Genomic DNA, 72,089 nt, shown 5'->3' with positions numbered 1-72,089 from the left:
ATATTGTTAATTTGAAGGCCGTTATGACGTAAGTTTCTAAAACTAGTACGGTTTTGTAATCAGTAACTCTTTTCATTGTGACATCTTTCATTTTATTGTAATAAATCTATTTGTTTCGGAATGACTCAATCACTTCAGTATATTCTGGTTCAGGCTCTAGAATGTAAGGTTTGAGTAGGTACTTGTTAAGAATATCGGTATACTCATTTCCGATGCTATCAAAATATTGATGTTATCCATGACATAGTGCTGCAGAATCAAAATTTTTAGTATGCTATAAAAATAGCCTTACCTGTACGCTGTAAAAATAACCTTTTTTGAAAATTATAGGCATTTTGTATCAGAAGTTACAAAATCCTCTCATGAAGTCTTTAAGATACAAATATGTGGTAGAACATGAAAAAAATATTGACAAGGCAGGTTCCCAAATCTGAATGTTGAACACAGTCGCCAGCGAGCTGAGTGATATTTCTAGGAGAACATTTCCCTTGAAGTTAAAACATCGAGCTGTGGAGTATCTAAGAAATATCAAATATTGTCCCAGTATGGCCTCAACTTATTTTGATTTTTCCTCAGAAAAACTTTTCTATAAAGAAACGTGTAAAGGTGCTCACTTTTGAGCAAACCATTTATTTTTATAAAGAGGACACAACTAAGTTTTAGAAAAAAATCGTTATTCAATGCATGGCTTAGAGCCACTACTTTGTATTGATGTAAATCTGATCGGATCGAACCCTGAGCCATCGGCTCACCTGAGTTCCGGCTCGGCTCGGCTTGGTTTAACTGAGCCAACAACGCTGGGTGGCTCGATTGGTGCTCTGTTTGGTTTGGCTCAGGTGAGCCATCGGCTCGAGCCGACTCGGTTGCGATGAGCTACAGTCTGCGCTTGGCTCGGCTCAGATGAGCCAAATCTCGAGCCTACTCGGTTTGATGAGACATCGGTTAGGTTCAGGTAATCCATCAGCCCGACTCAGGTGACCCATCGGCTGAGTTCGACTCGGCGCAGATGACCTATCTGTTCGAGCTGGCTTGGTTGAGATGAGAGATCGGCTCTATTTGGCTGGGATGAGTCACTGCATCCAAATGGATCGAGTGTGGTTGCTAGGTTGCATAGATCAGATGTCCTTTTATGGAAGTGACTGTATGTCTGTCTTAGCGACCCTTCTTGTATCTGGATTTATAGAACTCCTTGTTTCATCTGTGAAGTAGACGGTTAGGAAACGAAATTATTGTAAACTCTGGTGTAAATTGCAAGAAGAATTAATGAAATAAACTGTTTAGTAGTTTTCATCGGTACAGGTGAGTTGAGTTATGGCTTTCGTTTGACTTGAAAAACAGACACTAAAAAGAACTATGTTTTCTTATTATTGAAAATAAAATTTCACAGTTGTTGTTTACAACACCATGTTTCACACCCATATAACACGGCAGGATTTTCATTGGGGAAACAATATTTAAGTGACAATTAACCCATATTTTCTTAACTGCTAATACACTCTGCTGTACTGATGGAGATATGATTAAAGGTGTTCAATGAGTATCCATTTGGGCAAGAACGACACGGTGATGCTTTCTCATACTTCACAGAGTCACATCGTAATTATCAGAAGTGAATTTTCTTAAAGGTAGTATAAACTTTTGAATATGTATAGGGTAAGTTTGAATAGGCCAATATGGGCACAATATGGACTGGCAGGCCAATATGGGCTGGCAAAATATAATTTGACAGAAACGTGAAATATCTTGAACAGAGTTCAGACTGTTGGTTAGGTTACTTTTAAATTGTACTTGTAATGTGCCATTAGAATCGAGGAAATGATTTTTTATGGAGGGACCCAATACTTTTGGAACGTACCGCGTACTGTATTTTTCAGCACATAATTTTCGGTCTATGTAGTAAATTTATTTGTTCTTTACTCAAACCAAAATCAATGTGGGAGTTTCGGAAGAATTATATTTCGGGGAATAATTTCTTTATTTATGCATTATTTTATGATAGACTGTGCATATGGGTATTTCAAATGGATGATTATTGAAATTATACATCTGAACGCGATGCAAACACATAGGTCAGCAATTGGAAAGAAATGTCTGAACTTATCCACCAATCTGATATTAGTCAGGATACTTTAGACCCCCTTCCTCCCTCTGACATGCCCAAAATCCGGTTTCATCTAGTTTTTACTATTTTCTGTTCATTTTATACTTTCCGCCGCCAATATTCGTTGGTCTGATTGCGAAATATATTATACCGTAGTATTGTGGCGCGCTCCTTCATTCTTTCTGATGTGATCGGCGTTGAAGGAACTACTTCGATACCTGGTCTGTAAAATTTAAATTTCTGGCAGAATAAATCAGCAAAAAGCAGGTAATACTAGATGAAATAGCAAATAAGCTTGTTGGAAGCCAGAAGGGGTCCTGCACTGCTAAAATCCTGCAAGAAACTATCCAGATATTGTAAAATATAGAAGTCAGCTTGACAGACGCCATTTTTACATTAACAAGTAGCTGTGGAAAGGTTCTTTAAAGTGAAGTGAGTTATCTTCTGCTCATGTGATCTCATCAAATTACGTGTGACATTAGTGCTTCGATTTTTCAAATTTTCCTTCACTCTATAAAGGTACATCTTAAGGTTACGGTAGCCTGTCCATCTATATATATTTTGTATGAAGTAGTTGTGATTTTTTATTAACATGGCGGTAGGTGTAGATTTCTGTATGGTTGAATTTATTACTACAATGTCAGTGTAAGTTAGCAGAGGGTCTCTCACTTATTAATGAATTGATCGCATATATATTTCCAACGATAATAGGCTAAGTCAATAATTACTAGGGTTCTTTTCCCTTCAGGAAAGCACCCTCTGCGTTAATAGTTTCAATATGTCCCTCCTGTTGCATTAACAATTGAAAAACCGTCAATTGGTTGATAGAAGAGCCATTGCCCTCTGATTATTCCGTTTTCTTTTTCCCCAGTTCACAGAGCCGGTTTAGAATGGTGAAATCACTGATTTGTTCAGTTTATATATAGTGAATTCGTAATATGGAGTAATATGTTTAGTGATATGTGTTAGCATGTGTAACTTTCTTAGTTGACGTTTGATATGTGTAATTAGGTATATGTTTAGTACTCGTGATGTGTTTCGTGCATGTAAAATTAATCTATTTAAGGGCAGTGTATTGTTTGATTATTCATCTCTTTTGGTCCGTCGTAATAAGTGAAGAAATTCATAATGAAATTTATAGTGATTCGGTACTGTTATTCCATATTAAACTACTTAAAGCTAAACAATAACTGAGTTAAAGAATATTTAATAGTGCAAAGTTTGTTTTCTTACCACTAATGCCATCTCGTGTCGGGCTGAAAATTACTCGCCGCTAGGTTTTTGTAACTCCGAGACTTAATGATTTGGTCATCACGAAAATTACCCTCCTTTTGTAATTATTCATGGCTAAATATTAGATCTGGTTCATATGAATAGGTATTTAGACGAATTGCGTTATAAATTAACTTTCCTGAAAAACACAATCATTTATATATTCCAATAATCAAATTATTTATAATACTAAACTTAACGCTTTTCCTTAAATTGAAGTTCGTCTATATGGCATTATTCTGTTGTCAGGCTACGGTTCAATTTTTCTCTCTTCGTTGCTTTTTGTGGACGATCACATTTTTGACACTTCAAAATATAATTGTTTTGAGCTACGAGGATAATCAATGATATTGAATTCTCATTGTGTATAAAACTAATATGAAGCCTTAATGTGAAACATACGGTAGTCTGTACTGAAAGAATGTACTATCAGTTCATACTAATTCGCACGTATCGATTAGTTTATTATAGTCGTGTGTTGATTTTAATATATATATTGAGACTGCTTCGAATAATTTTGGGAGTAATTGGAGAGTATAGGGTGTCTGAAAATAAATCGACGTTATAGAAAAATTAATATATAAATGACTAATAAGAATGATAATGATGTTGCAATCGTGAATAAATAATAAGACAGCCGTTCATATATCTGCGCAGTTGTAATTTTGCCAAAAGGTAATGATTATATATATATATATATGTATATATATATATATATATATATATATATATATATATATATATAATTCATTAGTACATTAACCGTTGTGTGAGGAGAGTGTGTCGTGTGAAAATGCTAGATTGTATTTCCCTTTGTGGCTTGACAGTAGTACACGTACACACTAACTGATCAGCGAATAGTGGTCATGTAGCGAATGATTCCAAATATTTTCCAGTTAATCAGAGAACATAATACCTAATTCCAGAATTGGTACCGATTAATTATATGCCCTCAGCTTCCATTTGCGACACTACTGTGGAACTTGATATATTTTCCACGTCACCTGATTAAGCTAACTTCCGACTGTTCGCAGAGGTAACGAGATGAATAGGTTTGAATAACATGGAAAATTTGTACGGTCAATTAGCTAAATTTGTGATATAGTCGGATTTTCTTATGTGAAGTGTTGTAACCTGAAATAAAATTATTTGTCGAGCTTATTGATTTAAAGATCAAATGAAGATTTAGTATATGTATCTTGAGATATAAATGCGAATTGAATATAAATAAGATATAAAGTAAAATATATAATGTTTAATTCAATAGAGAAATATATAAAGGGTCTTGGTACAGTAAGAGACACTTATGGATGGTACAGCTATATGGAGATTTACTGCTAAAGTGCTCCACCAGTTGAGTCCGAACTATTTGCCGGGAAGTATTGCAACCGAATTAACTGGCAGCACTGACAATTCCCGTACACTTGGGCCAAATTCCCACTATCGTCTACAGCATCATTTCTCCAAAATGAGATGAATCTCAGACGTAGTTCTTAGCGCAAATATATTACTTGATATTTGTCCTATTCGCGAAGATAAAACAAAAAATTCAAGTTCAATCCTGTTGTTGCTGGAATGAGCTATTTCAGTCGTTTGACCTGAAATGACTTTGAAGAGTCTGAATAAATATTCTGTCACTTCAGGAGGATAAGAAGAGCGAATCCCCACCTTCAGTATAGCGCTTTTATGATTTCAAGTTTTAATCCCAAGCCATCTTATGTCTTAGCTAATGACATTGGAGAACAAGAGATGCAAATACGATGAACGAGAGACACAGTCACATGCGCAAATTTGGAATTTGAGACAAAATGATCGGACAGCATCCCTATTTTGTCGAAAAGTTTCATTTGGTGAGTAGACATGTAAAAGCTCACCCAAACCTGAGAACATCCCACTACCAAATTTTGCATTCAAGTTGAGAACTCAGTTGAGAGCATCAGATGATTACGGAGGGGTAGAAACATCTTCGGATATGGGAAACAAAGAATGAAAAAATTGCACGGCCCTGAACAGGACTCGATCCATGAAACTCACAATTACCAAGCAACGACTCTACTCACTCATCCACGGAGTCACACAGAACAACAGGCAGTCATACGTCAGACACTGAATGTTTGTTACTTTTAAAACTTTTTGTAAGGGGGGAAACTAAGGAAATTCCCTGTATCTAGTTTTTCTTCTTCCCTTGGCACTAACTTAATTACTGTTGTCCCAGTCTGGGAAGAATATTTTACACCCCTTCATAAACTTTCCTAATAATTTTCATACATTTATAAAAAGAGCAGCATAAAACATTTATCCATGGCTGTTCTGCACAATTATACTTACACAAAACAATTTCTTCCAATTCTATTAATTCCAATACTAAGTAAACAGAAATACTGGATATTAAATTCTATATCTCGCCAGTAGTCTTGCAGAAAATATCCAAATTCAACTTTTGTATTTGGAACAGAGTGGAGCATACACGGAAGTTGCGCCCATGAGATTTGTTTTGCGGAGGAGGGGACAGAAATTTACAATGAAAATGGCAAAATCGCACGTAAATTATAACGTAATTTTACTTTTAAGAACGCAAAATGCGAAGCAGAACGAATGTATTCTTTGACTTGAAACAATAAAATTATGTCTGGAGGGGGAAGTGAACAGAGACTGATGATGTTTAGAAAGAATGAACTCTACCAATCAGTGGCGTAGCCAGGCAGTCTGGAACATCCGACATTTGCATAAGTTGTTGAAATAAGGGGTAAGGGTAGAAACTTAGATACCGAAGAGACCTCGTGATGGAAGTCGAGGTTTAAGTAGCGGTCGCACCCTCGACACTGGCACAAACACATGAATTCAAATGGGTATGCTCATGCCGAAGATGTACGCTACATCGCGACCTAGAGATCGACCGCGAGTGTGAATTAGTGGTCGCGATGGTAAACAACAAGTATTTTATATCGATTTTTAGCGGAGCGTCGCTGTACGTCATGCTCTCTGTAGTTCTCCCTGAAGCGCTGCACGGAAAGAGTCTTCCTTTGTTTAAAATTTCGTCTGCAGAGGATTCTATAATGTGTATACTCGAGAGGTCATATACTCTCACTAATTAATAGAACTAGTAAGGGATGTTCCAGCATTATTGAATATGTAACACAAACAGCATCATAATAGGCACGTTTTAAACAGAGAATGAATGAAAATAGCAAACTGAAATGTGAATGTAAGGTAATAAGATATTCATATTTATTTGAGAATTATACTGTAGCTTATTATTATATAAGGCAGTCTCGTTTACAGGAAGGGGGCTTTTGAGCTGAAATCCGTAAATTGTGGGATTTCTAAAGAAAATGCTACTGTTAATTGTATCTATGTTTAAAAACTCCACTCTTCTCCCCCAATTCCGAGATTAATAAAAAGTGTTTTTTTCTAAAATCGTTACTGATATAAGGTAAAGAAATACCCGTAAACACAGGCACATATCCGTAAGAAGAAAATGTCGGAGAATTGAATTGCAGTGACTAAACTTCATTTGCTACAGTTAATACCGACTCCAAACCGAAATCTCAAGACATACCTGTTTTTTAGTTTTATTTAACTGGAAAATAATTTCCCACCTGAGTGCTGAATGAGGGCATTTCTTCACAGAAAATTGAAAAAATGTAAACGTCTTTGATTTATTAATAGAGATAGACAGGAGATGAGACTGAAATATTTTACCGAAACAGGAGAAGAGATTTTAGCATTTCACATGTCATGTCTCTTGTCAATCCCTTTCTATGAAATGCTTGGTCCTTTCAATTTCAAACTGTTGTTTTGCAGTCATTTTTATCCAATAATTTCAGACTTGTTAGACTAATGTTTCTCGTCGAACTGACAACTTACAGCGGGCGGGCTACCTCCTCATTATGTGAGCCCTACGTCAGTCTAGACCTAGACATCGAGCAAGCGACCTGTCTGTCATATCTGTAGTTTCGTGTGGAGAAGAAACAAACTTGTGAAACAAAGGTTTAAGAACAACTCATGTTATTAATAAAAACTTTGCCGAAGATTATTAACTTATATCATCATAAAAGAAATATGAGAGCCTTTTTGAAACGAAATAAAATAACACACAACATTGCACGACATTCCTTGTTGGGCCTTATAGTCGCTGGTTCAATTCCCGTTAAGTGTACATTAAAAGTTTACTTGAACTAGAATCTATTAGCATGAATCGCCCGTCTTCTTTAGCCTAAAGGACATAAGCGTTTAGAAAAGTATATGGTAAAAATGAAATAAATAATAAGACAGTAATAATGCTATTGATTTGTATCTATTTATAAAAATATAAATGAAAAAGACGTCGTCTATAAAAACAAAAAATTGCTTAACCGTTTGAAAAGATTTTTATTAGTTAACACTTTCACCTGCCTCTGAATCATGGGCACCAGAAGTGGACAGGGTGAACAACCTTCTAACTCACGAAATGTATACAAACAGAAATACCAAACATAATATATAGCAACCATGAAGATAGCCCCTCCTAGAACGTTTTACGGTGCCATGTGCGGACTGGCTTGTTGTCACGCCATTTTTATTGAACAGAAGAGAGGAGTTAAAATTTATGCCAAAAAAGGAATATCTCACATTTGTAAGATGAAACTTGACCCCATGCCGTTAACATTACCAATATCTAGTGGCCCACTTACCGGAAAATTTGGATCGTCGTTTTAGCTACGCATTGAAAGATTGGCGCTAGTGTGTCCCAGGCGGCAGTGTTTCGTCGAGTCGAAACAGAGATCTAGAGTAGGGGTGTTGCAGTTACCACCACGTAGCGACGATGACTTCTTTTCGGTCCGTCTTTCGATTCATCGCGTAGAATTGGCGAAGGGACTGAAACGACCTATCGCCAGTCATGTGCATGCTTTCATTATTATATACTTGTTTTCCCTGAGAATGTTCCTAAAGTGAGCACCGGGGTCAAGATAATCCTATGCTTCTACATCACAAGGTTGCTGATTCGCGCCATTTCGGGAGAATTTATATATAGTTTCTAAGTGCTTTTTAGACTCATCTCAATATAAATGAGTCATGCATATAGGCTATTTAACATATTGTGGAGGAGTAATTTTGTAATTCATTGGCATTTCTTCGCGTCTCTGCCACCGGTGGCCCACTGGTGGTATAATTTTCAAAACGGAAGTTGGGCCACCGCGGATCGTTGCAGTGGGGTCATCAATTTTTGGCGAGAGGTCGCTAGTCACCGATCGATGGTCCACCGACGTTTACAGCACGGGGTAACTTTAAAATTAATTAGGAAATCACTATACTTGTTATAAGAACTAGTTTTTGAACTTGGACTGTGTAATATTGGTCTTTTGTGGCAAACATTTCCTAAATTCAATTTCGAGTATCTTCGGGAAACAGTAAACCAAAGATGATAGGTTCGAACCCACAATCCAAGATTCACAATCGAAAACATTCTGTAAATCTTTATTTTTCCTCTTTTAAATGTAATAAGATATGATGATTCGTTATTAACTCTATTGTACAAACAATTCATCATTGTAATACTCAAGGATAAAGTATTTCGAAATTATGTATACATGGGAGCGCATGGTAGTTGCCTCAATCCAGTTATAACCAATGCCCTCAACTTCCTTTGTGGAGTTCAATCCGATTTTCTTGCAAGCTGTTACACAAAGGCAATAAGTCTAGTTGTCTACATATCGAACTGCTGAGACAAAGGACGAGGGATCGAATCTCAGAGATGGACATGACATTTTTTGTTACTTGTGGAATTTCACCCATAGTAAAATGAGCATTCAAACAGTTTGTGTTACCCGTGGAAAAGTGAGAATTTATTTCAAGTTAAACTTGTGAGCAGTGAAGCAAAACGAATTGGGCTCATGGTTGTCCGAATAGCTGACGATTTGAACACATCGTACGACATGCCTTTAGTATGGAATTAAAGAGCTTTCTGATACGTATAAACAAATCTCACTGAGCTAAAATTCATTACGAATTAGGACCTGCCAGAAACTTCAACACCACGTCTGCGTCACTTGGGTGAAAGTTGTATGGAAACTTCCTATATAAATTTCAGTCACGTGACGTCCAGTGAGTCGATCATATTTGGTTTGTTAGCTAACTATATTGAAGGGGTATAGACGAAAAATATGCAAAATCTATTTTTCAATTTTGTCAGGGAACGAAGGAAATGTGACGCCTTTATGTTTCAGAATAGTTGAACTTTTGGGGGGGTTTGGATTTCACTCATTTGCTGCAAGTAGTGACTACTGCTGTTAACATTGCTTTCTTTTATTTTTCATCTACACAGCCTATCCTCTTTCAAGTTCCACATGCCATACCATTTAGTTTCATATATTCTGTTCGATTAAATACACATTACTCAATCTCTCATAATATGGCCAAATTAACAAACGTGCCTCTTGCTTTCTTTCTAATAATGCTGATTTAGCTTTCAAGAGAGTTAATTTTAAATAAACATGCAACCAAATTGTTAGTTACTACGAGCATTGCGTTCTTCCTCGTTGTGTGTTAATATATATTCTTCAGTGTTTACATTCTAATAATAATAAATGTTTATGTCAAACTTAGATACAATTGAAGTATACGAAGGTTAAGTGGGTAATAAAGCAGTTCAAGCCAATATCTTACTTCAATCTGTACCGTAGATTACAATTATCGTTAAAATAAATTGAATATTCACTTCCAAAATTGATTTTATCTAGGTAGGATGGATAGGGATGCGCACGAGAAAAGAGTTGAGGCCATCTCGTCTCGACAATATGCTGCAAGTGATGTCTCGACCCGAAAAAATGTATATTTTTCTATTGGAAGAGCTGTGTCTCGACACGAATTTTGTCAGGAAAATTCTGTCTCAACTCGACGCTACGCATCCCTAGGAATGGACAGTTTGAACAGCCCAGTTGTCCAAAGCTGGCCGGATCTATTTCAGGATCCATTACGCAAGATCTATTTCAGATAGAACCATTATTATACACTTCATTTTCACAAGCTTCTTATAATAACTATATCAACGTCCTACTTAAATTCAGTTATGGATAATTGTTTCTTATGCAGCAGCTAATAATCATGCTATACAGTATAAAACAAATACACGTTCAATGTAAATAAATAAAAATGTAAGATATTACAGATATTACAGATATTACAGATTTTAGGGGACTTCCGGGCTTGATTCCACACCACCCCGAAATTTTATGTTTATTCAAATAAAATATTGTGAAGTGAATGAAATATCTTGTAGAATGTTCACATTTCCAAGAATGAACTTAGCAAAGCCCCCCGAATATAAATATGAACAATTTTCATTGTGGACGTTTTGTTTTACGTATTCAACTGTGTTCACATTTCTAGTTTTTATCGTTTTCGTATATGAATTGTCGACATGGCGGGCTAGTAAATGTGACAAGGATTTGAAAAGTGGCAGTTAGTCGGATAATGGGTTTCCAATCACTTCACAGTAGAAATGTATATTTATAAAAAAGTTCTCATATATTTTTTAAAAAAAACGAAGAAAAAGTTTGACTTTCCGCACGGAGGCTCGAACCGTCCCCCTTTGTTTCAGAAGTGACCGAAGTAGTAATAAACTCGCTTCACCACAGACACAACGCACAAAAGATTGTTTTATGATATTGATAATGGAATCACTCCAGCACAGGTTCCTACGTGGAGGTTTAAATATCAATTTTGTTTTGTTTTCAGCAATTTCTACGTAAGATAATGGTTGATTTTGCATATTGGAACTGTGCATGAGGTGTGCATTTAATATTAATTTCAGAAATTGGTAGTTTCATCTTGTTTTTATATTTTCACATCGCTCGGAGGACTCGGTTTGCAACTAGAGTCTATATAAAGAACGGCGGGAACATGCAATTCTCTGTATATAGATATGCTGGAATTGTGACGGATCTAGGCTCACTTTTTCGGACTTAGTTTCTGAACGAGTTGCCAGTTTTTTGTGAACATGTGTGTACAGTTATTTCCTGTAACCTTGAACTACATGGACACGAACATAGATATATCGAAAACGTTTAATATTTCAAAGTCTCTCCCACCGGGAATCGAAACTGAGACCCAGAATACTGAACTATCTGATGGGTGGGTTACCTGGCCCGTTCTCAAGGCAAGAAAGCTTGAGACTGACAACATCGTGCTCATGGGTTTTCTCGGAACACTCCCACTTTTTCATTCCACCAAATCGTCCATTATAATTCACTTTATTCAATCATAGTGTTCCTCAACCAAACAGGCATTATCGTTGGACATTAAACGTAAAGATTTCTTTTTTCAAGCTGTTAACCCAAACAAATACGAATTAAAAACAATTTTATTTTCTATTGCTCATTAACGTGTTTTCACAAAAGATATATAGAGAAAAAACATGAGGAAACGTAATTCCATTCAGAAGTGAAACAGCAGACTCAGAATACCTTAACCTAAAACGAAATAATCATATATCGTTAGTTAATATGTCGTTAATTATATTAATCTTTTACAAGATAATTATTATTATTATTATTGTGAAGATTTGATTTTTCAAATATTGAAACATCCAAGTATTCAAATATCTGAATATAATAAAACGTGTGTCACCGCTGATCAATCACCATCAAAATTCCTTAAGTATTTAAAAAAAATTGCCTGACGTGGATCCATGCAAGAACCTCCAGATTACTGGTCAAGAGGCTTGACCACTGAACCACAATCATTACAGTGTAAATTATTTGTCTTTAGTTTGGTTACGTTAGGTTGCTTTGCCTCGGCTTGTAAAATTGTATGTTACTTTTCTTCGCTTCAAACCGTTTTTCGTATTTCTTTTATGATGATATAAGTTAATAATCTTCGGCAAAATTTACATTAATAACATGAGTTGTTCTTAAACCTCTGGTTCGCAAGTTTTTTTGTTCTCCACATGAAACTATAGCACTTTAGGGATCCGATGGTACAATTTGTACCATACGAGTGTTTCATGGTACATTGCGTTATAACTCCTATTTGAGCTTTTTCGTGCGGATTATTTTTGTTTTTCTTGTCCAGTGGAACTGTAGATGACCTTAGATATGGTTTCACACCTTACTGCGTAGAGACATAGGAGGTGATGACGTAAAAATTCTAAAATATATATTTTCTTTTATTAAGCCTATGTTCATTATTTTTTGGTGGGTTTATTTTTGCACGTAGAAGATTGAAAGTTTGCAAAAACATTTAGTTCACCGGGTAGTATTTACCAGATTTTTTTCAGATTTCTGAGTTAAAACATGGGGGATCCCGAGGGGCAAAAATTTGAAAAAAGGGATATTTTAAAAAAATCATTTTCTTCGGAATTAGCCCCCTTAGATACATGATGGAGACATGTGAATGGTACTGCCTGAAATGCAGTTCTATTCTGAAGACAATGATTGGCGGGTTATCGTCCTAGGGTGATTAGGGATGTCTCAAAGATTTTTTACAAAATATCCTGTATACTGGAATATGGACATTGTCGGTATATACTTTTCTTGGCGGGCTTACTTTTACACCTAGAAGATTGAAATTGTGCATAAACATTCACCCCACCTAGTAGTATTAACCGGATTTTTTAGATCTCTGCTTTAAAACAGGGGGTGCAGAGGAGCTAAAAGTTGAAAAAAGGGATATTTACAACAAAAAGTCTCTTTTTTCGGGATTTTCTCGCCTTAGATACACGATGGAGACACGTGAGTCATACCGTCTGAAAGGCAGTTCTTTTCTGAAGAGAATGATGGGCAAAACATGACCCTAGGGTAATTAAGGATGTGTCAGGGAATTTTTATCAAAATATACTTCTGTATAGGGGAATATGGATTATTTTCGGTATTTTTTGGCGGGCTTATTTTTGCACCTAGAAGATTGAAATTGTGCACAATTATTCAGCCCATCGAGTAGTACTTAACAGATTTTTTCAGATTTCTGCGTTAAAACAGGGGGGTCCAGAGGGGCTAAAAGTTAAAAGAAAGGTTATTTAGACCGAAAAAATAACTTCTTCGTGATTTTCCCGCCTTAGGTACATGATGGAGACATGAGAATGGTACTGCCTGAAAGGCAGTTCTATTCTGAAGAGAATGATTTGAGGATTATAGTCCTAGGATAAATAGAGATGTCTCAGGATTTTTTTATAATAGCTAGCTACAAATTTTTAGCTCTAGTTGCAGGGACGCCACAAATTTTAACCTGTAGTCTGTAGCTATATCTGCGCTACATATTTTTATAGTTTGTAGTGTGTTTTGCATTACAGCTACAAACAAATCATCTCCGGGAAGCACAAATATTTTGTAACTCCAACATTTCCCCACAACTTTCAGTATATGTTTATATAATGATATTGAGAATATATGACAATATTGCAAGAAAATTTTCTGAAATAAATTGCGTATTGACAGTAGGTCTAACGGATAGCAATGACTCTCAAAATAAACCTACGTGTCATTCTAGCAACTAAAGCATATACATTTTTCGGGAGAGGGGATTGATATAAATACTTTAAAAGGAACAGACAAAAGAGCATGCTTTACTGTGAAAAGGAAATTGACAGACAAAGCTTTTATGTAATGTTTTAACCAAAGCTTAAGATCAGTTACGCATGTAGATGCCATGACATATATTATGATGCATGATACCGAGTAAACTCTTTTCGTGATAAGAGCTTAAGTAACGAATTGCTGTAGAGAGAGATGTTAGTTTTAAAAGCAGCCGTAGCTCGGCTACTTTTCTGGAAAACTAAATAATAGCTGAAGTGAGGTGCATTTTTTGTAATGTAGCTGTAGCTGTAGTGCATATACTTTTAAAGACTAGCTTTCCGATTACTTGTTATTATCAAATAAAGTTCGCAAATGGTGAATATACAATATTGTCGCCTTCTACATTCGACTCTCGGGTTTATTCTCGGCGATCTTGCTTGCCTCGATTTCAACAAGCGGTAGAAGGAACTTTAACATATTCTTACAGTTGTTCAGTCCTGTGTGCTTAGAAAACTCTTAAAGTTAAGGATATGATTTAGAGTACTCGGATCATAGCCAAAGGAGGAGCATGAAAAACATGACCCTACTCTCCTGAACCGATGAAAACTACTTAACACTTCTTAAGTTGATTAATTCTTTAAGAAAGCTGTGCAAAAACTTCATCGAACTGGAAATAGTAGTGTCAACTGGCTCGGCTCGAGCCATGAGCCACTGCCTCAGCTCGAACTCTGGCTCGGTCAGCTGAGGCAACAATTAAAGCGCTCTCAATCGAAGTACCTACTTTATAATAATAAAAACATTTCCTACTTCATAATAATAACATATTTGATTTTGAGTTTAGTGCTCCTTCCAGCAGCGAGGTATATAAGAATTGAACATACAGTTTAACGTAGGCCCCGAACCATATGAGTTCCAGCCAGGAATGGAACTCCAGTCTTCCAAGCCAAAGACGCGTACAATAATAATAATAATATAATAAAGTTAATAATATTGATATTAACAATATTAATATGAACTGCGTTCTAGTAGCGATGAAAGAGGTATTAGGGCTTATGGTGATCTCGTGGACACTAGAAATCCGGATTCATTTTCAGGTTTGCGAAAATCTTATGAATCGATGCAAGAATTGGTTTTGCACGTAGGAGGAATCACACTGGATATATAGCAAAGATTTTACACCTGTACCCCTTCTTATTTTTGGATATATTAGAAAATTGTCCATTACCTCCGTGTAATATATGTACTATAAATGTGTATGGCAAGAATAAATAAAAAATTACAAGCTGAAAAAAGTAAGAGCATTGAGTGGGATTCGAGCCAGGTTCAAAAGTACTAAATCCACACAGAAAGCAAGATCTTATGACGCATGGCCAACGAAACAACTATAAAGTTTCATTCCAATTTCTTAACAACTCTCATTTTTTTCTAATGAGTTTTGTGGTCGAAAAGCGCATCTGCTTTACTTACAACCAAATTTCCAGCATTTACCAAGTACTATGATTTTCTACATGTATCGTTTCATTAAGTTCCAAAAAAGACAACTGAGTGCGGGTATATCAAACAGCAAACTTTGAGCTGTATTCGGTAGTCTCGTTATTCTTTTCTTATCACTTCCCTCACTTTTACTGAGTTGTTGCCAAAGCTACAGTAATTAGAAAACTTCGGGCATGCAATTATATCTTGGAGAGGTGTAGCTAATAAATTAATACCGCACAAACTTGTAATAGAAAAGAGTATTCTTTCGTGACTTGATTAAAGAAGTTTACAACATATTATCAACAAGCAATTTCGTTTTTGTACTGCTGTGCTTTTTTTTTCAAAAAAAAATAGAAAGATTAATTTTTCAATATTTCTCCTCTCCTTCTACGAAGTTGATAAATCTTTTGAATATTAAAATAAATTGGTTCTAAAGTACATATTTTTTTGGTTCTTATTTCAAAGAAATTCTATTCATACATTCAGAGTACAGGGTATTTGAAAAGTGCGCAGAAATGACTGCTTTGAATGAAAGATGTTGGATTTATTTAGGATGTAGCTTTCTTCTTCTATTTTTGGGGGACGCCGTGGCTCAGAGGTAGAGCGTTCACCTCTGGTGCATGGGGTCCCGGGCTCAATCCCAGTTCCCTTCAAGGGAACCTTGTGCTGGACAAACACCGAGTGCGTGGGATTTCTTGGGGTTCTCGCGTTTTTTTCCACTTTCTTCATTCCACCAATTCATTCATTTCTCAGCATCACCGTCTCCTTTAGCTTAGCCGGCATAACGTGGGACGTGAAACTCAGTGATATCATTTCATTTTTCCTTGTAAGTTTTGATCTTGAGATATACTTTTGAAGTGACATTGTTGGCACTTAATATTTCTTCAATTCTGCCTAACAAGTTGCGTGGAAAAATGAGTTTTTTATATATTTTTCTAAATTATAATTCCTTTTTAAATAACATAACCTGTGATTTCTCTACATATTCGACATTCATTTGACATATTCGACATGTGACGACATAAAAGTAAAAACATTCAATTTTCATTAAAGAAAAAGACAAAGCTATCGTGTAAAATACAGTGTCATAATAGTAAGTTTAAAAGCAATAAGCAGGTTTTTGAATATTCAGTGTAGAATCTGTTACAGTAAACACTTCTTAACACAAACTCGCTTTAGCCCAGCACACGGTTAATATGAACGAAATTTCTGTCCCGGCACCGATGTACGTTATGTTAAAGGAAATTTTGTCGGTTAACAATTGTAGTTAGCACGAGTCAGAAACTCATTTTCAGTACGCTGAATCATTAGATGTTTTCACTTAACACAAACGTCTCAAGATTTCTTTTTTTGATCCAGCTCACTTTTTTAAATTTTACTCCAGATCAGTTTCTGCAATACTGTGTTCATACGGAAGAAAATTGCCTAGCTAATAAAAGGGAATTAAGAAGCGCATATTTTTTGTCTTTTCAGATGAGATGTCAATTCTTTCTTCCCTTAAGCACTACACACAAAAACTGTTTGCAAACGAGCTGATAACAGCAAAACAGAAAACAAATTCTCTATCCGCCTCTGTGGCTGCAAATTCTTGACGCTAGTCATAAACATGTAACTTTCCATTAGCAGCAGATTTGCGAATTTTATAATTTGGCCTAATTGTTTTCGTAAAAAGTCCAAGAATTGTAGTGCGCGGACGTGGTTTATGTTCGCTGTTTCTACCATTTGAAGTTTCGGGTCTCAACTATATTGATATTATTTTGCCTCCTAAATTTCACCCCTGAAGTTAGGATGATAATATTTGAATACTTTTCGGCCAAATACGGTAACAAGTGCAATTCTATGTTCAGACGGGCTTTCCTATTGTTTAAAGTGAGCTAGTACGAGAGGAGCCATGGCCAAGAGGAAGGGGGCAATTATAGATTTGCAATCAAAAGTAAAATCCTAGTTTTCTGCAAGTTTTGCGGAAGCCATGAGTGGCCGTAAAATTATGATATACTTTCGTTCTCGTCTGAGACAGCGCAGTATACAAGTATTTTTAATTTGAAAATAATCTCTGAGCACATTTGTCAAGTTACAGTACAGTTGCAATATTATTGAAATGTACTTTGCTCAAGTCAAGTTTCTGGGATGTTGCAAACTGATGCGGTAACATAAACCTTCTTAATCTTCCAAGATAAGATAATACAGGTACTAGTATTTTCTATGATGATATTAATAATATAGTTTAGTGCAAAAAATTATATTCCAAAAATGAAATTTGGGTCGTTAGGTTATCACGAACTCTTGATTTTCCGGATCCTTGGGATTCGTGTTAAGCTGCAGAGACAAGTTTCTGCAACTTACGTAAGATCTTATGACTATTTTGTACTTTGGTCACTAATATGCAACTTACGTCAAATCTTATGATTATTTTGTACTTTTTCAGCAATGTTAACTTTCCATATACACTCTTTTGTGCACCCAACACTTCAGCTGCGAGCACACATACTCTCCAAGTATTTTAGTTTTCGTACATAATTTTTGTTTCATTAAAAAATTTAACACTTTGATTTCAGTGCTTACGTCCTCATCACGTGTAAGGAATGTTGATCATTTCCTAGCAAACAACTCCAAAAATATCTTTCATATCATGTCCTCAGTTACTCCTTTGACTTTGTCCCACCCTTGAAGTTTCGTCTACGATATCCAATTCTAATAGGGATTTTCCATTAAGAATGTTCTAACATTGGGATTTAAGAACACAAAAAACACACATATTAAACGATACATACATATATGCAATATAAACAATTGAAAACTTCTCAATTAAGAAGGGGAGATAGGCCGTCCTTTTAACATCCACACCATCATTAAATATGATTAACCAACAAGAATCACATAATATTTAATTAAACAAATGAAATATAATAATAAGATGAACGGCTGTTACAAAAGATATATATAGTATGACGCTAAATCCGTTATACAAAAGCAGGTGAGTGATTCCTGAGAGTAAAACAAACAAAACGGTTCATATAAACATAGAGCGAAATCCTCATTGTTTGCGCGTTATAGGCTGCCGAAAACATAAAAAAATGAATTCTAAGGATCCATAGCTCCAAACCTATGGGGGCTACTGTAGTTGGGTCACGAGTTTACTTAGGAACTAGTATGTGCTCTATCAAAAAATACAAGTTTTAGAATCCTAAGGTACTCATGCAACAATTTTTATGCAGGTAGTTGGAGAGTTCTTTATATCAACACACGTAGTCAAACTCCCTCTATAAAATATTGTAGAAGAACCTCAGGATTCTGAAACTCGCATTTTTGGATAGAGCACGTACTAGTTCTTAAGCGAAGTCTTGACCCGACCAATGTAGGTCCTATAGTTTTGGAGCTATGAATCTTTAAATTTCATTTTTGCATGATTTCGGCAGCCTATAAGCAATGGGGTTTTTGCCCTATGTTTATTGGAACATTTTTGTGTTTGTTTTTTCCTCAGGAATCGATCCTCTGCTTTTGTACAACTAATTTAGCGCCATATTGTATATGTATAGGGTAAATCAATAAGAACGTACCAGGCCTATATCGCAGCTAATACTGCACGTACAGACTTCAAACAAAAAATTGCACCAACAAATCGTATGTGTAGAATCCAATAAATATAGTAGTGAGACCAGTGGTGTCTCGTAAATACCTCCTACGGAAGGCAGCTTCAAAATTTGAAATATGAAGTGGTATAACTGTTGGAATTCTTCGAAAGGACATAAAATCTCATGCAACTTTTAGAGGACAAGCAATGTCATATACTTTCCCATTCAGCCGCTAGAGGCGTTGTTCAAGACTTGTATCTGACTACCTGTAGCAGGTCTTTATCTTACCTAATAATGTACATAGAGCCGTCAAACAAACAATTTAACTACCACATCGGGTGTGTAGAATGCAATAAAAATAGTAGCGACACCAGTTGCGTATCGTGAAGATCTCCCATGGGGGTCATCTGCAAAATTTGATATGGAAACAGGGGCTGGTTGTGACTCCATTGAAACAAGTGCACAATGAGAGAAACGTCGACAGGAAACACGTTGGCATATTTCTTCCTCCTTGGCAGCAACACGGTCGCATTACTAGGTGAAAGTCAGATGGCGCGAGGGTGGCCTAAGTCACATCAGGCGAATGTCGGGAGGGTACGTGCAACCCATGCCCTGGTAAACAACCGCTCACGCCTTTGCAGGATTAACTCGGGGCCTAAACCAAGCGTAACCCAGACCCACAATGATGTGTACGAGCGATGTATCTTGTGTGCGTACGTACAATATCAAATATCTCCCAAATCCGAGAGCATGTGTTGTGGGCTTGTTTGTCGTTGTTTCGAACAGCACACCCATTTATCGTTGTCAGTGAGTGTGTGTTGGTATTCTTGTAGATCCAGTAGTTAACACGTACATGACCTTGCTCAAGACTTAGTCTATGCGGCCTCGAGCAAGCGATTGATGCTATGTTAGACAGAGGGCGGGACGAGCGATTCTGTATCCAAAACAGGTAACACAAGCGTGTAGAGTCCGAGAGTGATTAACCCTTGCAATGAGTTAAAGTGGTCCGTGTACTGGACAAGGTGTCGTGCATTGAGTTCTATTACTCCTGTGCATTTCAAGTTCGTGACGGGATCAATACGAAACTTCCACAAGCAGTGAAACCTCTTTGATTGTGTTGATGTTTAAGTGATTGTAGTAGAAAGTGCCGCTAGTAAATCACATTCGTGCGGTATGCGAATTTGGAGGTATTCCGAATGCTCACGATTTTAGGGGAATGCCTGGAAAATTATATTGATGTAGCTCGATTATACGCTGAACGCTATCCACAGCTAAAACCTATTCCCACAATCTGCTGCGGAGATTAGAAGCACGATTGCGGCAGACAAGCAATATACGTGGACGCTATGGTGTCCAGAGAATAGTCGTACAAAGTGAAGACGTTGCCTTCGATGTACTTGCCGCTATTGCAGTAAATACTTATGTATATTCGCGGCAGATCGCACAAGATTGTGGTATCAGTCAAGTTAGTGTCCTGCGTATTCTGTGGAAATCACATTTTCACCCGTACCACCTCTCTCTGCATCAAGAACTAAGTGATGCGGATTATAATTCACGGCTTCTGTTCTGCAACTGCGTAGTCAATCACCTGAGGGAACATCCGAATTTCATTCACTTCATTTTATGGATTGATGAAGCGATATTCTGCAGTGATGGCAACGTTAATCTCCACAATGCATATTACTGCGTAGCGGAGAGCCTTCACTGGATGAGAGAAGTCAATCGGCAACACCGATGGCGCATTAATGTGTAGTGTGGCATTGTAGGGACTCAGGTCATTGGGCCATGTTTTTGCTGGTCATTTAACAGGTGCAATGTTTCGTGATTTCTTGCGGCACCATATACAGCCGCTGTTGGAAAATGTACCGCTCCATATACGTCAGACGCTGTAGTTTCAATTAGATGGTTGTCTACCCCATAACACTGCCATATGTAGGGAAGAGCTAAATATTTTTATTCAGCAACGCTGGATCGGAAAAGATTCTAAACGATAGTTTCCGCGGTCACCCGACCTTACTTGTACGGACTATTTTCTCTTGGGTCGAATTACGGACCTTGTGTATGTCAACCGACCAACTACAATTCGCAACATGCAAGACCGCATCACAACCGCATTCCGGACCATCAACATGGCAGCGTTATAAGCTGTTGCTATCAACTACGTACAGCGAATAAATCGCTGCATTGCTGTTCGGGGACATCACTGAAATCCAAGTGGCGTCTACTACACTCCGCAGAAGGTAAGCTGATTTTTCAGCTCTTTACTCATCTCTCTCCATTTTCTTGATTCCAACGCCTCAGCTTTCTGTCCCCATGTTTTGTTCCATAGTATGGCAACAGTACATTCGGTTCGCCTTTCTTCGTTGAAACCAATGGTTTATTCTTCCGTTTTGTTATAGCATCGTCCATTGACCGTCATCATAATTCTACCCATCCACTGCTCTTCTGTTGCATCCATACGGAAACTACTCTATTCAAATATTGCGTATGTCATTCGTTCAATATTTAGAGGTTCATTCAACAGTAGCAAATGTACCTCTGCTTAGTGTTACAGTATGTAGCCTTCCCCCGCCGTGGTCTCTTGATGACGCCATTGTTTTCGCTTCTTACAGGGTGCGGTTCCGCGTATGTAGAATTGAACCTCCCGTTGGTTTCACACCAGTATGTTCTTTTCAGAAAAGCTCGCATCTTCTCACTTTGACCTCGTAATGCGATCGTGTTGCTGCCACAGAAGAAGAAATTATTCAACGTGTTTCCTCTCGACGTTCCTCTCATTGTGCGGTTATTCAATGAAGGCAAAACCAACCCCTGTTTGCATTTCAAATTTTGAAGTTGTCCCTCGTTGGAGGTATTAACGAGACGCCACTGGTCTCACTACTATTTTTATTCCATTTTACATATACAATTTGGTAGTTCAATTGTTTGTTTGACGGCTCTATGTGCATTATTACCTGAGATAAAGGCCAATCACGGGTAGTCAGATACAAGTCTGGAACAACATCTCTAGAAGCGAAGTGGAAAAGGATATGCAAGAGTTTGTCCTCTAAAAGTTGCATGACATTTAATGTCCTTTCGAACGATTCCAACAGTTGTACAACTTTTCAATTCAAAATTTTGAAGTTGGCCCCCGTTGGAGGTATTCACGAGACGCCACTGCTCTCGCTTGTATTTTTATTGCATTCTACCCATACGATTTGGTGATGCAATTTTTTGTTTGAATGCTCTACTACGTGTAGTATTAGCTGCGATATACGCTTGGTACGTTCTTATTGAATCGCCCTATATATATATATATATATATATATATATATATATATATATATATATATATATATATATACACTACCCCCGAAAAGTTTCCGGACAAACACGAAATAAAGAAATTTTCAATATGTAACATAAGAATGCATCACAATTTGCTCACAAATGAAAGGTGAAACATTTTAGAATCCAACGGAAGAAAAGGTCTTGCCCTGTTGTGGATGAATTAAGAAAAATGAACTTAAATATCGCGCCGTTGTGATGATGCATTACGTACGCGTGCGATAAGAAACGGCCATTACACTGCAAATTGAAAGTCGAACACACAATAAATGCCTCATAGGTGTCTCTCAAGCTGCTCTATCTACTTCTCTCCCGGATCTCACTGTTGGGACTTGTCTATTGCACGCTAGTTGTTGTGTGTGTGTGTGTTGAAGTGAGGTGTAAAGTGTTCCCTATTAGTCAGCATATGGCCCCGTACGAAAAGGGAATTGGGCATTGAAACGAGAGTAAAAATAGTTACTTTACGAGAAGAACGCTATACAATACGGGATATAGCCGCAAAAGTGAAAATACGCCATACTACAGTGCATGATACTTTAAAACGATTTGCTGAAACAAGGGAAAATCGCTCTCGAGCAAGGTCTGGAAGGCCTAGAGCTACTACTGCAAGAGAGGACAAGTACATTATAGTGACAATCAAACACGACAGGCTGGAAACAGTGCCCCAAATACAAGCTGAAGTGAACGAAACTCGCGAATAGCCGATCAGCTATGAAACTGTCCGGACGCGGTTAGTTAATGTGGGACTAAACGGTCGTGTGACAACTAGGAAACCGCTCTTGCGCCCTCAAAACAAAAAGAAGAGATTGCTGTGGGCAAGAAAATTTGCAAGCTGGGGGCCAGAGTAGTGGAACAAGTTCTTATTTACGATGAATCGAAGTTTGAGCTCTTCAGTCACAGACGCAGGGTTTTTGTGCGTCGCTCCAAGGGCGAACGACTGCTTCCGTCGTGTATTTTGCCAACGGTAAAGCACGGGGGTGATTCTGTGATGGTGTGGGGTTGCTTTGGTAACAATCAAGTGGGGGATTTAGTGCAAAAACAGGGCGCAATGCAGAAAGAACAGTAATATCAGACCTTGATCAGACACGCAGTGCCATCTGGGAAGAGGCTCATTGGTCTTAGGTTCATCATGCAGCAAGACAATGACCCAAAACACACATCCCGACGTTGTAGAGGGTATTTGTCAGCAAAAGAGCAACAGGGAGATCTCAAGAATATGGTGTGGCCCCCACAATCACCGAATTGTAATCCAATCGAGTTACTGTGGGATGAGCTTGATAGGGCAGTTCGAAAGACGCATCCCTCTAGCGAGAAACACTTATTCAAGTGTCTTCGCAAAGCCTGGATAGTAATCAAGCCCGAAACTCTACAGAAACTAATACGGCGAATGACCAAAGTCTGTAAAGCTGTTATCACAGCACGTGGAGGCTACTTTGATGAATCAAAGATTTAAATTTTTGACAAAACAATGGTCCATTTCTGTTAAATTTCTGTATTTTCCTCTCAAATATATATTGTAGGTTCCAGATAAAAATAAATTCCATTGATATATCTTTGCTTTTTCTGTAATACATGTAAAGTATACATAAAGTTACTTTGTACGGAAACTTTTCGGGGGTAGTGTATATATATATATGGAACAAATAATTAATGAAATTTTCTTATATCAAAATATAGAAATTAACATCTGTAATGATATAGACTCTTTTAAGGAATTGTTAAGTTATAAAACAAGATTTAAAAGTGTTAATTTTAATATTACAAGTGTCAGTAAAAATTTAGATGAATTGTTCGTATTGTTGCAAAATATCCCTATAAATGTACCTCTTACTTGTTTTAAAAGAAATATGGAAAAATGAAACAACTTGTAGCATTAACATTAATAGATATCGCTGTTATTATCGAAATAGGTTGTAGTACGTGCAAATACCGCCATGATATTTGTAAACGAGCAAGTTGACATTGACAAGGTAATCTCATCACCACTTGGAGTGCGATATATAGGTATTATATTACAACAATAGTGAATAATTAACTTCATCACCTTTTGAAAATTTCCGAGAAGTTTCCCACGGGAACGGTCCCTGGGCGTTGGTTTCTTAGTTGGTAAGCTGGTATACGTATACTCATATTCTTGGAGAGCTACCAGCTATTGAAACAAGATAAAACATGTTTTTTCCACTTCTTCGTCTTCTCGGCTGGTTATTTGAACATCCCGTCTCCACCAATGCCAGTAATCAAATCATGAAACATGCTGTTGCTAAGTGTTAGGACCCTTGTGAGAAACGTTTCGTTCTGGGAATGTTGCCTGGGCACTCGGTTGCTAAGATAAATATCGTAGTTCATGACTGCTTTAAAACGTAATGGATTCCATTGATTGAACATGACCTAATAACGGAAGCTTCTCATAGCATTTCATAATGTTTTGACAATGTAGAATGAAAATTTGTATACTGAAGTCCCACAGGGGGTTTGTGTTGCACGTGTTGAGATATTGCTTTAAAACACGTTCCCATAGCCCAAAGAACTAATAGATTTTAGATGTGATAAATGCGACCCCGATTATTGAAGACGTGTGAGTACTTACGACATGTTTTATCGAAGGTAATAACGTGTGTGTGTGTGTGTGTGTGTGTAGGACGGAAGAAAACGTAAGTAAGATTTAACAGAGTGAAGCTATGTTTACTACATCGTCTTTCGCTTCAAACTGTTAATATAGTGTGTGTTTGTATTTCGAGAATCTTTTTCCGTTGTATTCGATAGTTGTGAACAACTGTGACACCGGACGTTTTTATTAAAATAGTCAAGAAAAATATATTACTAAAAATGTTACGGTCTATGATTATCCCTGAGGAAATAAAACAGTATGTTATGTTTTCCTTTAACTACAAAGGCACTCGAGACAAAAAGGAATAAAGTGTATTTTTTCATATTCTGTTCGTATTTGATAACGAGAAGGAATTCTAACGTTAAGAAAACACATACACATACATATAAGCGAATCTGAACGAGATGTAAATCCTTCTTCTCCTGGTTGTATATTGAATTCCGTGTTAAAATGTGTTTAGTTTCAGGAGCAACAGGTAAGGTAAGATACCAGAGTGTTTTGATAACTCGTATTGCTACTCGGTCACAGCTGTCGTGAGAAATATCTGGAGTGTTGTATAAAGCAGATAGTGAACATTGAACGATAAAGACGTATCACTTGTATTTTAGTGTTAAAATAACATTATAAAAGAAGAATTATATTATGTGTTTTAATTTTTATAATACCATGTTTACCCGTCCGTGTGTCTGTCTGTAGTATGTGCTCGGGGACCAGCAAACAAGGATCACGTCAGCTGGGAAGGAATCAAGAACACCACAAGCACGGAGCCCACCGTGCTACTAAGTAAATTATAATAGAATAAAATGTGGAACGAGAGAAAAAATGAAGTAAAATCTTTCAGGTTTACGTCCCACTGTTATGGCGGATACGCTAATGGAGACGGTGATTATGAGGAATAAATGAAATGGTGGATTGAAAACAGTGGGAGGAAACTGGAGAATCCGGACGAAATCCACGCACACGGTGTTTGTTCAACACAACGTTCACGTGGTGGAAGTAGGATTTTGAACCCTGAACCCCATGCACCAGAAGTGAACGCTTAAGTACTGATCCACCTAGGCCCCCTGGAAAAAGAGAGAGTTCAGACCACAGTATTCATGTAATGATTATTTTGATACCCTATGAATGTTTTAACAATGAACATTCGTCCCTATACATATGAAATATAAATAAAAGAGTATACCTGTATGTTCGTCTGTCTTTTTTGTTGGGTCTGTATGTGGTCTGGGGATCAGAGAAGTGAGTCGAAAAGTGATCAAATATTTGGTCATGGTCTCAGCCCAAGACAAAGCGAATGTATATGTGTGTGTTTTAGCCATTGACATGAGGCGTTACACTTTACGCTAGTTCGTAGCTGACGTTAGGGGAAAGGAAAGAAAAAAATATTTGGGTCGCCGATAAATTCCTCTCTTACGCTACAATTATAGACCAATGAGCACAACGCTATTTAACTTCAGACTCTTGCACACTAATGGCATCGTCGGTGCGGAGAAAGAGAACGAAAAGAAAAATCATTTCAGAACATTACATACCTTGCATATCCCTTTTTTTTAACACTTTGCCCCTCTGGTTCCCCCCTGTTTTAACACTGACATCAAAACAAAAAAATCTGGTAAATACTACTTGGTGGACTGAATGTTTGTGCAAAATTTCAATCTTCCACGTTCAAAAATAAGCCCGCCAAAAAATAATGAACATAGGCCTAAAAAGGGAAAAAATATATTTTAAGATTATGACGTCATCACCTCCTATTTCTGGACTCAGGACGGTCTGAAACCATACGTAATGTCTTCTACAATGCCTCTGGACTTGAAAAACACAAAAAGCCGGACGAAAAAGCTCAAATAGGAGAGTTATAATGCAAAATCCCAGAAAACACCCGTATGGTGCAAAATGTACCATTAGGATCCCCAAATTGGTAATTACATCTGATAGTTACATTAGTTCTTTGAATATGCGTTCTAGGTTAACAAGAATGTTGGAGATTCCTAATTTGTCTAAATATTCTAGATATTATTCCAAACTTGGTCCCTGATTCAGACGAAATTCGGCAAATGAATTTAAATGTTAGTAATAATTTGGATGTAGGTAATGCAGTCTCGAGATGTATTGGCTACTTGGGTTGTCAAGTAAAATGATTTGTTTATATCCCAATAGAGATATTTTTGCGAGTGACTTTCGGTTTAAAACACCAACTAAAACATTGTTAATATGAATTCAACCAACAGTCATGATTTAAGGAGAGTAAAATCTAAACTCTTTCAATCTCCAACTAAAAATAATATGTTTAAGAAGCGTGATCATAGAGATGTTTGTAATTTAAAATTTCCTATTATATCGACAGGATTAAGTACAAATTTGTCGTTCGATTGCATTTAAGCAAAAGATCATGCAACAGAAGTAAAAGGAAGTCCTTTTAAAAAATATAAGGCCTCGAAACTGTGAACAAAGTGTAAGAAATAATACTGCTCAAACTATTGAGATCTTACTGGAGGTTTTGGTGCGCCTATGAAGTTGATAGGTAAATTCATTTTTGACAAAATTACTCAAAATATAAATTAAACGATTGATTGTTTTAAGAAGTTAGATAGCTCAGAAAGTGTCCTAAGTTTTAAGCTTTTGATATCACTGAGTAGATATAAAACTCTCAATTTTCTTTAAAATTAATTTTCTTTGCAACTATGAAGAAACCCAAGGCCGACTATTGGATAAAATTATATCCTGTATCCGTCTTCAGTTGTGATGGGTCGAGTTTATCTCAGATATTGCAAGGCTACTATTTCAAATAGGAGCTATTTCTCATTATTTTAAGGACCCTGCTGGATCAAGAGGCTAGCACACTTACCTTTGAGCCAGGCCTGGGTTCTATTCCCGGTGGGAGTACAGTTGAAGGAAGAAATTGGTTCGGATTCCCCTACACTCAGTACGTCTACGCCACCTTTAGACTGCACAGCATAATCGAGTGACGTCAAACTCAAAACAAAGCAAATCATTATTTTAGATTTTTATACTACATGAAAGTATATCGCACTGTATTTTACCATTTCCATCAAATAATAAAATCAATTGACAACAATGATTGACAAAAATACAAATGCAACAAAAGTAGAAGTCCATTAGAATATACCTACTTCTAAGTGCAGATGTTGAGGTATTATTTTTGCTTCTTTCAAGCATACAATCATCTTCAGAATCTAAATATGAATCTGAATCATATTCATCTATATCATTATAGTCTAAAATTTCATCTATTTCACAATCATCACTAGATGAAACATAATAACTTGCAGGATCTTCTGGCGAAAAGTCAGAATCAGTGATTTATTCATCCAATTTTTTTACTACGTCTTCGCAAGATAAATTTTTTATGCCATGGTGTTTCTCATACATTCGAGAAAACAATTGAAGAGTGATTTGTGTCAAATTTCACTCCGAATAATCAGTGATATATATCGAAAAATACAAAAGTTATTAATAATTGCTGGGGTCCTATATGACCCCAATGGTACTCGGTGCAGGAAGTAGAGAAACTTGCGCTCACATACACACAAAAAATATCACAATGTACCAAAGTGAAGTTCCAAAGCAAACGTGAAAATCCAATGTTTTCCATTTTTTAATGTAATATATTACGCGAGTTACACGCTGTTAAACTTAGCTTGGGGTCATATAGGACCCCACGGTAGTAGGAAGGTTAAAGTGTATGGCGTTGAATCAAATTGTTAATACGTTTATTAATAATCTGCTTCAGTTTAAGTTTTAGGATTCAGAACATCTGAATTCGATATTGTTTCCGTAATCTTAGAAGGTATACACCATAGTTAATAATTTACATGTTTTAGTAGCTATTCGCCTGCGATTTTACTTGAATTGGAACAGCGTGTTGAAGAATATAATTGTATATGCGTTATAAAATTGAACCTTTGAAATGAAATATTAAAACTACAATTGAGAAATGTAATTTTTCTGGAAATAGAGGTAAAAACCTTATGTCCATGTTGAATCAAGGTAGTTTCGGGTTCAGTTTCCATCTAATACTAGGATGCTCATCTGAAATCAAAGAAATTATCTTATAAATTCTTTGGTAAATCAAAATTGTGGACGAAATAAAAAGATTAAAAGTAATCGAAACAAACATATGTTAAAAATTCTGGAAATTTCAATTATTCTTATAATAATCAACAGCAGCTTAAGACTAATAGTCAATATGAAAACTTGAACAATAAAAAATTTAAACAAAGTTACAATTATAAGAGTTACAACATCTCTAATACAATTTTCAATAAACAGTCCGGTAAAAGGGCCAGCGAATATTAAATGACTATCTTGTGTTTCTAGTAAAGCTAATGGTCTTCGAGTTGATCTTTGAGCAACTCTGGATCTTCATTTAATTTGCCAAGTAAGGAATTTCTGGACGAGAATTGTTGTAATAGAGGAGTTGTAAGTCAGCACTGTTTGCTAGTTAAAGTGGATTTAACGAATGGAAAGCAACTTATTATGAATCAAGTGATAACACTTAATGTCGGAGTAGCTTAAATAAATAATAAGTTTCATTTATTGTGCTGAACAGCTTACCAAGTGGCGTTCTACTTGGAATACCATATTTAACTGAACTCAATAACTGTCGTTTATATGTGCGATGTAAACCTAATATTTAAACACTCCGGAAGATCAGTATATGTGCTGGATTGATGATTCAGATTCCTTTCATACATTATTTGAAATTAAGTACCAAAGGTACAGATATGCTAATATTGTTACTTTATGCAGTCCTAATTTGTCTAGAATAGTTCCACCGATTTCAATATATATTACTTTGGAAAATAGAACTTTATGTTTTAAAACATTTTTTCTGCCGGACTCCGATTTTTCATCGTCTCTTACAATAGAATTATGTAATCTTATCTGTGAAGGTGAGTTGCAATTATAGATGAAATTTCGTTAAATGAATTTAGATGAATTTGTGTCTTAGCAATTGCAACATAGACTAAAATATTCTGACAACGTGTGCCAAAAATACTCTTGTTGAAATTCAAGAGTGTGCATGAATCACTAAATAGTCTGAAAATAATTCGAATTACCATTTTTATTTACAATCACCTACAATATTAATTCAAATCACTGTGTTCTAAGGAATAAAATATGTTCATAAACAAATCGACCATTTGCCACACATGCCTACATTAAGAAGTAAATGTGTGATGGTGGAATATATTAGATGACGGCAAAGAAAGCAATAATATGAAACTCCTTTAGTTCAACAGTGTGGTTACACTATATCTTATACATCATAATATAAGACAGATCTCAATACCAGGATCTAGAACACGTTTATAGTAGTCTTTAAGAGTGCCTGATAACAGTTTACGAATGATACTAAGGCAAGGAAGGAGAAAGCTCGCAATCAAAAAAGGCTATTTTTTGTTCTTTACAATGAGAAGATATCATACCAAAACTGTTTCCTTGCAAGATAGTAAAATATTTTAAAAAGTAGTGATAAATACGAAAGAAGGTATTGGTGTTGGTTGTTCTACACTGTTGCTTATACTGGATTCCAGTTTACATTGGTGAAAGATTATTTCGAATGTTTCAATTCATCACAAAATATTTTGTTTCAAAATTCATTATGGTCTATGTAAATATATATTACCTAAAACAAATCTTTTAAATCTGATAAAATTCAAACATATATACTCATTGCATGTATACAACTATTACTAATAAGTTTTTACAGTATTATAATACTCTGATTGAACGAAATGAACACAGAGATTATGAGAAAACTAGCAAAAAATCAATTCTAAATATATGTAACAGTTCAATGTTCTATTAATTTAACATACTAAAAATTAGTGACTATGATTTATAAGGGCTAGTGTGAGATATCTTCTTAAATTATGATAACATTTACGCCTTAATTATTACATCTTAACAGACAACAGTTTGATAAAAATAAATTAGTTACTAAAAAAGTAAATTAGCCAAACTCCATAATCAAATATATGAAACAAAAGCATCATTTGTACCGTAGTTTTATTTCTGATTTTATAGCTGCTCAATGAGTAATTAATTAATATCTTAAATTGTTCACATTATCATACTTGGCATTCACAAGTTTGTTCCTTTTGAAAAATAATATGGAACAATGTTATTCTAGAACGTTACTTATGAGCTTTGCGTTATTTTGAAAACTACTGCATAATTATATTCTAATTCATGATAGCAAATTAGAAATAAAGCTAAATTGTTTACAAAGTATACACTTTATTGCATTATTTCCATTTTCAGAAATTACCAAACGTGAGTGACAATTTGCACTTGAAGACTAACAATATATTTTGTAGTATATGATTTAGAAAATATAAAAACATACGAACTCTTGATGCAATTCCAATGATTATTTTCGGAATGGTGTATATTATGTCATCCGTACTAATTGATGTAAATGCCAGTCTTTGAAAATTGTATTGCCAACTAAATAATTTAGTATGTACAATTTTGCAATCTAAATGAAATCAATGAAGCCATTGTAGGTGATTCGAAGTATGGTCTATCACAGTTAGGACGTAAGACACTTAATACTTCTCTAATTTCCAAGACAAAATCAGAAATCTCGTACCCAGCATTCTTTGATAGGAAAACTATGTTCAATTAGATTTACATCATGAAATATGAGTTCGCTGTAATAATTGTAATACCCCACTATATACCGGGAACCAGTTTAAACGCTGACCATTTAAGGAGCGTGTTCCTAATGAAAACTATTAATGTCGCCAGAAATGGTACTGGTTCATTTTATCTTTTTTTAAAAAAAACTTCAGAGCTAGCTGATTACGGGAAACACTTTCTTTCGCGCGTGTGATGAATCTAACTCGTCAATATTTGCGATTGAATTCCGGTGTTCCACTAGTTAGTTAAAACAATGGTTATCATGTTTGTACTTCGTACATCGATATAGGAGAAAATGAGTCCGCCGCTCACTAGGGAAACGGATTAATGAGAAATACGATGCATATTTCTCAAATGTGTTAGACGTAACTAATAAAACAAGGAATAAGGGTAAAGAGAAAGGATATAATAGCACAAGTACATATAGGATGTAATAGTACAAAATTAATAAAGAAAAAAAGGATATAATAGTACAGCAAGCGAACAAAGGATGTACAGCGGTAATGATGAAAAAAAATCGTATGAGACGAAATAGTATGAGAGGACTTGTGTGATGGCACATATTAAGTAATAGCAGGGAAGGAGTTAAGATGAGAAATAAAAGAAAATATATTTTTTCTTATAAGAAAGGAGGTTACGCAGCAGGTTTAAATGAAGAAGTAAGAATTCCAGTAATGAACAGATTTTCCAAGATTCATAAGGATGCGATGAAACTGAGACCGGTACTTCAGTGCTGAAGAAATATGTGTGAAACGTTGGAGGAGAAGGTGAAGAGGATAGCTTAAGTATTAAGAAGAGAACAGGAGAGTGATAATGTTAAAAAATATAGGGAACTGAAGGTAAACTAGACAAATGGGACTTATTGAAGGTAGAACACTGTTGTTTAGTATTGATTTAAACGCAATGTTTCCGAGCATAATAATATATATATATATATATATTAGAACCAGTGACAGAGAAAATGATAGGAAAGAAACTACAAGGTCAGATTTATTATTTTATTATTTTATAATAAAACGTTGGGTTGCTCAGCAATTGTAATTTTGTGGAAGTTATTGAGTATAGCAAAGCTAGTATCAATCAGTTAGTTAATTGGATTGACTGCGGTGTTGACAAGGAGCATTGGAAAATGAAAGGATAGAAGGAGGAATGTAATATCTAAGAGACTACAAGTGTGGTTCCTGAAAAAGTGTCCAATGGAGTAGTGTGCACGTAAAGGTTTGAGAACTTAAAAGAAAGGTGTGAAGTTTATTGGAAGAAGTTTAAAGACTTGATTAAAAAGACGGAGAAGGATCTCATATGGAATAAGATTCGTGTCAAACAACACTTTCGGAAGAAAAGTGAAGAAGTGACGGCTGAGATAAAAAAGAGAGTAGAAGAGGACTTGCTTATTTTTACCATTGGTATCATCATGCAGAGGTATATAGATGGGAGATATGTTTTCAATTAAAGGTGTCGGAATAGACTGGAAAGGAAAGGAAGGTAAATTGGGTGGCGCAAGGAGGTTGAACAGGATTAGGAGAAAAATGGTAGTGTTTGGTGATGTATCTGTGTCAGAAGAAGAAAATGAAATTATTAAGCTTCGGACATAAATTTAAATTCATAGAGGAGAGATTGAATGTGGAAGAAGTGATTTATTCGGTTGCACAAGTCATTAGCCAAGATAGGGATAAAGAAAAGAGAGACATGATTAGGAGAAAGGCTTTGGCAATAGTTAAGAGATACATGAAAGAGGAAGGAGGAAACCTTACAAAAGAAGAGAATGTGACACTTGGAAAATTAGTAGAGAAAGTAGCTAATTGTGCAGCAAGGGGATAAAGGAGTTGCAGTGATAGACATGGAAAAGAAATGTTATGAGAAAAAATTAGATTATTTGTGTGATTGCACATATGAAGTAATACGAGGAAAAGTGTTAAGTTGATGAACGACAGAAACATTAATATGTTCCTTAAAGAAAGGATGTTACCAAGCAGGTCTAAATGGAGAATTAGAAATTTCAGTAACGAAAGAATTCATATGGAGGTGATAAAGCTGAGACTGGCACTGCACTGCGGAAGGAATCTGTGTGAACTGGTAGAGGAGAAGATCAAGAGGATAACTGAAGTATTTAGGAGAGAGCAGGTGAGACCTATTAATACTAAGGTAGAACACTGTTGTTTAGTGTTGATGTAAAAGTAATGTTTCCGAGCATAAAAAGGAAGTATATAATGAAAGCAGTTACAGGAAATGGGAGGAAAGAACATACGTGGTTGGAGTGCAGAATAGCTCAAACAAGCATTGAAGACAATATCGAGGAACAGTTTCTGCCTTATAGGAGTGAAGTTAACCAGGATCAAGAATGGCTTGAGCATAGGATCAAGAATGAGTCCGGTATGGGGGGAAATAGTGATGAACAGGTGGGAAAAGGAAGCCAAAAGGAAAACAGGGGACAAGCTTATATTCTTCAGCAGGTATGTGTATGATTTCTGTGGGGTATGAAAAGGTACTCGGAGGCAACTTATTAAATTTGTGAAGGAAATAGAAGATCAAGAGAAGTGCATAAAACTGGAATTAGAAATAGAAGAAGATAAAGCCATTAATTTTCTAGATATGAAATTAAGCAAGCAGAATGACAAGTTGGGCACAGAATGATTCCAGAAGAAGTGTGCATCAGGGAATTTCTGTCATAAAAGGAGTGATGATGATAGATCTACAAAGAAAAATTTCATAGAAAATATGGAAGAGAGAATCGTGTGGATAAGTAGTGACAAAACGAAGGAAGAGGAAAACATAAAGGCACTTCACAATCAATTGGAGACCAATGGATATGGTAAAAGAAAGCTAAAAATGGAAAGGATAAGAAGAAATAACCAGAAAAGCAAGAAGAAGAAAGAATATAAGAAAGAAGAAGATGGAGAAAAAGAAAAGAAGTCATGAGCTCCTTCGTGCCTAAGCGGTCAGCATACGCCATAGAAAAAATCATATAGTTTATATTAATCCATACGTATGATTACAGATTGACTGGAATTGTTGTAACGATTGACTTAACATTAAAACCAACAAGTGAAGACATATGGTAATACAGTAATAAAATGAGACTAGTTACTTAGAGAATAAAATAAAATTAAATTTCTACTTTATATTCCAGGAAGTTGCTCTGTAAGCAAAACGAGACGGATGATTAATGAGAGTTAGTGATTATAGAAGTATTGGTGGAATGGTCATGGTGGAGGAAATATCAAAATCTGGAGAAAACCCACGAACACGATGCTATCCACCACAAACTCGTATAGTCTGAGTTCGAACCAAGGGCCCTTCACAATAGAGGTGAGCGCTCTACTATTATTCCACCCTGTTCATTGATAATGAATGTTTGTGGTACGTCATGACAAATATAAACACAATATTCTGTCCAATGAGTGAATCAGTGTAGTTAAGGTTAATAAATTACACCAACGAAACTTAACAAAAGGCTGAAATTTTAAAAGTTTCCTTTTATACTTTTTACCCTTGTGTATTTGGTCTAGGAATTAATTCGTGCGGTTGGTACGCACACATTGAAGCTGTAGTACAAACACAAAATACATAAATACCTTAGGAAAAATATTGTCCATCGCTAGCCACCACTTTCGCCCATCTGTCAGGCAATGTACGGATTCCGTGGCGAAAGAAGTCCTCATCCTTGGAAGCGATCCAGTCAGAGACCCATGTTTCGATATCTTCTGAAGAAGTAAACCGCTGTCCAATCAAATCGTTGTTCATGCAATCGAACAAGTAGTAGTCCGAAGGAGCAACGTCTGGTGAATACGGCGGGTGGGGTAAAACTTCCCATCCGACATTTTCTAAATAGGTTTTGACCGGTTTTGCGACATGTGGGCGAGCGTTATCATGTTGAACAATAAGTTTATCATGTCTGTTCTCCCATTCTGGTCGTGTTCTGGCCAGAGCTTGCTTCAAACGCATTAATTGTCGTCGATAACGTTCTCCATTCATAGTTTCACCCGGTTGCAGCAGCTCATAGTACACCACACCTTTCATATCCCACCATATGCACAGCATAACCTTTGCACAGTGAATATCTCGTTTTGGTTGTGATGAACCTGGTTCACCTGGTTTCACCCAGGCCTTTTTTCGTTTAGGGTTCTCGTAATGGATCCACTTCTCATCACCCGTAATAATTCGATGCAGAAACCCCTTTCTGCTCTGTCGTTGAAGCAGCAATTCGCAAATGGTTTTTCGTCTTTCAACGTCTCTGTCTTTCAATTCATGTGGAACCCAATGTGACATCTTTTGAATCATTCCCAATTCAAGCGTTTGGAGACTGTTGTTTGATCAACGCCTAATGCTGCTGCAAGTTGTTCCTGCGTTTGACACGAATCCTGCTCGAGCAATGCTGTCAATTCTTCGTCTTGAAATTTTTTTGGCTGTCCAGCTCGCTCTTGGTCTGCCAAGCCGAAATCACCACTTCTAAACCGTGCAAACCACTTCTGACACGTTCGCTCAGCTAGAGCATGGTCACCATACACTTCCACCAAAATACGATGACTTTCAGTCGCACTTTTCTGCATGTTAAAGTAATGCAGCAGGACACCCCGCAAAAACACTTTATCAGGCACAAATTGCGCCATGTTCACTTAACTACAAACTGGTGTTGTTGACGCTTTAATCCACTGCCCTATACTACGAACGATACGCGATGACAGGGATTTGCAACACATGTGTGGATACACGGAACTGTGGGACGCTCCGTTCGTTGCGCCATCTCTTGTCCACCCGCACGAATTAATTCCTAGACCAAATATTTCAGTTAACACAAAACACATTACGCTTTCACAATATAACCTCATGCAAATGTACCGACATAAACCAAACATTAATCACCTCAGATCTGACGAGAAAAAGAACATAAATAAAGTTATGTCGATATACTTAATAACACTATATTGTGTGATGTTATTGGAAAAGCTTGAAATTTTAAAATAACAGCACATACATACAAAACACATAGTGAATTCCCGTCAGCATTTCTTTTGTTCGGAGTCGTAAATCCCGGTTGCCTTGTAATCAAGGCGATTGGAAATACGAGTCTAGCATATTTCAAAATCGAAAACAAAATTATGTACGTCCATGTAGGAAATTGTATTATTGTGTTCCCTAGGTTTGAGATCCAGCGCCTAGATCAGAAAAAAAAATCGTGCACTTTTCTTGTTTATGGTACTCTTTCGACAGGCTGACCACTTGTTTTTCTCTATTCGTTACAGCTTTCTCCAGCTTCATAGCACCGGTGTGATCACGAAAGCATTCTCCTTGTAGAAACACAGTGAACATATAATTCATTATATAATACGATTCTTATAACATTAAGGTAAGAATAGTGGTAGCAATGTAATGACGAATTGCTAATATGTACAGTGAATAGTAGTAAACATTTAAGAATGTGAGAGGATACGGAATTTTAAAGGGATTTAAAGCTTTTTGTTGCACAAGATGTGCTTATTTGTTGACGTAGTATAAAAGCATGGAGATTCACGACAAATCTTCAAAAGAAATACTATGGAAAATTTTCCGCTATATTTTTCCGGAAAATTTCCGTTCTAAAAATACAAGTAATCAAGTAACAATTCCTCAGCAATCATATAATTGGTCGAATTCATGTATAGAAATATTAAAAAATGAAAGATCGTTTAAAGAATCTGAAAATTTTCATGGCTCAGACAATTTTCAGTATTATGTAGGAACAAGAGAAACATTTTTTCATGAATCGAAATATTTTCTATTAAAAACGAAAACAGCATATTTCACAGGTACAAAACACATGAGATACGGAATTGTGCATTTAAATTTTCATTTCACTCAGCGAAGCGGGTATATACTAGTAAAACTTTATAACTTTGGAAGTACCAAACCGATTTCATTCAAATCTTCAACATGGATAAAGTTGGGACCTGGGATGACTTTTATCATTTTAGTTTGACGGTGCAACTTAGGGAGGGGCAGAGGGTGTATCAGACCACCAGCCTTAGGCATTTTTCTCAGCTTCTAGTGCACGTAGACGCTGGAAACAAAAAATGAATGACCAAATGGTACATGAAGAATCAAATGGTGATACTTCCATATCCAGTGGCGTAGCGGGAATACACCAACGGGGGTCAACTCCAAAATTTTTAATGGAAAATGGTATCAATTTCGATTTTTTAGAAGTAATATTGAAAAAGAATTAACTTTTACGGGAAACACCTTTCGTTAAATTCTACGGTTTTGAATCTACGTCTGTTATTTGTTGTATTGCTACTATCAGACCACCCAGTAAACTCATTTTTCTGTTCGTAGTGCACGGAGACATTTCAAACAGAAAATGAATGACTAAATGGTATCTGAAGAATAAAATGGTGATACTCCTATATCCAGTGGCGTAGCGGGAATGCATCAAAGGGATCAACTCCAAAATTTTTAATGGAAACTGGTATCAATTTTGACTTCTTTGGAAGTATTACTGATAAAGAAACAACTTTTACGGGAAACACTTTTCATCATATTCTACGATTTGGTATCTACTTATGTTATTTGTTGTTTAATTGCCACTTCAGACCACCCATCTCAGGCATTTTCCTCTGTTCGTAGTGCACGCAGACACTTCAAACAACAACAAAAAATGACCAAATCGTGCGAGAAGAATCAATGGTGATGCTTCTATATCAAGTGGCGTAGCGGGGACACATCCACGGTGGTCAACTCCAAAATTTCAAATGGAAATTTGTATTAATTTCGATTTGTTTAGAAGTATTATTGAAATAGAAACAACTTTAACGGGAAACACTTTTCGTTAAATTCTGCGGTTTGGGATCTACGTCTGTTATTTGAAGTTAAATTGCTACTATCAGTCCACCCGGCGCAGGCATTTTTCTCTGTTGGTAGTGCACGTGGACATTTCAAAAAAGGATTCAAACTGGACCAGTAGTGTGCGTTGTGTATGCTGACATCTCCATTACTCTTGAAGGTCGCTTCATCCGTCCACAGAATGTTCCGGTGGAAACATGGGTTTCCTGGCACTCATCCACTGACAAAACTCTAGGCAGATATGTAAAGCTTGTTCTCGGAGTTCCTGATTCAGATGAACATGGTCAAGATGGAGCACGCTGTTGAGCAGAATCCTCCAAACCGTCATGTTGCTTATCGCAGCATCCCTGGCGAATCGTGTTTTCGAGATTTGGGGAACCACATGGACTGCAGCAAGGATGCCGGGAGACCGTTTATCCTTAACACGGTGCCTGATCTGCTGACGTCTTTTGTGTTGAGGAGGGACATGCCCAGCCCTCTGCACACCAAATGCAAGAGACGAAATGCTTTCCTCGACTGCCCAGCACGATTGGGAAACTGTTGACCATATAGCCGCGCAGCCTCGCGAGAATTCTACCGACTTCACTCAATACTATTGACATATCATATCAGGAGCCAAAATGAACAAACATTCAACACTTTATTATTCAACTACAAATAACAAATATTCAACTGTTTTATATCAGAACTTTTTTTCCGTTTTCTTTCCTTGTTCTACTTTGTCAAAGGACACTTCATTAATGTATTTTTCGCTGCTAATAACCATCATAGAAAAATTTCTCCCTTTTCACTTCTTTTTGCAGCTTCTTTCCCTCCTGACCCCCGTCTTCACCTGTATCTCATTCTTATGTGCAGGTGTAGCTTTGGCCCACGACACTTTTAACTATTTACATGTAAAATTCAATTCTTTGTATGAATAGGCATGTTTATAAGGAACAAATATCTGAGGCGAAAGAATGAAACACAAAGTAATACTCTGTATTATAAGTTTACAAGTGTAGTGTTCCTAGTCTAAAATGATTACAAGTGGTTTACGCCGGATATAATAAGTGAGTGTACATGAAAGATGGTACGATTAGATGTTATTTTCCGCTAGCAGCATATTTTTGCACAATGTACAAAACCTGTATTTTATGTGTTCAAGTGCAACGTTACTAGTACGAAACCATTACAAGTGCTATTGAAATTCGTACAATTGACAAAACCCATTCCTTTCCATCTTGGCTTGCGCATATATCCCCGACTGCTGACAGACCTGTTCCTTTCGGACGCTATCCCGCTTTAGCGTACGGGCCCACCAGCTTTATTATTCTCTGACCCGAGTGGATAGCATTCGTGTTTAAATGGCCATCTAACCAGGTTGATTTGAGTTTTTGCACTATAATATTTAATTATTCATCCCTGTATTTTATCTATGCCAAGTGAGACATTTTCATGTCGCCAAGGGAAACCTTTTAGGGGATAATAAGAAGGAAATTAGTAAAAGAATTATAAGTTTTAACAATTGTTTCTAGTGGTGCGCCAAAAGTAAGCTTGTACGCATACCTTTTCTTTCTGACTCTCTTCTTCACCTATGTGTCAACGGTTTGCTTCAATTCTTCAGACTTCCATCCATCATCTTTTTATATCATTTCTTTAAACTTATCCTCTAGATCTTTTTTCTTGATTAATTCCTCTATATCTTCGCCTTCTCTTTTATTTTTACACATCCTTATTATTCCACTATCTACATTTCTGTATTGTTTTGTTCTGCTTCTTTCTTTCGTAACTTTATTTTCTATTCTCACCTGTTTGCCATATTTGTTTTGGACTTCTATTATTTGTATTCTTTCCTTCTATTATAGTTGACCTTGTAGGTATTCCCTGACACATACTAAGGTATTCCGTTTCTACTACCTGTTTGTCGGTGTGTCGGTGTGTCTACATACGTGATTCCTCGATTATCGATTTTCTGGTTCACGATTCTCGTGTTTAACCTCTGAATTTCGTTTTACCAATCAAATTCGATTAATTACTAGTGAACATATTTTCTTCTCTGTATTGGCTACCTGAATGGATCTTAACATATAATTTCCATTGAAGTAAATTTTCGTTCATCTTCTACATTCGTATTTGATTCTGTCATCTAATTCTTCTGTAATTCAGTAAGGATGAAGATCTTGTCTTCCTTCTGAATATTTTCATCAGGTAACTCATTGATTCTTCTTATGTACCTATTTGTATACCTTTTGGATAATAGTGTGCAAAATGATTATATTCGTTGCAATTTCTACATTGTGCGCTCCTAGCTGAAAATTGATATGTAAATTTTTTCCACATGCTAAACAACCATATTAATAACATCCATATTTTCCTGTGATTGTTTCAGAACGAAATCTATTGATTTTATGTTGTTTGTCTTGGCAGATATTTGTATCTTTTGTTGATCTGTTGCGACATTCACTTGTAGCGAGAAAAAGTGCTTTTGTACACTGATTTAACAATGCACATCGCATAAATATAGCAAATCATGTAGCATTACTGGAAAGGGAAATAACCATGCTTTGTGAATTTTATTGAAGAGTGGAAGAAGTGCATCTAGCTGCTCTCACTGTATTACTGATATTTATTTGGGCCTAATTATATTTCCGATACTAGCAGCCTGTGCTGAATGGATACAAAATTATTGAAAACATGGTCGTCCCTGCATCAAGATTCATAAAACTCGTAGTGCCGTAACAAGACGGAAGGGTGGTGTAAGGGAGCACTGCCTCCCCCAATTTCAGGAGGGAACTTGACTGGTGTCTAACTTTTTGTTTTGCACAAATTAGTACCTAACTCAAGAGTGCTAAGCATTTTCCGAAAGTAAAGCTGGAAATATAAACATGTGAATATTAGTTCACATTTTTAGGGGAAAGGAGGTAGCCCCAGACATTTTAACACATTGAACTGCCTCTTGGTAAAAAGATGTAAAATTGCCCTGAAATAAGCCTGAAATATGAAATGTGAACTTTATTAACAAACTGAACATAGACATAACAAACTCGACATAAATGCTAAAATAATGAAATAAACAAATGGCAATACAGATCGCTAAATTTCACATATTTGGAATATTGGCGAGCACTAACGAACACGTAAGATGTTTGAAAATCATATTCTACACCTAGAAGAAACAATAAGAAAACCTATCCATGAAGCTAACAGTGGTAACGTGTAATGGATACAGGGGCGTTTTCTCGGATGGGCAGGGAGGGGCATTTGTCCCCCTGAGTTTGAGACGTATATATATTTTATCAATGGAAATCGCGTAAATCGCGTAAATCGCTGATTTTCGCGTAAATCAGTGAAAAACGCGAAATTTTACTTATATCAAGGGGTCTTGCCCTCCCCCCAAGCAAAATCTGAAATAACGCTCCTGAATGGATATCTTGATTCAATTGAGGTGGTTTCATGAACCTAGCCATCGCAGGATTCACACTACACCCAGCCTTCATTGAACGTTTCACCACAAATTATACATTTAGTGGAGCTTTCTTGTTAATATTTTCTCGTTGTCTGTGTAGTGGTTCATTAGCTTCTTGTGACCTTACTTTGCTACTTCATTTGCTAAAGTAACTTTTTCTTTCAATTTGCCTCTTATATGGTATTGCGTTCTACTCAGTTCTTCTGGTGCGTGACGCTAAACGTCTCTTGCGATTTTCCGTCAATGATTACTAGTTGATGTACGAGAAGATTCTGATTTCTCGGTCATATGTGGAGAACATGGATTCGCTGCAGACGGAAACAAGAAGTATCCCCCTTTTCCTTAACCCCTAATGAAGTTGAACATTGTGGACCTTCACAGGTAGGTCTAGTGTATCATGTTGCAACACGAATCAAGTTTTCGGATAGATAGTCGTGTTTGTAAATATCTGAGGGTTCAGTGAATATCCATGCGACACACGTTTCAGTATGCCTCTGGAACAAGTTTAAAGCCGTAAATTAGTTTGAAATAAATAATTGCTAGCTTATTTTCAGATTGGTATTATGGTTGCAACGACAGTAGCAACACCATGCGGCTAAGCTGTAATGCTTTTGCCTCTACCGAAGTCGATGGTGATAAGTAGCTTAAGATTAAAAAGTAAAATCTCCTATCCTACAGCGGCCTAGGGTGGTGATTTAAAGGATATCTTTCTTACATATCGTAGTTTTAGAAGATAATATAGTTGTATCTCTCTGCTTATACGTGCTCCGGGGCAGGTAGTTATAGAATATTCCTTTGCCTATTACGGCTTCAGAAGTTGGATTTAAAGAAATCTCCTTAACACAAAACGATTTCAGAAATAGTTTAGGAAGATTAGCGATCAGCACTGGAATTTATTCTTCTGTCCACTTGAGGTCTTATTTTATGGCTGTCCTCTGAAAAGAAAGTTCGTGAGAAGAGGGTTTGCCATCTTCGATTTCCTTCGGAACCAACTTAGCGTATTTCTGTTATCCTCCTTACACCGTCTGTTCCTGATTATGTTTTGAATAGAAAACACGTGCTCGTTAATGAAACATGCTTTATAGTAGTTTATTACACCTGAGGTACGGAACCTTACAGCCCCCACACCAGGAACATAATTCACAAGATTATTTGAAAAGTACAAATATTGTTGTGGAAACATTTGTTAAAAAGGTTCTATTTTCATGGCAAAATCCTTGATACATGCCAGTAAGTAGGAACATAAATTTTTGCAAAATTCACTTTCGGTGGAATCTTGAATTCTCTATTTTTGGCTTTCTTGCAGAGATTTTAATAGAATTGTCTGATACTAAATATCCGAAAACATTCAGCTCTGAGTAAAATAAATTTGTCTTAGGTGAAGCACAAAACTTTTTTAATTTTTAAAATAAAATTCCGATAGCTATTGTTGAAAACTGTAGCCTCCCAACACGATGTAATCGGCAAAGTATCTTATTCGTTAATCAATGTAAAATCATCCTCGTTGCAATTAAGAGCGCTTGCGTGGTAGTTTTATGACCCATCCCGCATATGAGAATTTTGTAAGATTTTCTTGTGTGATTGACCTTGAAGATCATGTATCAGCGGTTTTTCGGATGGAGCAAGATTTGGAGAACACTGCCGATTTAGGGATTCTTACTTTGTGATTGTAGCCCCTGTAATGTCCAATTCCGTCCAGAGTGTATAAAAACATTTTTATATTTGTATAATAACTCATGAATGGCCTGTTTCTGCGACTGGTTTAAATTAGGATTAATATCAAAAACATCAATTTTGAAAAATTTTATCTATACTTCAAATAAATGACAACTTCCTCTTTTCCTGTACAAATTTTATTTTCTTCTATTTTGTACGCTTTCATTGCTGGAAAAGATTAATCCTGGCATGCCACAAGGTCCACCACTGACTTATTTTTTCTTAAAGTTGCAGGATAATTATTTGGATTGGAAATTACGTCATGTTGTTTACCTTGTCAAGGAAGTCGTAGAGAAACGATACGAAGAATGATGTATAATCTTCAATCTGTCTTTATGCTATTACCGGAATAAATGCGTGGAAAAGTTAAACTAACGTAATGCGTTTGTCGCCAAAAGAGCAAGGTTGTCTTTGTCTAAGTAACTGAGTGGTGTGTTGTGATAAAAAGTTTTCCTGGTTCTTTTCTGGTAATGTTGGCTTCTTATGATTTTTAAATAGAGATATAAGATTCTTTGTTAAATCGATTGTAACATAAGCTTTTAAGCAAGTTTAAACTAAAAATAACTGGAATACATTATTTCTTCCTCATACGAAAGTAATGAGAGAATGTCGTTTCCCAACTTTGAATGATACCATTGCTACATATTTCAAGGTAATAATTTTATTTCATATCCCTTTAATCGCTGTTTTATGTGGTATTAATTGCACATCAGGAAGCAAATATTCGAAAGGCCAGATGGAAATGCGGAATTCGGTTTCCAGTAGCACTGTTCGTCTGTGTAATTTAGTGACTATTTATAGGCTTGTTCTGTCATTAGAATTGCTTGATCTTTGACTCCTGAACAAGGGTCGGCCCTATTCGCTTTTTGGACGTTCAAAATAGGTAGAACCACAGTACCTACGCTTTCTGCATATTGCGAAGTCCAGTATTTGATCTGTTGTGGATTTTGATGGAGGTTTTGTGGTGTCCCCTGTTTTCCTCTATACTTCACCCCGTTCTAATAGTTTTGTTTTTGTTTGGTCGTTTATTCCCTTAATTCCTCTTTCTATTTTGGTTATGCAAACTGGTTTCTGCAACTATTAAATAGGGCTCTGCCATTTTATTGGCCAGGAAAGAAAAATCATTTTAAACAGGAATTTTCTGCTGGTGTGGAAATTCTACGATGTTGAGGTTACACTTCGGATCTTTCCCCAGTTGTAGTGGTGATATTGAAGTATGTAATGGCGGAACAGGAGGATTATATTGAAAAATAGGATTTTGTATAGGTACTGCAAATTTGACATTAATTTTATCCTGTAATCATTGAAGAGACTGAGGTAGTACATTTATGTATAAACAAATACAGTGCGCCAATATATAACGAATTGAGTTATTTTGCAATAGAGAAATGAAAACTACACAGAAAGCAAATATGTCTATGAGCTTCTTCGTGGCTAAGCGGTTATCATGCTCGCCTTTGGAGTGGGTGACCCGGGTTCGATTCTCGGCAGGAGCTCATGTGGTTCGAATTCCACGTTAATCAGTAGGTCCCGTTTCATATAGCTTCGCTGCTTAAAGGGATGTTAAACTCAAAATCAACTAAACTGAAAGTATATGTCTACCAAGTGGCTAGAGCAAATGTCAGTAGTTGAGCAGTAACAGAGTTGCACATTAATATTATTATTATTACTGTTACTATTATAATAACAATTTTTATTAATGAATAGAATGTTGCAATTAGGTTTTGTTCCCTGAAGTTGGGAAGTCAACTACGAAATCTCATCGGTAGCTATATATAGCTTATATGAATCATTTAGTAGCATTTGAGTTTCGCAATAGTTCATAAGGACAGTGAGTCTTTGAAGCAAGCCGGTGGGACAGAAAAATGAGAAAACAATGGTGCACATGTAAAAGCCAGGGATCAAGTTTTGTTGGTCACTAATTTTGGATTCCAATGGTCTCGTTATTCTCTCATTAAATTAACAGTTGAGTCCCTTGGGAGAAAAATGTGGATTTCATGGAGAGATTGAAGTAAAACAAAGAATACTGTAAGAATACTGTAAATATGTGAAGACAGACGGATAAAAAAAGTTGTCAAAAAAGTGAAGGCACAGATTATTGCTAATCATTCGCATTAAAATTGAAAATTTTGCGTATTAGCATAAGCTATGGTTTGTTTCATACTTACTATGGATAAAATAGTAATATAGATAAATTGATTCGATTAGACAAATATATTATAATATTCCAGAGCAACAAAAATTTTAACTGATACAAGATTACGACGTTCAATAGTATATTAGTCATAGTATATGAACTAATAGTTTATTAGTTCAATAGTATAATAGTATATTTGTGTGTTGTTGCTAAGTGTTAACGTAAGTAACATGATAATGTCTTAACCTTTTAAAATCCCTCCCTTGTCAATTTAATCTTACTGCCTGTTTCGTTTTATTGTTTTATATTATATCCTGTTTTGCAGTATTCTTGCCGTTTAGTACTTCATTTTCGACGTTATAAGAAAAATATTAAATTCGATGGTACGAATAGTTGAGTTAAGTTGATTTTGTGTTTAACGTTCCTTTAAGCAGCGAGGCTATATGAGACGGGACCTACTGATTAAAATGGAATCCGAATCACATGAACTCCCGCCAGGGACCGGGTTTCCCACCTGGTATGAATAATGTATCTAGTTTCGGTGTTTCTTGTAGGCATATAATATCGTTCTCCCGCTGGCTTTGTACCTGGTATGTGCCTCTTTGGTCACAATGTCTCATGGAAGCAACTATAAAATCTGAACTATTATAGTGGTTCGGATTCCACCTTGAACTATAGGTCTCCGTCTCATACAGCCTCGGTGCAGAAAGAAACAATAACCTTCATCAAACACACAAACAGATATAGCTCTAATTTGATCTCGCCATTCCATTTCAAAATGAAATGAAATATTACAGTTTAACGTCCCACGATTGTGACCGTTTGGTTAAGGGAGGCGATGACTAAAGCAAGTGAATGATGATGGAAGAATTAGTGGATTGAGAATGTGGAAGAAAATGGGAGTACTCCGAGAAAACCCATGGAAACGATGTTGTTTGTGGTGGACACACAAACTAACTTCTCCGGGGGATAGAATCAATGAGCTATTCCATTCGAAATGAAAGGAAATTTACTAGTTTTACATCCCTTGGTTATACTCTATAGCTTATAATAGACGTGTGATTAATGAGAGTGAATGATTATGAAATAATAGGTGGAAAGGAAATGTGGAAGGAAATTGGAGGACCCAAGAAAGTCAACAGCATTAATCCATGTGTTTCATTTGTTACAAAGTTAACTAGTGTTTAAAGCAATTGCTCTAATTGCATTGCTCAGATTTACTCACTGAACTCGCATTTTACACATTTTACACACAATATCTTTGTTTGTTTGTTAGTGTCTTCGTTTGTTACATTTACTCGTTTTACAAATGCCCAGTTGGTTTGAGTGTTCATTTGTACGTACCCAGTCAAGGACGAGATATTGCATTCTGGTGCATCTTGAAACGTAGCTTTATCGATGACGCAACTTTTGGGAGCGTATCAGGAAAATAGCTCCATTAATAAAGCAGATATGAGTGCATACTCGGTTTTCCTATGGCCCAGCTCGCATACGCCTTTTGTAGGGTAGACAAACAGGTGTGTGTGTGTGTGTGTGTGAGTGTGTGTGTACGTGTGTATACAAAGTGCAGCGAACATACATCGAGTTCGTAGAGTACAAATATCCCATTCTATTATTTAAAATTTCGATTTATTAAAAGTCATTAACATTTTCCGATTCATAAAAACATACTCCACTTATAGCTACATCGTTATTTAGCCGTAAAATTTATTGGTAATAAATATTGTCGTAAAAAGTTTCATTAAGTGAAAAATCTAACGATTCTTCATTTCAAGAATGTTTCAAAAACTTCAATGCGTTCTTCCCTCAGAATCCATCTTTGATATTACAATATTAGATTTCGTCAGTTTAATACGCATAGGATGGTTTTCTCATAGCTTTGCTACTTTTATAGATTTACATCAGCAACATTTATAAATAAGTAGATATAATATAAAGTGCCTACTGTAAGTTTTTGACTACTCAAAATTCGAGTTTAAGTAACTCATTACAGCAAATACTGACCATTTTCTGGAAATAAACACTTATTTATTCATATAATCATTCAGAAGGGAAAGAGAAATATGACTAATGAGGAAGCTGATTTGTTGTAGTTGTTCTTCCAATAAAATAATAAAAGAAACATAAAAAGCTGCTCTATTAGTGCTGCGTTCTAAAAGCAACAAGTAATTTCATTTTAAATTACAAAATAAAAAACATATTTCTTATATATATGTGTGTGTGTAATTGTTCTATCGAATCGCCATTATTTCTAATACATTTTTATACATAATAATCGTAGTTTTACAATAATAAAATGATTTTTTCTTATTTTCTGTTACAAAATAATCTTCATAAGGAACTTTTATGTAGTTATTTCTTTACATAGGCAGGCCTACATGTGAAGAAATAGTGGGATTTTCTGTTTTTGAAATTGATAAATTCACAAAGATTTATCAATTTCTTGTTACATTTTAAATATTGGAATGGAATATTTGTTCTCTACGAATTCGGTGTATGTTCCATGCACATTACACACACACACACACCCCTGTTTGTCTACCCTACAAAAGGCGTATGCGAGCTGGGCCATAGGAAAACCGAGTATGCACTCATATCTGCTTTATTAATGGAGCTATTTTCCTGATACGCTCCCAAAAGTTGCGTCATCGATAAAGCTACGTTTCAAGAGGCACCAGAATGCAGTATCTCGTCCTTGACTGGGTACTTACAAATGAACACTCAAACCAACTGGGCATTTGCAAAACGAGTAAATGTAACAAACGAAGACACTAACAAACAAACAAAGATATTGTGTGTAAAATATGTAATATGCGAGTTCAGTGAGTAAATCTGAGCAATGCAATTAGAGCAATTGCTTTAAACACTAGTTAACTTTGAACCAAATGAAACACATGGATTAATGCTGTACACTTTCTTGGGCCCTCCAATTTCCTTCCACATTTCCTTTCCACCTATTATTTCCTAATCATTCACTCTCATTAATCACACGTCTATTATAAGCTATAAAGTATAACCAAGGGATGTAAAACTAGACATTTCATTTCATTTCGAATGGAATAGCGCATTGATTCAATTCCCCGGAGAAGTTAGTTTGTGTGTCCACCACAAACAACATCGTTTCCATGGGTTTTCTCGGAGTACTCCCATTTTCTTCCACATTCTCAATCCACTAATTCTTCCATCATCATTCACTTGCTTTAGTCATTGCCTCCCTTAACCAAACGGTCACAATCGTGGGACGTTAAACTGTAATATTTCATTTCATTTTGAAATGGAATGGCGAGATCAAAGTAGGGTTATATCTCTTTGTGTGTTTGATGAAGGTTATTGTTTCTTTCTGCACCGAGGCTGTATGAGACGGAGACCTATAGTTCAAGGTGGAATCCGAACCACTATAATAGTTCAGATTTTATAGTTGCTTCCATGAGACAATGTGACCAAAGAGGCACATGCCAGGTACAAAGCCAGCGGGAGAACAACATTATATGCCTACAAGAAACACCGAAACAAGATACATTATTCATACCAGGTGGGAAACCCGGTCCCTGGCGGGAGCTCATGTGATTCGGATTCCATTTTAATCAGTAGGTCCCGTCTCATATAGCATCGCTGCTTAAAGGGACGTTAAACACAAAATCAACTTAACTCAACTATTCGTACCATAGAATTTAATATTTTTGTTATAACGTCGAAAATGAAGTACTAAACGGCAAGAATACTGAAAAACAAGATATAATATAAAACAATAAAACGAAACAGGCAGTAAGTTTACAATTGACAAGGGAGGGATTTTAAAAGGTTAAGACATTATCATGTTACTTGCGTTAATATTTGTACTTTTCAAATAATCTTGTGGATTATGTTCCTGGTGTGGGGGCTGTAAGGTTCCGTACCTCAGGTGTAATAAACTACTATAAAGCATGTTTCATTAACGAGCACGTGTTTTCTATTCAAAACATAATCACGAACAGACGGTGTAAGGAGGGTAACAGAAATACGCTAAGTTGGTTCCGAAGGAAATCGAAAATGGCCAACCCTCTCCTCAAGAACTTTGTTTTCAGAGGACAGCCATAAAAGAAGACCTCAAGTGGACAGAAGAATAAGTTCCAGTGCTGATCGCTAATCTTCCTAAACTATTCCTGAAATCGTTTTGTGTTAAGGAGATTTCCTTAAATCCAACTTCTGAAGCCGTAATAGGCAAAGGAATATTTCTATAACTACCTGCCCCGGAGCACGTATAAGCAGAGAGATACAACTATACTATCTTCTAAAACTACGATATGTAAGAAAGATATCCTTCAAATCACCACCCTAGGCCGCTGTAGGATAGAAGATTTTACCTTTTAATCTTAAGCTACTTATCATCATCGACTTCGGTAGAGGCAATAGCATTACAGCTTAGCCGCATGGTGTTGCTACTGTCGTTGCAACCATAACACCGATCTGAAAATAAGCTAGCAATTATTTATTTCAAACTAATGTACGGCTTTAAACTTGTACCAGAGGCATATTGAAACGTGTGTCGCATGGATATTCACTGAACTCCCAGATATTTACAAACACGACTATCTATCCGAAAACTTGATTCGTGTTGCAACATGATACACTAGACCTACCTGTGAAGGTCCACAATGTTCAACTTTATTAGGGGTTAAGGAAAAGGGGGATACTTCTTGTTTCCGTCTGCAGCGAATCCATGTTTTCCACATATGACCGAGAAATCAGAATCTTCTCGTACATCAACTAGTAATCATTGGCGGAAAATCGCAAGAGACGTTTAGCGTCACGCACCAGAAGAACTGAGTAGAACGCAATACCATATAAGAGGCAAATTGAAAGAAAAAGTTACTTTAGCAAATGAAGTAGCAAAGTAAGGTCACAAGAAGCTAATGAACCACTACACAGACAACGAGAAAATATTAACAAGAAAGCTCCACTAAATGTATAATTTGTGGTGAAACGTTCAATGAAGGCTGGGTGTAGTGTGAATCCTGCGATGGCTAGGTTCATGAAACCACCTCAATTGAATCAACAGATATCCATTCAGGAGCGTTATTTCAGATTTTGCTTGGGGGGAGGGCAAGACCCCTTGATATAAGTAAAATTTCGCGTTTTTCACTGATTTACGCGAAAATCAGCGATTTACGCGATTTCCATTGATAAAATATATATACGTCTCAAACTCAGGGGGACAAATGCCCCTCCCTGCCCATCCTAGAAAACGCCCCTGTATCCATTACACGTTACCACTGTTAGCTTCATGGATAGGTTTTCTTATTGTTTCTTCTAGGTGTAGAATATGATTTTCAAACATCTTACGTGTTCGTTAGTGCTCGCCAATATTCCAAATATGTGAAATTTAGCGATCTGTATTGCCATTTGTTTATTTCATTATTTTAGCATTTATGTCGAGTTTGTTATGTCTATGTTCAGTTTGTTAATAAAGTTCACATTTCATATTTCAGGCTTATTTCGGTGCAATTTTACATCTTTTTACCAAGAGGCAGTTCAATGTGTTAAAATGTCTGGGGCTACCTCCTTTCCCCTAAAAATGTGAACTAATATTCACATGTTTATATTTCCAGGTTTACTTTCGGAAAATGCTTAGCACTCTTGAGTTAGGTACTAATTAGTGCAAAACAAAAAGTTGGACACCAATCAAGTCCCCTCCTGAAATTGGGGGAGGCAGTGCTCCCTTACACCACCCTTCCGTCTTGTTACGGCACTACAAGTTTTATGAATGCTGATGCAGGGACGACCATGTTTTCAATGATTTTGTATCCATTCAGCACAGGCTGCTAGTATAGAACATATAATTAAGCCCAAATAAAGATCAAGAATACAGTGAGAGCAGCTAGATGCACTTTTTCCACTCTTCAATATAATTCACAAAGCATGGTTATTTCCCTTTCCAGTAATACTACATGATTTGCTATATCTATGCGATGTGCATTGTTAAATCAGTGTACAAAAGCACTTTTTCTCGCTACAAGTGAATGTCGCAACGGATCAACGAAAGATACAAATATCTGATAAGACAAACAACATAAAATCAATAGATTTCGTTCTGAAACAATCACAATAAAATATGGATGTTATTAATATGGTTGTTTAGCATATGGAAAACATTTAGATATCAATGTTCAGCTAGGAGCGCACAATTAAGGAATTGCAACGAATATAATAATTTTGCACACTATTGTCCAAAAAGTATACAAATAGGTACATAAGAAGAATCAATGAGTTACCTGATGAAGATATTCAGAAGGAAGACAAGATCTTCATCCTTACTGAATTACAGAAGAATTAGATGACAGAATCAAATACGAATGTAGAAGATGAACGAAATTTTACTTCAATGGAAATTATATGTTAAGATCCATTCAGGTAGCCAATACAAAAAAGAAAATATTTTCATTAGTAATTAATCGAATTTAATTGGTAAAAGGAAATTCAGAGGTTAAACACGAGAATCGTGAACCAGAAAATTGATAATAGAGGAATCAGGAATCAGCTTACTTTTGGCGCACCACTAGAAACAATTGTTAAAACTTACAATTCCTTCACTAATTTCTTTCTTATTGTCCCCTAAAAGGTTTCGCTTGGCGACACAAAAATGTCTCACTTGGCTTAGATAAAATACAGGGATGAATAATTAAATATTATAGTGCAAAAACTCAAATCAACCTGGTTAGATGGAAACACGAATGCTATCCACTCGGGTCAGGAAGAATAAAGCTGGTGGGCCCGTACGCTGGCGCGGAATTGCGTCCGAAAGGAACAGGTCTGTCAGCAGTCGGGGATATATGCGCAAGCCAAGATCGAAAGGAATGGGTTTTGTCAATTGTACGAATTTCAATAGCACTTGTAATGGTTTCGTACTAGTAACGTTGCACTTGAACTCATAAAATACAGGTTTTGTACATTGTGCAAAAATATGCTGCTAGCGGAAAATAACATCTAATAGTACCATCTTTCATGTACACTCACTTATTATATCCGGCGTAAAGCACTTGTAATCATTTTAGACTAGGAACACTACACTTGTAAACTTATAATACAGAGTATTACTTTGTGTTTCATTCTTTCGCCTCAGATATTTGTTCCTTATAAACATGCCTATTCATACAAAGAATTGAATTTTACATGTAAATAGTTAAAAGTGTCGTGGGCCAAAGCTACACTTGCACATAAGAATGAGATACAGGTGAAGACGGGGTCAAGAGGGAAAGAAGCTGCGAAAAGGAGTGAAAAGGGAGAAATTTTTGTATGATGGTTATTAGTAGCGAAAAATGCATTAATGAAGTGCCATCTGACAAAGTAGAAGAAGGAAAGAAAACGGAAAAAAAAGTTCTGATATAAAACAGTTGAATATTTGTTGTTTGTAGTTGAAAGATAAAGTGTTGAATGTTTGTTGATTTTGGCTCCTATTGAATATTGGCTCCTATTTGGTGTGCTTGAAGGAACCCAAACGATGTTTTCGAATAACGTAGCTTTTGATATGTTAATAATATTGAGTGAAGTCGGCAGAATTATCGCGAGGCTGCGCGGCTATATGGTCAACGGTTTCCCAATCGTGCTGGGCAGTCGAGGAAAGCATTTCGTCTCTTGCATTTGGTGTGCAGAGGGCTGGGCATGTCCCTCCTCAACTCAAAAGACGTCAGCAGATCAGGCACCGTGTTAAGGATAAACGGTCTCCCGGCATCCTTGCTGCAGTCCATGTGGTTCCCCAAATCTCGAAAACACGATTCGCCAGGGATGCTGCGATAAGCAACATGACGGTTTGGAGGATTCTGCTCAACAACGTGCTCCATCTTAGCCATGTTCATCTGAATCAGGAACTCCAAGAACAAGCTTTACATATCCGTCTAGAGTTTTGTCAGTGGATGAGAGCCAGGAAACGCATGTTTCCACCGGAACATTCTGTGGACGGATGAAGTGACTTTCAAGAGTAATGGAAATGTCAGCATACACAACGCACACTACTGGTCCAGTTTGAATCCTTTTTTGAAGTGTCCACGTGCACTACGAACAGAGAAAAATGCCTGCGCCGGGTGGACTGATAGTAGCAATTTAACTTCAAATAACAGACGTAGATCCCAAACCGCAGAATTTAACGAAAAGTGTTTCCCGTTAAAGTTGTTTCTATTTCAATAATACTTCTAAACAAATCGAAATTAATACAAATTTCCATTTGAAATTTTGGAGTTGACCACCGTGGATGTATCCCCGCTACGCCACTTGATATAGAAGCACCACCATTGATTCTTCTTGCACGATTTGGTCATTCCGTTTTTTGTTGTTGTTTGAAGTGTCTGCGTGCACTACGAACAGAAAGAAATGCCTGAGGTGGGTGGTCCGAAGTGGCAATTAAACAACAAACAACATAAGTAGATACCAGACCGTAGAATATGAGGAAAAGTGTTTCCCGTAAAAGTTGTTTCTTTATCAATAATACTTCCAAAGAAGTCGAAATTGATACCAGTTTCCATTAAAAATTTTGGAGTTGATCCCTTTGATGCATTCCCGCTACACCACTGGATATGGGAGTATCACCATTTTATTCTTCAGATACCATTTAGTCATTCATTTTCTGTTTGAAATGTCTCCGTGCACTACGAACAAAAAAATGAGTTTACCGGGTGGTCTGATAGTAGCAATACAACAAATAATAGACGTTGATTCAAAACCGTAGAATTTAACGAAAGGTGTTTCCCGTAAAAGTTAATTCTTTTTCAATATTTCTTCTAAAAAATCGAAATTGGTACAATTTTCTATTAAAAATTTTATAGTTGACTGACCCCCGTTGGTGTATAACCGCTACGCCACTGGATATGGAAGTATCACCATTCAATTCTTCGTGTACCATTTGGTCATTCATTTTTTGTTTCCAGCGTCTACGTGCACTAGAAGCTGAGAAAAATGCCTAAGACTGGTGGTCTGATACACTCTCTGCCCCTCCCTAAATTGTACCGTCAAACTAAAATGATAAAAGTCATCCCAGGTCCCTACTTCGTCCATGTTGAAAATTTGAATGAGATCGGTTTGGTAGTTCCAAAGTTATGAAGTTTTACTAGTATATACCCGCTTCGCTGAGTGAAATGAAAATTTAAATGCACAATTCCGTATCTCATGTGTTTTGTACCAGTGAAATATGCTGTTTTCGTTTTTATTGGCATCGAATTAAACGGCATCGTAAAGATCATTGATCACCTCGGCAACCCCAAATACCATGTATTCGACGCTAATATTAATCATTTTCGATCATTTTATTATCTCCTCATCTCCCAAGCTAGGGGCTGAGTTTGGTTTCAAACGGGATCGGAAGTCTCATTCTTCATCTCAGCGACCCTAAAAACTACGGACCAGACACTAATGTCGGATAATTTTGAACATTTTTATATATCTCCCCCTCCTCTTCTTTCATGTTGTGCGGCACGGCAATGAATGTGTCATCGGTCATCTGAGTGACCCCGGAAACTATGAATTCGACACTAATATGGGTTATTTTTTATTCCCTCTCCCCCTCTCCGAAGACGCGCGGCTGAATTTGGAATTAGCACCATAAGAAGTGTCATTGTTCATCTCGGCGATCCCAAAAACTATAGATTCAACACTAATTTCGAATCATTATATCCCCCTCCCCCATGTTGCGGCCCATGTCATCTTAAGTGTCACCGTCCATCTCAGCGACCCCAAAAATGTGGATTCAGCACTAATATAGGTCATTATTGACCATTTTTAAACCTTTTACTCCCCCTCAACCAAGTTGAAGCTTTGAATCTGAATTTAAACGGGATCGAAAGTATCACTGTTCATCTAAGCGACCCAGAAAACTATAAATTCTACTGATAGTGGACATCTTCGACCAATTTTAATATATTTCTTTCTCCCCCTTCTTCAACTTGTGGAGCTGATTTTGGATTTAAAATGGATCGGAAATGTCACTGTTCATCTTAATGATCCAAAAAACTACGGATTATACACTAATATTAGTCATTTTCGATCATTATTATAAACAGATCCTCCTCCCCTTCAACTGTGCTGCGGCACACTGCATCAAAATTGTCACTGTTAATCTCAGCAAATCCTAAAACTATGGATTCGACACAAATATTAGCCATTTCCAATCATTTTTAATGTTTATTCCCCTCCCCTACGTTGGAACTTCCCCCTACCCAACTATCAGGACTGAACGTGGCTTGTTACAGCATCAGAAGTGTCACTGTTTCTCTCATCGACCCCGAAAACTGTGGATTAACACTAATATTGGTCATTTTGATCATTTTTAAATTTCTCCTCCTTCCCCCTCCCCTACGTTGCATCGCCAAAGTGAGTAGCCTAAAGTAATCCCTGCCCGAAAACTCATATATGTTGAAAAGTTGATTGAGATTGGTCGGATGGTTCAGAAGTGATAAAGTCACAAAGGCAGTCATTTTTATTTTTTTTACATTTATTCCCCCCCCTCCCCTATGGTGGCTCGTCATAGTGAAAGATAAAAAGCACCCAAGGCCCGACCCTCATACATGTTGAAAATTTGATCTAGATTGGTTGGATGGTTCAAAAGTTATTAGTTTTATTAGTTTTTATTCATGTCCCTCTCCCCTCCCCTTCCCTAGGATCTACCGTTAAAGTAAAATTACGAAAATATTTCCAGATCCGAATATCATGTATGTTGAAAACTTGAATGAGATCGGTCGGATAATTCAAGATTTATTAAGTTACAAAAATAGTCACTTTCAGTCCTATATAAATTGATTTTTATATACCTCCCACTCCTTCTCCACCCATACGTTGCTCAGTCAGTTTTAAATCATAGAAACTATCCCAGGACTAAACCTCATATATGTTGAAAATTTGATCAAGATCGGTTGAGTGGTTCGGGAGTTATTAAGTTTTATTTATTTTTTATACTCATTCCCCCTCCCCCTCACTTTAACCATCCAAGTGAATAGCCTAAAACCAGCCCGGGCTTGAACGTCATCTATGTTACAAATTTGATCGAGATCAATCAGGCGGTTCAGCAGATTTAAAGTCACAAACATAGTGATTTTCAATTTTATATATATAGATTTATTTTTATATACACACCTCTCCCTCCCCTCTCCTTCTCCCCAGTTCTAGCAAAAACATTTCAGACATAGGGTTATTTTTACGTAATATTCCTATCCGAGTTCTTATTGTGAATAATTCATTGCTATAGCTGCTAATTTTCTTTAACATTTCAACAAATACTTGATTGGCAACAATGGTGAACGCAGCCGCTGGGAGTGTGAATTGCTCTAGTTCCTGCTTGGAATACACACGTAGATGGCACTGCGTCGGAATACACACCGATCGAGAAACGAAATTTTTCAGTCTGAACACACACTTTACACACACAACCGGCTGTATCCGTATAAACGAGCGGAGTCAAAAGAACTCACGGGGGGACCCCTATAAGGGTCCTGAACGCGTTAAGTGAAAAACATTTCGAGCAACCACTAAAAACTGCTCGCTTTGAAAAAATTGCTCAGAGTGCTGCTGTGTAGACCGATCGACCTACAAAGATTGGCGGGTTCACCAACGCACACACACACACACAGACACCTGTTTGTGCACCCTCCAAAAGGTGTATGCAAGCTGGGCCATAGGAAAACCGAGTATGCACTCATATCTGCTTTACTAATGGAGCTATTTCCCTGATACGCTTCCAGAAGTTGCGCCAGCGATAAAGCTACATTTCCAGAGGCATCAGAATGCAATATCTCGACCCTGACTGGGTACGTACAAGTTAGCACCCAAAACAACTGGGCATTTGCAAAAGGAGTAATTGTAACAAACGAATACACTAACAAACAAACAAAGATATTGTGTGTAAAATGTGTAAAATGCGAGTTCAGTGAGTAAATGTGAGTAATGCAATTCGAGCAATTGCTTTAAACACTAGTTAACTTTGTAGCAAATGAATCACATCGATAATTGCTGTTGACTTTCTTGGGTCGTCCCATTTCTTTCCACATTTTCCTTTCCACAAATTATTTCATAATCACTCACTCTCATTAACCACCCCTCGGTTCTAAGCTATAGAGGATAACCAAGGGATATAAAACTAGAAGTTTGATTTGATTTCAAATGGAATGGTGCATTGGTTCAATCCCCGGAGAAGTTAGTTTGTGATGCACAACATCGTTTCCATGGGTTTTCTCCGAGTACTCCCATTTTCTTCTACATTATCATTCCATTAATTATTCCATCGTCATTCACTTGCCTTAATCATAGCCTCCCTTAACCTAAAGGGCATTTTCGAGGGACGCTAAACTGTAAGATGTCATTTCATTTTGAAATGGAATGGCGAGACTAAAGTAGGGTTATATCTGTTTGTTTGTTTTATGAAGGTTAGTGTTTCTTTTCAGCACCGAAACTGTATGAGACAGAGACTTATAGGTTAAGGTGGAATCCGATCCACTATAATAGTTCAGATTTTATTAATTCTTCCATGAGACCATGTGACCAAAGAGGCACGTGTTAGCTACAAGGCCAGCTGGAGAACAATATTATATGCCTACAAGAAACACGAGACAGGATACATTACTCATACCAAGTGGGAGACCCGGGTTCGACTCCCGGTGGGAATATGGTTCGGATTCCATGTTAATCAGTAGTTCCCGTCTCATATAGCCTCGCTGCTGAAAGGGATGTTAAACTCAAAACCAACTTAACTCAACTATTCGTACCACCGAATTTAATATTTTTGCTATAACGTCGAAAATGAAGTACTAAACGGCAAGAATACCACAAAACAAGATAGAATATAAAACAATAAAGCGAAAAAGGCAGTAAGTTTAAAATTGACAAAGGGGGATTTCAAAAGATTAAGACATCACCATGTTACTTGCATTAACACTTAGCAACAACACTTAAAATTTTTGTTTCTCTGGAATATTATAATATATTTGTCTAATCGAATCAATTCATCTATTTTACTGTTTTAGCCGAAGTAACTATGAAACAAACCATAGATTATGCTAATATGCAATGTTGTCAATTTTAATGCGAATGGTTAGCAGTAATCTGTGCCTTCACTTTTCCGGTAACTTTTTTTTATCTATTTGTTTCACATATTTACAGTACTCTTACAGATTTTTTTTACTTCGATCTCTTCATGAAATCCATACATATGCCCCCAAAGGATTCAACTGTTAATTTAATGAGAGGATATCGAGACCATTGGAATCCGAAATTAGTGACCAACAAAACTTGATCCCTTGCTTCTACATGTGCACCATTGTTCTCTCGGTTTTCTGTCTTAAAGACATGCTTCAAAGACTCACTGTCCTACGAATTATTGCGCAACTCAAATGCTACACAATGCTTCATATAAGCATTATATAACTACCTATGAGATTTCGTAGTTGACTTTCCCATCTGCAGGGAACAAAACCTAATTGCAAGATTCTATTCAATAATAATAATAATAATAATAATAATAATAATAATAATAATAATAATAATAATAATAATAATAATAATAATAATAATAATAATAATAATGTGTAACTGTTACTGCTCGACTACTGACATTTGTTCTAGCCATTTGAGAGACATATACTTTCAGTTGAGTTGATTTTGAATTTAACATCCCTTTCAGCAGCGAGACTATATAAGAAGGGAACGTAGAATCCGAAACACATGAGCTCAGCCGGGAGTCGAACCCGGGTCTCCCACTCCAAAGGCACGCACGATAACCGCTTAGCAACGACGATGCTCATAGACATATTTGTTTCGGTGCAGTTTTCATTTCTCTATTGCAAAAAAAAAAAAAAAACAATTCGATATATTATTGTCGCACTATACTTGTATATACATAAATATACTACCTCAGTCTCTTGAATCATTACAGGATAAAGTTAATGTCAATTTAGCAGTACCTAGACAAAATCCTATATTCTAATATAATCCTCTCTGCTATTACATACTTCAATATCACCACCATAACTAGAGAAAGAAGATGGGAAGTCTAACCTCGACGTCGTAGAATCTTCACACCAGGAGAATACTACTGTTTAAAACGATTTTTCTTCCCTGGGCAATAAAAGGGCAGATCCGTATTTAATACTTGCACAAACCAGTTTGCATAACCAAAATAGAAAGGGAATTAAGAGAATCAGCGATGAAGCAAAAAAAAAAAACTATTAGAACGGGGAGAAGTATAGAGGAATCAGGGGTCACCAGAAAACCTCCAAGAAAATCAACAACAGATGATCAAATACTGGACTTAACAATATGCAAAAAGCGTAGGCACTGTCCTTCTACCTATTTTAAACGTCCAAAAAGTGAGTAGAGCCAACCCTTGTCCAGGAGTCAAAGATGAAGCAATTCCAATGACAGAAAAAAGCCTTTAAATAATCACTAAATTACGAAGAGGAACAGTGCTAGTGGACACCGGATCCAGCATTTCCATCTGGCCTTTTGAATATTTGCTTCCTCATGTTCAATTAATACAACATAAAACAGCGGTTAAAGGGATATGAAATAAAATTAACTTGAAATATGTAGCAAAGCTATCATTCAACGTTGGGAAACTAAATTCTTTCATCACTTTCGTATGATGAGGAAATCATGTATTCCAGTTATTTTTTATTTGGACTTGCTTAAACGCTTATATGTTACAATCGATTTAACAAAGAATCTTATCTCTCTATTTAAAAATCAGAAATAGCCAACATTACCGGAAAGGAACCAGGACACATTCTATAGCTTGTTTTTTTATGGACAAACGCATTACTTTAGTTCCACTTTTCCACGCATTTATTCCGGTGATAGCAAAAACACAGATTGATGATTCTGCATGTTTCTTCGTATCGTTTATCCACAGCTTCCTTGACAAATACAAACTATTGAGCAAAGGTTATTCGTAAACAACATGACTGGTAATTTCCAATCCAATCAGTTATCCTGTAACTTTAAGGAAAAATACTCCAACGGTGAATCTTGTGGCATGTCAAGATTAATCTTTTGCAACAATGGAAGCGAGCTCAATAGAAAAAAATAAAAATTGTACATGAAAAGAGGTTTACAATTCTTTGAAGTATAGATAAACATTTTCAAAATTGATGTTTTTGATATTAATCCTAATTTAGACCAGTCGCAGAAACAGGCCATTCGCGAGTTATTATACAAATGCAAAAAAAATTATACACTCTGGACGACATTGGACATTATAGGGGCTACAATCATACAATAAGAATCCCGAAATCGGCAGTGTTCCAGATGATAGAACCTTATTAACAAATGTTTCCAGAGCAATATTTGTTTTTCAAATAATCTTGTGAATTCTGTTCCTGGTGTAGTTGCTGTAAGGTTCAGCATCTCAGGTGTAAGCAAGTACTATAAAGCATGTTTCAATAACGAGCACGAGTTTTCTGTTCAAAACATAATCACTAATAGACGGTGGAAGGAGGATACCAGAAAGACCCGCAGTTGGTTCCGAAGGAAATCTAAGATGGCCAACCCTATCCTCACGAGCTTTCCCTTCAGAGAACAGCCATAAAAGAGGACCTCAAGTGGACAGAAGAATTAGTTCCAGTGGTGATCGCTAACCTTCTTAAACTATCTCTGAGATCGTTTTGTGTTACGGAGGTTTTCTTAAATCCAACTTCTTAAGCCGTAATAGGCAAAGGTATATTTCTATAACTACCTGTCCCAGAGGCTGCAATAAACAGAGGTAAAACTATACTGTCTCCTGAAACTACGATGAGTAAAAAAGATATATTTTAAATCATCACCCTAGGCCGCTGTGGGATAGAAGAGTTTACCTTTTAATCTTAAGTTACTTATCACCATCGACTTCGGTAGAGGCAAAAACATTACAGCTAAGCCGCATGGTGTTGCTACTGTCGTAGCAACCATAGCACCGATCTGAGAAGAAGCTAGCAATTATTTATTTCAAACTAATTCACGGCTTTCAACTTGTTTCAGAGGCATATTGAAACGTGTGTCGCATAGATATTGCTCTCAATAGATTAGCATGCACCGGAATATATTCACTGAACCCTCAGATACTTACAGACCCGACTATCTGTCCGCAAACTTGATTCGTGTTGTAAGATGATACACTAGGCCTACCTCTGAAGACCCACAATGCTCAACTTCGTAGGGGTTGAGGAAAAGGGCGATACTTCTTTTTTGTAGTCTGTAGTGATTCATTTTTTGTTTGAAGTGTCTACGTGCACCACGAACAAAAAATGCCTTTACCGGGTGGTCTGATATATACCATCAAACTAAAATGATAAAAGTCATTGCAAGTCTGAATTTCAGCTGTTGAAAATTTGAATGAGATCGGTTCGGTGGTTCCAAAGTTATGAAGTTTTACTAGCATATATTTACCCGCTTCGCTGGGTAAAATGAAAATTTAAGTGCACAATTCCGTATCTCATGTGTTTAGTACCCACGAAATATGCTGTTTTCGTTTCTAATGGTATCGAATTAAACGGCATCGGAAAGATCAATGATCATCTCGGCGACACCGAAAATCATGAATTCGACACTAATATTAATCGTTTTCAATCATTTTATTATCTCCCCCTCTCCCAAGTTACGGGGCTGACTGTGGTTTTAAACGGGATCTGAAGTGTCATTCTTCATCTCAGCGTCCCTAAAAACTACGGATCAAACAGTAATATAGGAAAATTTTGACCATTTTTATATATCTCCCCCTTCTTTTCTATGTTGCGCGGCAGGGCATCGGATGTCACCGGTCATCTCAACGATGAAGGAAATTATGATTTCGACACTAATATGGGTTATTTTTATCCATTTGATTTATTTCCCTTCCCCCTCTCCCAAGATGCGAGACTGAATTTGGATTTTAACAGCATCAGAAGTGTCACAGTTCATCTCCTCGATCCCAAAACTATAGATTCAACACTAATACCGGTCATTTTCGACTATTATATCCCCCTCCGCCATGTTGCGGCCCATGTCATTGGAAGTGAAAACGTTCATCTCAGAGACCCTCAAAAATGTGGATTCAGCACTAATATCGGTCATTTTCTATTATTTTTAAACCTCTTCGTCCCCCAAGTTGAAGGCATGGATCTGAATTTAAACGGGATCGAAAATTTCACTGTTCATCTAAGCGGCCCAGAAAACTATACATTCGATACTGATAGTCGCCATTTTCGATCATTTTTATATAACTCTTTCTCCTCCTTCTTCAACTGGTGGGGATGATTTTGGATTTAAACCGGTGTGAAAATGTCACTGTTCATTTGAATGATCCCGAAAACTACGGATTAGACAATAATATTTGTCATTTTTGATCATTATTATATATAGCTCCCCCTTCCCCTCAACCGTGCTGCGGGACACGCCATCAAAATTGTCACCGTAAATCTAAGCTAATCCTAAAACTATGGATTCAACACTAATATTAGTCATTTCCATTCATTTTTAATATTTGTTCCCCTCCCTACGTTGTTTTCTCCCACTCCCCAACGTACAGAGCTGAACTTGGATTGAAACAGCATCAGAAGTGTCACTGTTCCTCTCATCGATCCCGAGAACTAAAGATTCAACACTAATAGCAATCATTTTGATCATTTTTAAATTTCTCTCCCTCCCCTTCCCCTAAGTTGCATCGTCAAAGTTAGTAGCTTAAGTAATCCCTGCACCAAAACTCATGTATGTTTAAAATTTGGTTAAAATCGGTCGGGTGGTAAAAGAGTGATGAAGTTTTAATTTTAATTTTCATGTATATATATATATATATATATATATATATATATATATATACATATATATATATATATATATATATATATATATCCCCCTCCCCTATGCTGGCTCGCCAAAGTGAAACGATAAAGAACACCCAAGCGCCGACCTTCACACATGTTGGAAATTTAATCGAGATTGGTTGATTGGTTCAAAAGTTATTAGATTTTTAATTTTTATTCATACGTCCCCTTCCCTTCCCGCTCCCCTAGGATCTACCGTAAAAATTAAATTACAAACATGTTTCCAGATCCGAACGTCGTGTAACTCGAAAATTTGATTGAGATCGATCGGATAGTTCAAGATTTATTAAGTTACAAAAATAGTCACTTCCATTGTTATATAAATTAATTTTTATATATCTCCCCCTCCTTCTCTTCCCATACGTTGCTCCTTCCCATTTAAATCATAGAAACGATTCCAGGCCTGAACCTCATATGTTAAAATTTGGTCAAGATCACTCGAGTTGTTCGGGACTTATTTATTTTTATACCCACTCCCCCCAACTCTCAGTTCTACCATCAAACTGAATAGCCTAAAACCAGCCCAGCCTCGAACCTCATTCCCAACTATCAGCGCTGAACTTGGATTGAAACAGTATCAGAAGTGTCTCTGTTTCTTTCATCGACCCTGAAAACTATGGATTCAAGACTAATTTCGGTCATTTTTGATAATTTTGAAATTTCTCTCTCCCCTCCCCGTCCCTACGTTGCATCGTGAAACAGAATAGACTAAAGCAATCCCTGCCCCAAAACTCATGTATGTTGAAAATTAGTTTGAGATCGATCGGATAGTTCAAGAGTTATTAAGTTACAAAAGTAGTCACTTTTAGTCTTATATGAATTGATTTTTATATATCTCTTCCCTTCCCCTCCCCTAGGTTGCACTGTAAAAGTTAAATGACAAAAACATCCCATGCCCGATCCCTATATATCTTGAAAGTTTGATCAAGATCGGTTGAGTGGTTCAAGAGTTAAGTTTTATTTATTTTTATATATCTGTCCTCTCTCTTTCCCCTCCCCTTCTTTGTACTGTAAAAGTGAAATGAAGAAAGCATCCTAGGCCCAAACCTTATTTATGTTGAAAATTAGATCGAGATCGGTAGGGTGGTTCAAGAGTTTAGTTTTATTCATTTTCATAAATTTCCTCTTTCCCCTGCCCCTCCCCTAAAATCTACTGTCAAAACGAAATCATAAAAATCTTCCCAGGTTTGAATTTGATATATGTTGAAAATTTGATTGGTTCAAGAGTAATTAAGTTTCATTTATTTTTATATATTTCTCCCCTCTCCTCCCCCTCCCCTAAGTTCTACCGTTAAAGTGATATTATAAACACCTCGTGTCCAAACCTCATCTATGTTGATTTTTTTAAAGATCGGTCGGCTGGTTTAAGCGTGATGAGGTTACAAAGGTAGTCACTTTTATTTTCTTTTTTTTTACATATATCTTCCCCCTCCCCTTCCCCTTCATTGCAGTGTAAAAGTGAAATGAAAAAAACATCCCACGCCCGAACTTTATCTATGTTCAAAGTTTGATCGACATAGGATGAGTGGTTCCAGAGTTATTAAGTTTTATTTATTTTTATATATCTGTCCTCTTCCCTTTCCCTTCTCTTCCCCTCCCCTTCTTTGTACTGCAAAAGTGAAATGAAGAAAGCATCCTAGGCCCAAACCTTATCTATATTGAAAATTAGATCGAGATCGGTAGTTTGGTTGAAGAGTTAAGTTTTATTCATTTTCATATATTTCCCCTTCCCCCTTCCCCTCAAATGAACTGATAAAAAAACTTCTCAGATTTGAATTTCATGTATGTTGAAAATTTCATTCAGATCGATCGGCTGGTTCAAAAGTTATTAATTCACAAACATGGTCACTTTTATTTTTATTTTTATTGATTTTTATATATTTCTCCCTCCACCCCCTTCCCTACCTTGCTCCGTGAAAATGAAATAATAAAAGTCATTCCAGTCCCAAACCTCATCTGCATTGAAAATTTCATCAAGATCGGTCTTTTGGTTCAAGAGGTATTAAGTTTTATTTATTTTTTTCTGTGTCCCCCTCCTCCCCCACCCCTAAGTTCTACTGTCAAAGTAAACAGATAAAAACACTCCAAAACCGCATCTACGTTGGAAGTTTCATCGAGATCGGTGGGGAGTTCAAGAGATTAAGAGGCACAAACATAGTAACTTTCAATTTTATAATATAGATTTATATATATATATATATATATATATATATACCCCTCCCTCCCCTCAGTTCTAATAAAAACTTTTTAGGCATAGGGTTATTTTTACGTAATATTCATATCATAGTTCTTACTGTGAATAATTCCGCTGCTATAGCTGCTAGTTTTCTTTAACATTTCAATAAATACTTCATTGGCAACAATGGTTAACGCAGCTGCAGGGAGTTTGAATTGCTCTAGTTCCTGCTTGGAATACACACGTAGATGGCACTGCGTCGGAATACACACCGATCGAGAAACGAAATTTTTCAGTCTGAACACACACTTTACACACACAAACCGGCTGTATCCGTATAAACGAGCGGATTCAAAAGAACTCGCGGGAGGACCCCTATAAGGGTCCTGAACGCTTTAAAAGTGAAAAACATTTCGAGCAACCACTAACAACTGCTCGCTTTGGAAAAATTGCTCAGAGTGCTGCTGTGTAGACCGATCGACCTACAAAGATTGGCGGGTTCACCAACGCACACACACACAGAGAGAGAGAGAGAGAGTGAGAGAGAGAGAGAGAAACACTGTACATTTTTACTTCCCAACTTGAAATATTAGAAAATTTCCTGGTTTCAGAAAGCTAATTGGAAAATGATAATTTGTTGCTGTCTAATTTTCCACTACAGAAATTGAATTTTATAGCTGAATGTGCAGGTAAATATAGTGGAAAATTTTCCACCTAACATCGCCGTACATAATATCCAAAATTGTCGGGCTTATGAAAGTTTTTTCTCTTTGTACATCGTGATGAAAATTTTCCGATTTATGAAATTCCTTTCACTTGTTTCTACAGAGCAATAAAACTTTCCGATTTACAAACAGTTGTTCTACATTTTTGCTTCAAAATGATAAAAATTTTCCGACTCATAAAAAAGTTCTTAATTTTTTCCATATAAGACAGAAAATATTTCGATTCATGAAAAATTGATCTCTTGTCCTACATAGTACTGAAAATTGTCTGAACCATGAAAATTATCAGATTCTTTAAATGATCTTTCACTTTTATCATTTCTATACATGAATTCAATCAATTTTTTAGGGATACTGAGGAATTGCTACTTGATCACTGATATTTGATAAGAACGGAAAATTTTCTGGAAAAATATAAAAGAAAATTTTCCACCTCACATCATAGCTAAACATCGATGTAGGAATAAGTGAAGTATGTTTTTATGAATTGGAAAATTTTCATCACTACTTACAACGCAATTCACAAATGGTGAACGTGTTACGATATCACGCCAACACGCCAGTTTTTGTTGCTGTGGCGTACAAAGCTCATATTTGTATTGTTTGAAGCGTTGTTTCTCTGTAACGAAGAAACATTATTCTAAGATTTTTGGTGTGTAAGATATTGAAGAATTGTTCTACCCAGGATGTCTTTAAATTACAACTTTTCTGAAAGATTATATGTCCGATATGACTGAGATTAATTATCGTATTTGACCAGAAATAATTTTATTGTAGTTAAATACTATAATCTTAAACAACAATGAGCTACGAAGAACTAAGTGTAAGTAAGTCAAATGAAAATTGTGCCACCAATAATATGTTCTGGATCTATTTATTTAGTCTCTGAAATTGCGTAGGATGCGATTGATACCTACTCATGATTATTGGTGTCATACAAGTTTGTTCTAATATCCACTTGTGCAAAACCTTTTATCACTAACCACGGCATGTCACAAACAATCTAAAAGTTACTCAGAAGGGGCATCACCCAATTGTCCGGCTCCGATTTCAATGACTTTCTTTCTAACTAATAGAGGACATATATGTATTATTTGCGATGACAGAAATTTTTGCCATGGTGCATGTTTTCTATTTTTATATAATTTTGAAGAGTTGTGATATGGTTATTAGAGATTACTGCAGAAGTCCCATACTAACCTTCGTAAACGGAGCGTTAATGAAAGAACAACCATGTAGATACACATCAGGTCTTGGGGAAGTCGTATGGTAGGTATGACCTTGACGGCAGCAATCCTGAAATCTGCCATTTTGAATTAAGGTCAATTTTTTAAATGGGAATAGTGTAATATGATACATAAAATCGGGCTAAAATTTAATCAGGAAGACAATGTTGAAAATAGTTTTGAGATACACCCATTTGGGGAACAGTTACAGGTATTTAATTGTTTGCTTACTAAGTGCGAAAGTCCCTTACCTCTTCTTCTAACCCGCGTATTAATGAAAATAAGTGAATAATGCATATTATGCCTAGAGGGAAGTAATACGGTATGGGTATCCTTGACGGTAGACATCTTGAAATCCGCGTCCTTGAATTAAAGTGAAATTTGAAAAACGAAACCATAATACGCGACACCTCATTTTAATAGCAAATTTTCCCAAAAATCCAATGGTATGCTTATTTTTGTTCTATAGTTAAAGAGTATGAATTTAGGGCTACTTGTAATGTGCACCAAACGTCCATTATTCGATCTTTAAATTTACAATACCTTTAATTTTCACTGCACGTTTCAAGATTCCAACTGGCACTTTCCAATTGTTGCCATGGCTCATGTTTCCTAAATTCATTTTTAAGAGTTGCGATTTGCCAGTTCGTGAATAGTGTTGGGATAAACATCCAACAATCTTACTGAATTTTCAAGAATTGAAATGTAATTACTTATTTTAAACGAGAATACATGAAGAATACAGAAGAACCGACCTATGCGACGTATAGAAAATACAAATGAAAATATAACAAATTGGTGTTCTACGAACAAAAAATTATCAGAAAATGTAGCCTACGTGTTGCGTAAACGACAAACAATAAAATATTTTAATAAATACAACTTTGAAGGAACAGCAGCAATGATAGAAAATATCAAAGGGGCATAATAGGACTGTTCCCAAAAACATTGTTTGTATCCTCGTCGCCAAAAGTGCCTTTATATCGCCGTAACTAGTATGTGACCACGCAGTACACCAAGGAAGGGATGGTTGCATAAGAAATTGTGATTAATTTTGAAGAGCTTTTATTTTGACTAGGGACATAACGTAGGTATAGGAAGTAAAGGCACAGATTTGAAGCATCAGTACACTGTCATCTCTCAAAAGATTCGTATTCTCAATTTTTCACTCTTTTATTTTATATGTTAAGTTAATAACTGCTAACAATTGCTACTAGCGCTTCTCACTCTTCAGGAATTTACAAAGAGATGTTCGCAGGATATTTTTTAAAGTCCTAAATGTATGCGTCAATTATTTCGTTCCTCTCACTGTCAATATTTCAGAAAGGAAACTGATTACGTTGAACGTGAATATGTTTCGCTGTAGTAAAGCAGGGTCCGTAATAAATCTAAATAAGGTTCTTATTATTAAATAAAACACAGATGCATTTATTGTGTGTCTAGCACAATATAATACAGTAAACAAGCAACAAGATAATCCTTAACACCAGCAGGATTTATTCCAACGGGACGGGGGGAGGAAAAGGCCGATAATTTTTTTTTGATTTATTGCGCTATATATATTAAGTTAAAATTCATTACATCTATATTTGATAGCATATATCGTCTTATTTTCTAAAATCGCGTCTGTAGCCTATTAGTTAGAATATTCATTTCTAGACATGATGTAGAGAGATGAGAATAAAAGAGATATGATAAGTAGCGTAACTAGTTTTACTGCGCCAGGGACCGATTAATAATCGATTTACTCATACCCGCCGCCTGCCCAACGCATTTCATTATATATGGCTACTGCGTTATATGTATGGTTTTAGGTCAGAAGAGCAAGACAAAAGGTCGAGGATGGAAAGGCCCGAGTCAAAACAGTAACGGTCAAAATTCCCGCGACATAAGAGCTCAAGGCAAAACAGACCTGCGTCAAACGGCCCTGTGTCAAAAGGGCGCTGCGTGAAATTTGCCAGTGTCAAAACGGGGGGCCCGACTACAAAAGGGCCCAAGTAAAAAAAACCTGGTCGAAAGGTCTTCGCAACAAACGTGCCCAAGTCAAAACGGCTCCGCGTCAAATGGGCGGAGCCCAAAAGGGGACAGCAACAAAAGAATCCGAGTCTAAAGGGTCCACCGTCAAACTTTCCCGATTACAAACGAACCTGCGTCAAAATAACCCCGGTGAAAAGGCCCGGGTAACTGCCTCCGCGACTAAACGACCCGAGTAAAATGGCTCCGGGTAATAAGCTCTCCGTGAAAAAAGGCCCTGTGCCAAAAGAGCCCCCCTTAATTCAGCGTCAAAAGGATCCAGGTCAAAAGGATACACAACAAAGTGGTCCTGGGTCAAAAGGCCCGTCTTAGAAGGGCACGGGTCAAAACAGACCGTAACAAAAGGCCCGAGTCAAAATGTCCTAACGTCTAAAGGGCCTGGATCAAAAGAACTCCAAGACAAAATGCCCAACTCAAAACTACCCCGCGTCAAAAGGACCCCGCCTAAAAAGATCCTGGATCAAAAGGGTTCGAGACAAAATGACTCGAATCAAAAGGGTCCTGCGTCAAACGGATCCGACTAAAAACGATCCCGCATTAAAAGAGCGCGGGTCGAAAGGTCTCCGGGTCAACAGGGCTCGGTAAACGACTTGAATAAGAACGGCCTGGAGTCAAAAGTGTCTGAGACTAAAGGGCCCGAGTCAAAACGACCCTGCGTCAAAAGGGTCCGGGTCAAAAGGACTCGAGTGAAAAGGTGCCTGCGTCAAAAGTGTCCGGGTCAGAAGGACCACGCCTCCAAAGGACCCGGGTGGATACAGCCCAGCGTCAAAAAGGCTTGAGTTAAAATGACCCCGCGTCAAGAAAGCCAGGGATAAAACGACCTAGCGTGAAAAAGGTCCAGGTCAAATGGGTCCGGTGACACAAAGACCCTTGCCAAAAAGGCCGTGTGTCATATGGACCCAAATAAAAGCAGCCCCGCGCTAAGAGAGCCCAGCTCAAAAGGTCTCCGGGTCAAAAGGGCCCTAGTAAATTGCCCCAGCTACAAAAGGTCCCAAGTAAAAACAGTCCCGGGTCATAAGGTCTCCGCGACAAAAGGGAACTGTGTCGAAAGGGTCCAAGTCAATACGGCCCGAGTCAAAAGGGTCTCTCGACAACGTGGCTTGGGTCAAAGGACTCACCTCGGAAAGGGCACGGATAAAAACAGCCGAGCAAAGAAAGGGCCCGAGTCGATAGACCCGTCCCTAAAGGCCACGGGTCAAAGCAGCTGGCAACAAAAGGCCCGAGGCAAAATGGCCCCCGTCAAAATTGTACGGGTAAAAAGGGATCGAGTTAAAACGGCACAGCGTGAGAAAGGCCTGGGCCCAAATGTCTCCGCGAAAAAATGGAAAGAGTCAAAACGACCCCAAGTCGAAGGGGGCTCAAATTAAAAGGGCCCTGCTTGAAAAGAGCTCCTGCCAAAAGAATCCCGCCTCAAAATAGCCCGGGTGAAATCGGCCCAGCGTGAAAAATGCCCAGGTTAAAATGGTCCAGCGAAAAAAAGACTCGAGTCAAAAGGACCGCGTGTTACGACAGGTCGAGACAAAATGGTCCTACGCCAAATGGACTGTGCCAAAGCGGCCTTGCTAGAAAAACGCCCAGGTCAAAAAGACCCGGGTCTAGAGGTTTCCGCAACAGAAGTGCCCAGATCTAAAAGGCCCCGCGTCAAAATAGAGGTCATGTCAAAAGGGTCCTTCGACAAAAAGACCGAAGTCAATATGGACCTGCGTCAAACGGACAATAGTAAAAACGGCTCCGCATCAAAAAGGTCGAGATAAACGGACCCCACTACCAAAGGGCTCGAGCTCAAAGGATCTCCGCAACAAAGGGGCAAGAGTCAAAATTACCTGTGTGAAAGGTCTCCACAAGCAAAAGGACCCGATTCAAAACAGCCCTACATCTAAAGGGACCGGGTTAAATGGTTACGACTTAAAAAAGTTCTGCGTCAAAAGAGCACGGGCCAAAAGGATCTCGCCTCAAAAGGGCCGATTGTCAAATGGACTCAAAACGGGCCCGGTACAAAAAGGCCTTAACCAAAGGGCCTAAGTCAAAAGGTCTCCGCAACAAAAGTGTCCTAGTTCGAAAGAGGTCGGGTCAAAAGGTTGCACCTCAAAAGGGCACGGTTCAAAACATCCCCGCTAGAAAAAATAAATCAAAACGGCCCCCGCCAAAAGGCCTAGGTCAAAAAAATGTACGAGACAAAATTACCTGAGTCAAAATGACCCCGCGTCCAAATGGTTCGGGGAAAATGGCTCTTGTAAAAATGCACTGCGTCAAAAGAGTCCGGGTCAAATGGACTTCACCTCAAAAGAGCCCTTGTCAAAGCAGCCCAGCGTGAAATGTCCGGGTCAATAGTCACCGCGACAAAAGAGTCCGAGTCAAAATGACCACGCGTCAAAAGGGTCGGAGTGGGAAAGGCTCGAGTTAAAAGTGCCCGTGATAGAGGTACGCAGCGTGAAAAATACCCGGGTCAAATACCCGGGTCCCGCGACAAAGTCAAGAGTCAAAAGGGCTCTGCTTCAAACGAGCCCGGGTATAAACAG

The sequence above is a fragment of the Thermobia domestica genome, chromosome 4, assembly GCF_964235325.1.
Source record: "Thermobia domestica chromosome 4, izTheDome1.hap1.1, whole genome shotgun sequence".
In the NCBI taxonomy this organism is placed as follows: Eukaryota; Metazoa; Arthropoda; class Insecta; order Zygentoma; family Lepismatidae; genus Thermobia; species Thermobia domestica.
Note: the sequence above shows the minus strand (reverse complement) of the source record.